Below are 55027 nucleotides of genomic sequence, written 5' to 3'. Positions count from 1 at the left end.
AAGTGGGCCTCAGGAAGCATCACTATGAACAAAGCTACTGGAGGTGATGGAATTCCAGTTGAGCTATTTCAAATCCTGAAAGATGATGCTGTGAAAGTGCTGCACTCAATATGCCAGCAAATTTGGAAAACTCAACAGTGGCCACAGGACTGGAAAAGGTCAGTTTTATTCCAATTCCAAAGAAAGGCAATGCCAAAGAATATTCAAACTACTGCACAATTGCACTCATCTCACACAAAGTAATGCTTAAAATTCCCCAAGCCAGGCTTCAACAGTATGTGAACCGTGAACTTCCAGATGTTCAAGCTGGATTTAGAAAAGGCAGAGGAACAGAGATCAAATTGCCAACATCCACTGGATCATTGAAAAAGTGAGAGAGTTCCAGAAAAACATCTATTTCTGCTTTATTGATTATGCCAAAGCCTTTGACTGTGTGGATCACAGCAAACTCTGGAAAATTCTGAAAGAGATGGGAATACCAGACCACCTGACCTGCCTCCTGAGAAATCTGTTTGCAGGTCAAGAAGCAATAGTTAGAATTGAACATTGAACAATAGACTGGTTCCAAATCAGGAAAGAAGTACATTAAGGCTGTATACTGTTACCCTGCTTATTTAACTTATATGCAGAGTAAATCATAAGAAATGCTGGACTGGATGAAGCACAAGATGGGATCAAGATTGCTGGGAGAAACATCAATAACCTCAGATATGCAGATGACACCACACTTATGGTAGAAAGCAAAAAAGAACTTAAGAGTCTCTTAATGAAAGTGAAAGAGCAGAGTGAACAAGTTGGCTTAAAACTCAACATTCAGAAAACAAAGATCATGGCATCTGGTCCCATCACTTCATGGCAAATAGATAGGGAAACAATGAAAACAGTGAAAGCCTTTTATTTTGGGGGGCTCCAAAATCACTGCAGATGGTGACTGCAGCCATGAAATTAAAAGACGCTTGCTCCTTGGAAGAAAAGATATGACCAACCTAGACAGCATATTAAAAAGCAGAGTAAGTACTTTGCTAACAAAAGTCCATCTAGTCAAAGCTATGGTTTTTCCAGTAGTCATGTATGGATGTGAGAGTTGGACTATAAAGACAGCTGAGCGGTGAAGAACTGATGCTTTTGAACTGTGGTGTTGGAGAAGACTCTTGAGAGTCTGTTGAACAGCAAGGAGATCCAATCAGTCAATCCTAAAGGAAGTCAGTCCTGAATACTCATTGGAAGGGCTGATGCTGAAACCGAAACTCCAATCCTTGGGCCACCTGATGCGAAGAACGGATTCATTTGAAAAGACCCTGATGCTGGGAAAGATTGAAGGTAGGAGGAGAAGGGTACGACAGAGGATGAGATGGTTGGATGGCATCACTGACTCAATGGACATGAGTTTGAGTAAGCTCTGGGAGTTGGTGATGAACAGGGAAGCCTGGCGTGTGGCAGTCCACAGGGTCGCAAAGAGTTGGACATGACTGAGCAACTGAACTGCACCGAACTGAATTGAACATGAAAGGAATAATATAGTTTTCAAGTTCCTTCTCTCCTGGTTTGATCTACACATACCTCCCCCACACAGGGCTTTCCCACTGGCTCAGCCGTAAAGAATCAGCCTTCCAAAGAAGGAGACTCCTATTGAGGGTTGGATTCCTGGGTCAGGAATTTTCCTCTGAGGAGGAAATCCCATGGACAGAGGAACCTGGTGGGCTACATACAGTCCATAGGCTTCTAAAACAACGACAATAACAACCTCCCACACGGGTTCTTACTCCTCTCCCCTTTCTCCTCTGCTGCCCCTGTTTCTAGCACCTTTGAAATATTTCCTCTCTGGAGTTTGTCAGACTTGGGTCACAGGAACAAAAGAGTCTGGCTGAGATGCTAGATCTGGAGAAGTTGGGCAGGGAGATGCCTAGTATCCCCTCTTCCCCACCAGCAGAGCGAGGTTCAGCTGTATATCCAGCAAACACGGCTGGTGAGACAGGAGAATGGAAAAGCTAGGGTGGTGAGGAGGTCTAAAAATCGGGAGGGTGTGGAAGTAGCAGAGACCGGACTGGAGAACTGTCCCACACGGACCCCCAGGGGCCTGGGGAGGATAAAGCCCAGCAACAGGAGCCTTCTTAATCCCTGGAAAACCTTAGATCAGGTTTTTATATCCTTCCTTCTCAAAGTTTAGGTTGAGAAGCAGGTAATTTCACTCAATAAGCATACCTCGTTCACAGCCCAGGTATTGTATTAGGAGCCAAGAGTGCCATAAATTAAACAGAGGTCCTGCTGGCTGGGAATCCACAGCCAAGTCATTCAGACAGCAAATAATTACTATTTCTCATGTGCCTGCAGTCATCCTCAGTGGCTTACACATGTATGAACTTGTGAGTCCTTATAAGAGCCCTGGGAGGCAGGTGCTATTACCCCTCATCACCACCATCCTCATCATATTCACTTTACAGATGCAGGAAGTGAGGCAGAAAGAGATTCAATGACGTGTCACAATTAGAGAAGCGTGACTCTAGACTTTGAAATTAGGCTGTTTGGCCCCAGGTCTGCTGGGGGCCAAACAGCACAGACCAAGGAGAGTAAGGTGTTGGTGCTCCGATGAGGGAAGTGGTGAGAAACCCAGGAGACTTCCAGGAGGGGGTGGTCTCTGAGGTATGAACTGGAGGAAAAGAGAGATTCAGTGGCTAATAAGGTTAATTCCCAGTTCAAATTTGAATTTCAGGTAAATAGCAAACAATTTTTTGGTTAATATGTCCCAAATATGCATGAAATAAATTTAAATAGGCGTCCTGGCTTTTTATTTACAAAATCCGCAACAGTACCCAGTACCAAGCAAACAGTCAGATGTTTGCTTGGATAAAGACTACTTGTCGGGGGTTGAGGATTGGAGGAGGTGAGATCGAAGAGCTGACTGGGGCAGGTCACCGAGGGCCTCGGACTCCATGCTTAGAATTTTATACTTTATTTTCACAGAAGGATGTAGAAGGAGAGGGGTTAGAAGGACCAGATTAAATATATGCTTTATGAGACTCTCTTAGGATAGAACAGCGAAGGCAACAGGAAGTAGGAAAACTATCATAACAGCTGCAGGAGAGATTCCAGTGACTCGGATGGCAACCAGGGGGCTGAAGAGGAGAGGGCAGGTCCAAGAGAGAGCAAGGAGACTAGGATTGTTATGGGAAAAAAATGAGAATCTGGAGTTGCAAAGTACACCTCGGAGGACACTCAAAACAGTGGAGTACAGTTTATTACGCCAGAGGGTCCAAGGATAATTGGTTCCCAACAAGGACCCCGATGATTCCAAGAGACCCGGTTTTATACCCCCTCACTATGTGACTGGTTACATGTTAGCAACTTCTGTGATGTATATGATTTAGTTTTGCAACATGCAGGTGCAGGGAGAATTAACAACCAAGGTTAAAAGGGGAACAATGATTATAGTCAAGAGGGATCTCTTTGTTGATAATCCAACTGGAAAAGCCTGACCTTAACTCCAATCTCTTTTTCGGAGATGTTTGCCTTCTGTGGGGAGGGAGGTTTCCAAGGAGACCTGGTCTTTCTTTTGCTTTCTTGGGCAAAGTTCAGGCCCAGTTCACATCCTGCCTTAAGATGGCTAAGGCAAGCCTCAAGATGGAGTTCCTCCTGCCCTCCCATAGCGGCCCCAACATTTCCTCCTCTTGATGCTCATCTTATCCTTTATGATGGGTGTCAGTCATAGGTAAGTACTGTATATGGGGATTATGCAATTGTAGCAGGACTGTTAGCTTAGAGGTTACACATTGAGTTATACATTAGAGAATACAAGGTCCAAAAATTAATGATATAATGATTAACAAAATAATTATAATTTTTTTTTACCATTCACCTTTGATCCAAGGAAATACTGATGACCAGAAAGGAAGATTATCAGTAGACATAGCTTTCACCTGGTTTTTTATATAGTTAAGGGTGGCTGATACATTGCGGACAAATCAGGAATATATATACATTATTTAACTTTAATTATGGCACAGGTCCCACCCTGGGCAGCTGTAAGTATCCGATTTTGAATCACTGCCTTTCTTGTTTGTATTTATTCCTCATTTAGAGCTTGAATTGCCTTTTCATTATCCAGGAGGGCCTGTTTTGTGAAGCTAGTTAGAGCTTCTGCTCTAATCGTAATGTCTGTTGTCCCTATAGATGGTATGATTCTTAAAGAGATGGGAATACCAGACCACCTGACCTGCCTCCTGAGAAATCTGTTTGCAAGTCAAGAAGCAACAGTTAGAAGTGGACATGGAACAACAGACTGGTTCCAAATTGGGAAAGGACTACATCAAGGTTGTATATTGTCACCCTGCTTATTTAATTTATACGCAGAGTACATCATGTGAAATGCCAGGCTAGATGAAGCACAAGCTGGAATTAAGATTGCCGGGAGAAATCTCAATAACCTCAGATATGCAGATGACACCACCCTTATGGCAGTAAGTGAACTAAAGAGCCTCTTGATGAAAGTGCAAGAGGAGACTGAAAAAGTTGGCTTAAAGCTAAACATTCAAAAAACTAAGATCATGGTCCCAACACTTCATGGCAAATAGATGGGGAAATAATGGAAACGGTGAGAGACTTTATTTTTTTGTGCTACAAAATCACTGCAGATGATGACTGCAGCCATGAAATTAAAAGACTCTTGCTCCTTGGAAGAAAAGCTATGACCAACCTAGACAGCATATTAAAAAGCAGAGTCATTACTTTGCCAACAAAAGTCTGTTTAGTCAAAGCTATGGTTTTTCCAGTAGTCATGTATGGATGTGAGAATTGGACTATAAAAGCTGAGCACCAAAGAATTGATGCTTTTGAACTGTGGTGTTGGAGATGACTCTTGAGAGTCCCTTGGACAGCAAGGAGATCCAACCAATCCATCCTAAAGGAAATCAGTCCTGAATATTCATTGGAAGGACTGATGCTGAAGCTGAAACTCCAATACTTTGGCCACCTGATGCAAAGAATGGACTCATTTGAAAAGATCCTGTTGCTGGGAAAGATTGAAGGTGGGAGCAGGGGATGACAGAGGATGAGATCGTTGGATGGCATCACCTACTTGATGGACACAAGTTTGAGTAAGCTCCAAGAGTTGGTGACGGACAGGGAGGCCTGGCGTGCTGCAGTCCATGGGGTCGCAAAGAGATGGACATGACTGAGCGGCTGAACTGAACTGATGGATGGTATGAACAAGGCAGTTGTATAATCATAGCATTGAAACACAGACCTTACCCAACGCGCATGTAAGTAAGGCAAATTTACTGGGGCTTGTTGCAAGGGTGGCTTAACACTTCCATGAGCAAAGGCAAACTGTAATGTAAGGTGGCCTACCCAACTGACTGGAAGCCATGGCCATAGGTTTGATCCACATAGCCACTGGGTGCCTTTAGGGGTGCCATCTAATCCCAGGGTTGTACTTCCAGTCTGAGCCAGGCCAGTGGGCTGATAAATCCGGGTGATAAGTGACCTCTAATGTTTGTTCACATTGCTCAGAGGACAAATATCCCACATATTTCAATTTTTTTTGATCCATGGAATGGTCAGCAAATCCAGCTTTTTGTTCCCTTTGTTCCCAACAGATAGGGGCAGGGATAATCGGTTGACTTTTTTCTGGGGTCATCCAAAAATATTCATCCCATATCTGGTAAAATTGTTCAAATTACCTGATGGATTGGCCCTTCTTACTTGCCATTGAGTTCTCATTCTTTTTATTTTTTAAGTAAAAGGTATAGGCTTTGGCCACTTTTGTAAGGCTTGCATTTACCTCAAATGTTACCCCATGGCCTTGATCAATTTGGTTAAAGCCCAGGTTATGCCAGGTAAGAAGTGGCAGGTTGTGAGTTACCAAGGAAGCAAATGCCTCTCATTGCTGTCTCAAAAACGAGCAGAGGGAGCTAAAGTCCCCTCTGCATAGGGGAGACACCCACCAAGGAAGTCCACCCATCACTGACAAAGGCATGGCCCCACAAACCTAACAGTTAGAAGTATTATGGAAGTTTGCATTGGAGAAGGCAATGGCACCCCACTCCAGTACTCTTGCCTGGAAAATCCCATGGACGAAGGAGCCTGGTAGGCTGCAGTCCATGGGGTCGCTAGGAGTTGGACACGACTGAGTGACTTCACTTTCACTGTCATGCATTGGAGAAGGAAATGGCAACCCACTCCAGTGTTCTTGCCTGGAGAATCCCAGGGACAGGGAAGCCTGGTGGGCTGCTGTCTCTGGGGTCGCACAGAGTCGGACACAACTGAAGCGACTTAGCAGCAGCAGCATATGAGTGGGCCCAGGACAGGAACACAGTATTCTGTTTGCAGTCCTGGTACGGTCATCATGCCAATCAGGAACAGCAGAATTATTCTCAGCGGCTCCATCCTGAATCTGTGGTTGCCAATGGAAGACAAGTCGGGTCTTCAATGGCTCCTCTGGGTTAGAATGGGTGGTCCAGTGTCCTTTTTCCTCTGCTGCTGTCTTGAGCCGGGTGTGGTGAATCTAGGGAGTAATACCTGCAACTTTAACTGCAGAGGAAGTGGTTACTGCAATTGTGTATGGCCCTTTCCAGGTAGGGGACAGTGTCTGTTGCTTCCAATCCTTTACTCATACTAAATCTCCAGGTGAGTATGGGTGTACAGCAGTGTCTAGAGAAAATGGAATTCTTTTTTGAACATAAGGGGTGAGGTCATGGATCACCTTTCCCAATTGTTCCATTGCCGAGACACCTCCATCCCTCCTTTCTATAATAGATTGCCTTTTACTTCCTGAATAAGAGGGCGAGGCCTCTTGAACATTATCTCATAGGGGGAATACCCCAGGTTGGGGGTGGGGGTGATTGTCATTCTGATCTTCATTAACCCTAGTGGCAGCATATCCATCCAGGGGGCCCCAGTCTCTTGCACCCATTTTGCCAAAGTTACTTTGATGGTCCGGTTTATTTTCTCAACCACCCCTGAACTTTGTGGTCTGTATGCTGCATGTAGTTTCCATTTGATAGTCATTGCTTTGCAAACCAATTGGAGTAACAGTCACAAATGGGGGCCCATTATCTGATCCTATACTCTGAGGAACCCAAACCTAGCAATAATGTCTCTCAGCATGCCTCGGGCCACTTCCTTTGCTTTCTCAGTCCTTGTCGGATATAAAGGTACATACCATCACCAGTAAATATTTGTATCCTCGGCATGGCTTTACCTCAGTGAAGTCCAGGTGTTCAAATGGTGTGGTCCCCTTTAATTGTATTCCTGGAGGGGCTATCTCCTCGGAGCCAGGTTATTCCTGGCACAGGTTACCCATCGTCAGCTTGCATCGGCACACAAGTCTGTTAGACATGGTATGACAACATAGCGGGCTAAAATTTCATAAGTCTTTGTCTTTTCTAAATGGGTGGACTGATGGAATTCCGTAACTAGTTGAAATGCCAGCCTAGAGGGAATGAAGAATCTCCCATCCGGGAGCTCCACCATCCGTCCTTCTGCAGTGTTCCTTGTTCAGTTTGCAGCCGGGTCATAGACTGGGGCCGCTTGGGCGGTTAGTAGGGTAGACACCACAGGCGGCACCCTAAGTTTGGTTGCTATATTGTCCTAGACAGCTGCTTGTTTTACTGCTCCATCAGCCAAATAGTTCCCTTTCGCCTGTGGTGTGTCTGCCCTCTGGTGGCCGTTACAGGGCATTACTGCCACCGCAGCAGGTTTTCACACTGCTTCCACCAGTAACAAAATTTCCTCTTTATTTTTTATCTCTTTGCTAGTTGCAGTCAATAGCCCCCTTTCTTTATATATGGCCCCGTGTACATGTAAGGCAGCAAAGGCATACCGTGAGTCAGTGTATATATTTACCTTCTTACCTTTAGCCAATTTCAGGACCCCGTATGAGGGTAGTCGTCCTGCTTCGACTACTGCGTCTGTTGTTATCGCGTATCCAGTTTTCTCGTGTTCTTGTTCCAAGTAGGCGGTCCTGTCTGTGTAGTAAGTCTCGTCTGGTTGACTTAAGGGGATGTCTCTGAGGTCTGGTCGGCTAGAAAAGACTTCCTCTAGCATCTCCTCACAACTATGGCTGGGAGTGCCTTGGCTCACCAGTAAATAAGTTGCTGGGTTTAAAGCCTGACAGGGTTCCACCCTTAAGTTGGGGATTTTCGTATAAAAGTCCTTGGTAATGCAGCATCTGAGAGGTGGAAAGCCACCTTGCCCCAGGCCCCATTAGGAGAGTTACGATGGCATGTGGCACTTTTATTATAATAGTCTGTCCCATAGTTTGTCAGCTTCTCTCATTAAAATGGTGGTGACTGCCACTGCTCTCAGACATGGGGGCCACCCAGAGGCTACAGGATCCAACCTTTCAGATAAATAAGCCACAGGTCGCTACCGTGAGCCTATTGCTTGTGTCAGCACTCCCGTGCTACTTGTTCTTTCTCATGGACATACAAAGTGAAAGGTTTGGTTAAATCAGGGAGGCCTAGTGTGGGGGCCTTTATGGCTCTCTTTAATAGTTCAAAAGTGTGATTCTGTTCTGGACCCCAAATTAGAGAGTCATTCCCGGGGTCTTTAGTGGCAGCATACCAGGGTTTAGCTATCTGTGAAAAGCCTGGTATCCAAATCCAGCAGAACCCCATGGCTCCTCAAAATTCTCTCACTTGCCTTTTGATAGTAGGCTGGCATATCTGATTGAAAACTTGTTTCCGTTCTAAGCCCAAGGCATGCCTCCCCTCCTTTATAACGAATCCCAGGTACTTTACCTCAGTCTGGCGGATTTAGGCCTTTTTCCATGACACCGTATATCCGGCCTGTTCTAGCAGGCCCAGGAGAGTCTTAGTTCCTTCCCAGCATTGAGTACAAGTCTCTGCCATCAGAAGTAGGTCGTCCACATATTGTAGGATCTGGCACTTAGCATCTGATGGGAAGGAGAGGAGCTCTGTTGTCAGGGCTTCCCCAAATATTGTAGGAGAATGTTTGAATCCTTGTGGCAGCTAAGTCCAAGTCATCTGGATCTTTCAACCCATCCCAGGGTCCTCCCACTTGAAAGCAGAAATCTTTTGGCTAATTGGAGCCACTCTTATACAAAAGAAACCATCTTTCAAGTCCAAGCAGGTAAATACTGAAGGGGGTGAGGAGAAGCTGGGCTATGTCATCCCACACCGGATGGCGGGTCCTAAAGTAGTCTCTATTAGGTGAATTGTGCCTTGCACCTTCTCAGAATAGGGAGGGGTGTGCCTTTGCCAGTTCAAGAGCTCTGTGGTGGAGAACGTCTGTAGTAAACAGGAGTGGGGCCAGGTTGGATGTGCTTGGCCGGCCCCATGTATGGTGCCGCTTGGACCTCCCTGAAAGGCACCTGTGAAACCTCTCTCTCTTGTGGCTCCTTTGTAGACCTCAGCCGTCTCTAAACACTTGGCTTTTCCTTTTTCTCCTCTCCTACACCGGGGAGGAGTGGGTATAATGCTGGCACAATTGCTCCCACCATACTCAGTGGCGCAGTAGGAGGGAAGGGAGCCTCCTCCACTGGTGGAGATGGGGGAGGAAGATCTCAAGGGGGTATCTTCATTGTTAATCTAACTGGGGCAGCCTGACCTTAACTCCAACCTTGTTGTTTGACACGTTTGCCATCTGTGGGGAAGGAGGTCTCCACGGAGACCTGGCTTTTCTTTAACAATGGTTTCCTCATTCTTGGGCAAAGTTCAGGCCCAGTTCACATCCTGCCTTAAGATGGTTGACAGCCTCAAGATGGAGATCCTCTTGCCCTCCCCATAGTGGGCCCAACAGGATGACTTCAGAGGTGTGTCACCTGTGCAGGGTCACGGGATCCATACTCGGTAGGGTGCCACTCTTGGTTTAAGACTCTGCTGTTGCCATCTTGAAATTCTTAATAATTTTATCTTTATATATTTTAAGTGAAGTCCAATGGGCCACCTGAGCAAGGTCATGAGGAGGGGGTATGTGAACAGTAAGTGTGTCCACTGTTTTGGCAGCTCCATTCGAGTTATTTATGATGCCCTATGAACACAAAATTCCAGGGGAGCCACAATGTGGGGGAGTTCAGCGAGACTGAGACTGAGTATGAGGTCACAAGTTGCACATACGACTGAGAAAATGAGATGCTGACAGGCCCTAGGGGCCATGCCTCCCTTTTGAACCAAACTTTGCTTCCCATGCGGAAAGAAGCCAATGAAGTCCTAAGAAACAGTCCTATTGTACGCTTTCATGTGCTACTTCCTTGTATTTGCCAACCACTTATGCTGAAAATGGAGAAAGAAATGGCAACCCACTCCATTATTCTTGCCTGGAGAATTCCATGGACAGAGGAGCCTGGTGGCTGAAGACCATGGGGTCACAAAGAGTCGGACATGACTGAGTGACACTTATGCTGAAAATGATGACATAGAAAGTCAGGAAAAGATAGGGCAACACATCCTTCCTTTTCCTCTCATTCTTCCTTATTTATCAATAAGTCAAAGAATGTGTCATAGAAGGTATATAAGTGAAGAAGAGAAATAATGGCAGTGGAGTTAGTTTTGTGCATAGTTTCCACTGTTCTGGTAAGAGTGAAATGTATGTACATGCTATGAGATAAAAATGGCGTAACTTTTACTGGGTCTAAGTGGTGTAATTGTTACTGACTCCAAGCTTTCTCTGCTCACCACTCAACACCAGTAAACCAATAAACACTCAAAACCAATCAAACAATCAATACCAATAAAGATGAGATGTTGGGACAAGGAATGGCAACTGTATTGGGAAAGCTGGCTATTTTCTCAGATAGCAGGCTAGTGTCTCAAAATAACTACCTTATTGGGATCTGGATGCCTGTTTCTATAATAGAACAGAGAGGGTGAGGAGGTGAGGAAGTAAAGTAAAAAGGCCATTAATCTCACAAATATATCCTGGAATGAATGAGGGGATGTTTTCATTTTTTCTTTCTGGCAACCATCTACAGGTGGACAGGATCAGGATATTTTCCTGAACAAAGGCGCTTTGGTTTAACTTCCAGGCATAGAGGCAGGGTTCCCTGAGACAGGCAGATGATGTATAGACATCATCCTTTTAGTGAACAAAAGCAATGGGAAGCAAAGTTTAAAGTAAAAGAAACCAATCCAACATGTAGTCAGATTTTGTTCTTCCTTGTAACATAATTTTAGTGATTTTACTCAGGAGTTAAGTGCTCTGATATTTGTATTTAAAACTGAAATTGCACATTGTAGAGTCCAGTAAAATCCATGTTAAGAGTTAAAAGTCTGATCTTTCTTTACTTACAGTAGTATTAACCAGCAAATAAAAGTCACTATGATGAGTTGAGGGAAAGACAGGCTATGGAGGATTCAAGAGAAAACCTTTCTATTTTAGTATTTTTAAAAGCACTTTCCCCACTTTAATAAATAATAAATAAAGGGACCACACATTTTTATCGTATCCTGCAAAGTCTGTAGGCTCAGCTCTGTAGAGAAATGGCATCTGCTGGAGGTAGGGTAGAGAGAGTGAGTTTTCTGGCTTATCCCAAGGTCATGGTTTGGTGACTGGGGTGGGCAATAGTACTGCTGGGACAGAACAGCCAGAAGGAAGAGCTGAGCAGGTGACGATGGCAGCCCAGTATCTGTTGTGTCGGAGGTCCCTGTGCATCACTTAGACAGAAACATCCTCAGATGGAGAGGCAGGCCTGGGGCTTATGAGAAAGATGGGTTATATACATGGAAGGGGGGCCTGGTGTAAATGTCAAGGTCATTCAAGACAGAGAGAGTGAGGGCAGGAAAGCTGTTTACATTTGCTCAGCACTTGCTAAGGCCTATAATAACACATTTGTTCCTTGAACATTGGGAGGTGGGGGCTCCTGGCCCCATTTTACAGATGAAGAGGCTGCTCAAAACCTTCCCCGACCACTCCCTCCTCCCTGTCTCTCTTTCTGTCTCTTCTGTGCTTAATTTTTCTCCATAATATTTAGGTCACTATCTGACAAATTGCATGTTACTTACCTGTTTTCTCTCTCCCTCTCTCTAGCATGCCAAGTCCCTGAGGGCAGACTTTTGTTGAGTTTTGAGTACTGCTATCTTACCCTTTTGTTTGAGGTCTGACAGGAGGACTCTTCTGAGACAGGTTTTGTAGAATTACCTGTACAGAAATAGAAGAATAAAACTGTAATATATAGTAAAAATTCAATACTCTTTGATTCCCCACTCCTGCATGTTTCTCTTCATTTTGTCATGTATCAGTTCAGTTCACTTCAGTCGCTCAGTCGTGTCCGACTCTTTGCGACCCCATGAATCACAGCACGCCAGGCCCCCTGTCCATCACCAACTCCCGGAGTTCACTCAGACTCACGTCCATCGAGTCAGTGATGCCATCCAGCCATCTCATCCTCTGTTATTCCCTACCCCTAATCCCTCCCAGCATCAGGGTCATTTCCAATGAGTCAACTCTTCACATGAGGTGGCCAAAATTGTCATGTATAAAGCATTCTATTTTCTTGATTCTCAATATTTCAGGTTGAAATAAAACAAAACATGGGTATTAACATATACACACTACTCCATACAAAACAGATAAATAACAAAAACTTACTGTGTAGCTCAGGGAACTATATTCAGTATCTTGTAATAACATATAATAGAAACGAATCTGAAAAAGTATATATATTTATGAATTCTTTTTCTGTACACTTGATACCAATACAACATCATAAATTAACAGTACTTGAAAAGAATCTTTAAAAACGTAATTAGGAATCACTATCTATCTGCGTTGTTGTGTGAGGAGAAAATGAAACAGTATCTATAACACTTTATAAAATATAAAGGTCCCTGACAAATGTCAAAAGCTGCTGTTGAGAAAATTATTTCTTCCCTTCAATAACTTGTCTCTCCTGCTTTTTCTACCTCTTTTTCCTCCTTTCAGCCCTCCTCTGCCACCTCTTTATCCTCCCTTCCCTTCCTCCCCGCTCGACAGACCCTTTCTTTCTCCCTCTCCTCCCTCCTTCCTGTCCTGGGCTCTAGTCCCTTTTTAGTCCTTTTCTGTTGATAATCTTTAGGCTTTTCCTTCCCCCGGTGGCCAATATGCATCACTGCATGTGCTCTCTACTTGACGTTTCTTTATATGGCACCCCACTCCAGTACTCTTGCCTGGAAAATCCCATGGACGGAGGAGCCTGGTGGGCTCCAGCCCACAGGGTCGCTAAGAGTCGGACACGACTGTACGACTTCACTTTCACTTTTCACTTTCATGCATTGGAGAAGGAAATGGCAACCCACTCCAGTGTTCTTGCCTGGAGAATCCCAGGGACGGCGGAGCCTGATGGGCTGCCGTCATGGGGTCGCAAAGAGTTGGACACGACTGAAGTGACTTAGCAGCAGCAGCAGCCCAGCTTGGATACAGGATACAGGGTGAGGAAGTGAAGTGCAGCAAGATTCATAAATTAGTTTACAAAATAATTATACATTGTTAGTGAGGTAACAATTTTTAGAATTTTGGAAACATTTGTGAATTTTATGTCATATGTGTAGCATTTGTGTGCTAATGACTCCCCTGTTACATTATCACTTTGTGTATTATATAATGTAGATATAATTATGCTATCTAGAGTTAAGCACTAAAATGTGGGACATTGATAAGCAAGTGACAGTGAAACTCTATTGTATTAGTGATACTAATTGATTTATAACACCTATAAAAAAACCATAAACAAAACCCATAAATCTCAGGTTTTCATCTCAACAAATGTTTGCTTTTCTCTCAGGCAACGTCTAATGCAGATTTTCTGGTTGGTCTTCACATGGACGCGGAGAGACTATTGAGTGACTCTGGAGTCGAGGACTATGGAGTCCTCTGCATTTGACAGATATAAAGGCAAAGGGAGAAAAGAGGAACCCCCATGAAAGGTTTTCCTGGGTTAAGTTTCAAAGTTGCAAACTGGCTGGTTACAATTTTCTTTACATTGATTGTCCAGATCTCAGCCACAGGGCCAAAAGTAATCACAAAGGAGGCTAGGAAGTGTAGTTTAGATTGAATATTTCTGTCCCCTTAAAATTCATATGTTGAAACCTAATCCCTGATGTGATGGTATTTGGAGGCGGGGTCTTAGGAGGTGATTAGTTGGAGCCCTTATGAATGGAATTTGTGTCTTTATGAAAAAGAACTCCAAAGACTCCCTGGCCCCTTCCACCATGTGAGGACACAGTCATACTGAACAGCTGATGCCTTGATCTTGGACTTTCCAGCCCTCCAGAACGTTAAAAATACTTTTTTTGTTTGCTTAAGCCACCTACTCTATAATATTTTTGTGATAGCATCCCAAAGGGAAAAAGAAAATTGTATGTCCAATAAGAAAAAGAAACAGACTGGTAACTACTCTAGCAGCCTATGCTACAATAATTTATCGTATGTTCAGCGTCACAGAGGATCTACAACCAAAAGGAGAGACATATATCAACTCTGAGAGCCTGAGTTTTTAGGCCACTACCACCCCCCAGGTAAACTTCCTGGTGTTTGTTCTTAGCGGGTAGCAGTAGCCAGGGGGTGGTGGTGAGGTGGATGTGGTAGCCAAAGGGGGTATATTAAGTGGAGTGCAAGCTGACCACTCAGATGGATCCCGGAAGAGGCTGTGCCTTAGCTTTTAGTCTGCTGCTGCTGCTAAGTCGCTTCAGTCATGTCCGACTCTGTGCGACCCCATAGACAGCAGCCCACCAGGCTCCCCAGTCCCTGGGATTCTCCAGACAAGAACACTGGAGTGGGTTGCCATTTCCTTCTCCAATGCATGAAAGTGAAAAGTGAAAGTGAAGTCGCTCAGTGGTCTCCGACTCTTTTCGACCCCATGGACTGCAACCCACCAGGCTCCTCCATCTATGGGATTTTCCAGGCAAGAGTACTGGAGTGGGGTGCCAACTTTAATAGGTAATAAATAAATATATAAGTAAAATATATGGTATACTAGATACTGATATATAGTATGCAGCATCTAGCCTAGGAAAAATAAGGAAAAGAGATAAAGACAATCAGAGGTATTCAGTTTAGGGACTCCTAGACAGGATATTCTGAAAAATGACCCACTACTATAAAAAGGACACTGAAAATTAAAGTTTCCTTTTCTTAATCTTGAAAAATGAGTCCAGAGCTCTTTTTCAGAATATCTTTTTCTAGGAGTTCAAAGAGACCTCTCTAGTATTTAGATCTTGGAAAATAATCTCATTGAGATTCGACACCCAACTGCAGTTTCTCAGACAGGTGCTTTAACCAGCCTAACCACGGGCCAGAATCACTTGTTTCCTCGGGCTAAAAAAAAAAAAAAGGTTTCTTGCCCTTCTTAGGGGCAGTTTCAGATACAGTGTTCAGATTCGGAAGAACTCTTGCAATGTGAAATTGATCATTTCAACGAAGCACAAGAGTGGGTGTAAGAAGACGATGTTATTTCGCAGATAGGAGCTGCACAGTTAAACAGGCCGGCCCCGGCTAAATTCGTTTCCTCGAAACACTAGTATGTGGTTAGCAACTACCATCAACTTTGGTAACAAATTCAAAACCCTGATCAGCGTCCCTGATTAGGGGGAGGGCTAAGGAATGAGGGGAGGGCACTCTTTGTTACTCTTACTCCAACTCAGAACTCCCGACTTTAAACCGAATGTCTATTATTTCTAAAAAGACAGAAACGAAAACAAAACAAACCCCGAATGTCTATTTTTGACATATATGGAGAAAATTAGGTAAGAAAAGGAAAGAAATAGAATAGGAAGCAATGGAAATAGAAGCATTTTAGGAGGCAGAGAATCAGTAAGTGATTGAATGGACTAGCTGTTTTAATCCAGGAGACCACCAGGCATTATTTTGTATCCAGCTGCATGGTCTTCTCTGAGTACCGATAATTAATTTCATAGATCAGGTTGACAAGTAAAGGAGGAAGGGGCCCCCGCAGGACCTCGTGGCGCAACGGTAGCGCGTCTGACTCCAGATCAGAAGGTTGCGTGTTCAAATCACGTCGGGGTCAATCGTTTTACTGTCTATGGGATGCACTGGTCTGAAACTTGGAGGGAAAAAAGATGTTTTCTCCAACGCTAGCTGCCCTTAACGCTGCCCTCTACAAAGTAGGTAAACAGGCAGGTGTACACTATAACTGTGCTTGGGGGGTTTATTTCTGGGTCCATAAAGACATTTTTATTCGTTTCTGCGAAAGACATTTTTCTTTTATTGCAAACGTTCTGAATTTCAGTCTTTGCCAACTCCCAGCCATCTCTCCACGCTCACTTCTGTGCTCCCTGACCCATTTCCTTATCCACATCTCTCTCTCCAACGGTCAGAAGCTTCCCACATCTTCTGACATTTCCTGCTTCACACCTGTATCAGCTTTTCCTTGCCAGAAAGGTTACACAGCAAGCAGAATCTTGGCTCTCTGCAATTCCCCTACTCCAACAATCCAAGAAGGAAGTCAGTACATTTCCAGATGCAGAAAACCTGAACATAATTTTTTTGTTTGGTTTGCCAAATTGAGACTAGAGGAAATGAACCATTACATCAGAAGAAGTAGTCCTCTGGGCTAGAAGTTCTAAGAACTCCTTAAAACTCTGTTTTTAAAAAAATGTACAGGACTGTGTATTTTTTTTCTTACCTGGGACTTGAGCACCCTCCAAGAGATTGTGAACCATTACATTAACAGCGCAGAAGAAAAGGAAAGCAGGCTTATTTAATCAGAACCTGTTACTTTGTATAACTTAGAATGGCTTTAAAACATGACATATGGAACATCAGCAGATATTTTGTTATAGATGTAATGTACATGTTCACATAGCACACGGGAACAGACATTGCATCTAAGCATGTCTTTGTGCATAGAGGAAGAGTATCCAAAATAGTCCTTCTCTATTTCTTATTAACACTTTTCTTAGCAGTTAGTTTAGGCCCTTGGCCATCACATTATAAAACAGAGATTACTGCTCTGGAGGAAAGAGAAAGAGAGACAGAAACAGAGAAAAACAGTTCAAGAAAACGCTCAGCTCTATAGAGTTGAAAAAAACAAGTCTGTGGAAAGCTGAATACTAAGTGTGAGAGTACAGTTTATTGCAGCAGAGTGGCGCAGCGGGAGCGTGCTGGGCCCATAACCCAGAGGTCGATGGATCGAAACCATCCTCTGCTAAGACAATCTTTTTTTCTTCCTGAAGAGAACTTTGAGAGTAGAGAAGAGAGTTTAATTAAGAAAATTTGGCATTGTATATCTCCTTTAGTGAGGTGTTTGACCCACTATTTAAGCACATAAAAAGCATATGTATTGAGAACAAAGTAACTGTGAGATACCACTACACACCTATTGTTGTTGTTTTCAGTCGATCAGTCGTATCTGACTCTTTGCGACCCCATGGATCGCAGTACTCCAGGGTTCCCTGTCCTTCGCTATCTCCTGGAGTTTGCTCAAACTCATGTCCATTGAGTGGGTGATGCTATCCAACCATCTCATTCTCTGTCGTCCCCTTCTCCTCCTGCCCTCAAACTTTCCCTGCTTCAGGGTCTTTTCCAATGAGTCAGCTCTTCATATCAAGTGGCCAAAATAATCCAGGACACTGAACATCAAATGCTGGAGAGGAGATGGAGTAACAAGGACTGTCATTCAGTGCTAGTTGGAATGCAAAGTGGTACAGCCACTGTGGAAGACAGTTTGCCAGTTCATATGATCCAGCAATTTCCCTCCTTGTTAAATTGCCCAAAGGAGTTGAAACTTTTGTCCACACAAAAGCCTGTACACGATTGTTTATAACAGGTTTATTCTTAATTGCCAAATCTTGGAAGCAACCAAAATGCCTTTCAGTAGGTGAATGCATAAACTGTGGTACATGCAGACAATGGAATATTATTCAGCCTTAAGAAGAAATAAGCTATTAAGCCATGAGAAGACATGGAGAAACCTTAAATGCATATTACTAACTGAAATAAGCCAATCTGAAAGGCTGTACATACCATATCATTCCAATATATGACATCCTAGAAAAGGCAAAACTACAGAAACAGTAAAATCATCATTGGTTTCCAGGGGTTGGTAAGAGGAAGGATGAATAGGCCAAGCAGAGAGGATTTTTCAGGCAGTGAAAATCCTCTGCGAGATGCTGTAACAATGGATAGATACATGCCTTTCTGTTGTTCAGTCATTCAGTCATGTCGGACTTTTTGAAACCACATGGTCAGAATTGGAGAAGGAAACGCCAACCCACTCCTGTATTCTTGCCTGGAGAATCCCTTGGAGAGAGGAGCCCGGCGGACAGTCAAATACGACTGAAGCGACTAAGCACGCACGCACGCACCGACTGTAGTATGCCTGCTTCCTTGTCCTTCGCTATCTCCCAGGGTTTGCTCAAACTCATGTCCATTGAGTCGGTGATGCCATCCAACCATCTCATTCTCTGTCGTCCCCTTCTCCTCCTGCCCTCAATCTTTCCCAGAATTAGGGTCTTTTCCAATGAGTCAGCCCTTTGCATCAGGTGGCCAAAGTGTTGGAGCTCAGCTTCAGCATCAGTCCTTCCAATAAATATTCAGGGTAGATTTCCTTTATGATTCTACATTTGTTTAAACCTTTAGAATGCACAACATCAAGGGCCAATTGTAATGAAACCTATGGACTTCAGTCCACAGTAGACTCATCATTTCGAACAAGTGTACTCTGTTGACGATGGGGGAGACTATACATGTGTGAGAAGGTGTGTGCACCTTCCTCTCAATTTTGCTGTGAACTACTAATTGCTCTAAAAAAACTAAATCTTAAAAAAAAGAGAGAAGAAAAAATTGCTATCAAGAAATCTTCTCTTTGTGAGACTTTCAATCTTAACTCTTTGAGAATGATGCATTTGAAAGGTGTTCCCTCTTTTATGTTTCCCTCATACACCTAAGTGAGTTTCCGTCAGTCTGAAAAACAATTTAATGATGTGATTTAAAGAAAATTTATGTATGTAAAAGAAGAATAGCGAGCCATAGCTAAAGCCTGTGTATTAACATTTTTGTCATTTTGTATGGAGTGATATTGTAAAATAAATAGAAAATTAGAAAAGCTTAACACGGAGGCCTAGAGAAGACAGGAATTTGTGGAATTTACAGAAAGGGCGTTATAAAAAATGCCGAGCCAGCCAGGAGTCGAACCTGGAATCTTCTGATCCGTAGTCAGACGCGTTATCCATTGCGCCACTGGCCCCCCGCGAGTTAAAAGGGACTTACAGTTTTAGAAAAAGGGAAATTGTGGTATCACTGTTGCTTTAAATATGAATGTGTGAAATCTTTCCTTTCAGTTTGAGAAGCTGAGAAAGCTCAGAACTGAAATAGAAGAAAGTCTTACTGGTTCTTTTTTCTAACTCATAAAATATGACTCCTTCATGGTCTATGAGAACTCTGTTTTGATGTGATTTGTAAAAGGTCTGAGAGAGTGTTTAATATTTTTAAAAAAATACCTTGCAATTGAAGGTAAATCCGACCAGGCAGAAATTTTATTATGCTAAAAAGAGTAAAAAAACCAACTCGTAGTCGGCAGGATTCGAACCTGCGCGGGGAGACCCCAATGGATTTCTAGTCCATCGCCTTAACCACTCGGCCACGACTACGTATATACATAGTCTCCTTCAATGTTCTCCATGTTACTATATATCATTTATTTTAAGCAACTTCAGTATTTAGTCATTAAAAAGGGCAAAACAAAAGATGATAAGTTCCATTAATAGTTGATAAAATCGAAGAGGAGTCAACCAACTTTATTTCCAGCATGTAGTAAACTGAGAATGGTCTTTTTCTAGAAAGCAAATCGCCATATATTGCAACAGTTTAAAAAAAAAATCCTCTTATTTCTGCTGGAGTAGGAAATTAATGCTCAATAAATAATCTGGCACAGCTTTTCCTTACAGACACTCTATGTCTTTAGACATTTAATCTAGTGCCTTAAATATAGTAAGGGCTCAACAAATGTCAGCAGCTTTTGTAACTGTTATTTTTAAGTTCAAGAATGAGGATCTATCAAAATATTTCCCATGAAGCCCCATCTCCCATCTCTTTGTAAAGCTCAAAATATTTTAAAGCAGTAGGTAGAATATTTTTGAATAAAATAGTAATATGAAAATATTTCTGAGAATCAAATCCACTGTATGGCATGGGACTATTTTCTCACAGAGTATCTAATACTCTGGATAAAGTTTAAAAATATTTGCAGAGACCACCTCCAAAACAAGACCAGAACCCCAGGATCTTCACTTTTCTGAAACTACCCAACCATTACCACAATCTTAACTGTATGTGCATGCATGTGGGTGTGTTAGTGTACAAGTAGAAGATTTCTGTATTTCATCAACAACTCCATTTCATGAACAGAAGGAGGACAGGGCATGATTGATAAACCACTGCTTATGTGCTGATAGGTTGAAAATTACCTCCTGCAGCTCAGACCTCATGTCTGGGCTCCAGAAAATACAGTTGTCCTAGTTACTTCTTGTTGCATGTCCATGTGCATCTCAAAAGCAATACATCCCCAAATGAAAGCTCCAGTTTTTCCTTCTAAAGTTGGGTCTTCTCCGACAACCTAGATTTTTGTTTGACAGGAGCACCCAGGTACCAAAACCAAAGACTTAGAACTCCCGTTATATCTATCTGTTCTCTAACTCCCTCTCCAGAGGCCACAGGTTTCCAGGTCTTTGGTTCAACCTTGGAACTGTTTCTCAATCTGACTTTTCCTCCCAAGTGTCAAATCCATTTTCTAAGATCAGGTTCCAACAGTTTCTCATAGGCTTAACTGCAACAATTTCTTGGAATGTTTCTGGTCCATTGTCCCTAAAGAGATTCATTCATTTCTTCATTGTTTCAAAAATTGTATTCTGGGCACAATCACAGGACAAACACTTTGCTAGGTGCTGCTCGTTCAGTGGAGAGACATAAAAATATGGCTACTGTTTTGAGAAATTTTCAGAGTGAACAATTACAAAAATGAATATTCACCACTGAGTTTGATAAGTGAGAGATCCAGGGTGCCTTAGTAGCCCACGGGAAGAATGTAGATCCCAATCATGAATATCTTAGGTGGTTGCCTGGAGAGTCACTCATTAAACACCAAGTTTCATGAAGAACTGTTCCAATTATACCTTATCGCTGGCCAAATGGATACTCAAATATATGTGGAGTGAATCATGTTTAAACTTAGATCTGAAGGATGTGTGAAAGTGAGCCAAATTGGAGATGGGAGCAGTGTTCTAGACTTAAATCTTGTGGAATATGAGATAAATAAAAGAAAGTGTTGTCTGGCTGGAATGTTGCTTTTTTGGAGGGGGAGAAGGAGGGAGAGCAGTGAGAGATAACACCTTGGAGACGTAGTTTAGAGCAGATTATGTAGGCAGGGCTATGTAAGCACTAACTGATGTATTAATCTGAGAATGCAAATTAGATTGGGTCTCTCCTCTACTTTAAAGTCTTTTTTTTTTTTTTTACTTTAAAGTCTTTAAAGTTACTTTGTGGCTTTCAGGGAATATCACAAGTGTGTAGGAGTCCCTCATCACGGGCATCTGTCTAATTTTCTCAGCTTTTTTTCTGACCACTCTGTCTAGGGAGCCTGGATTCCCCAGGCAAGAAAGCATCTGCTCTACCTCGCACAATGCTGGTTTCTTGATGTTGACCCTCTGTCTTGTATCCTAGGAGCCCTGTGCTCTTCTCCCAGGGCTTTTGTTTAAACAGAACAGCTTCTGTCAATCCCCCCTACCCCTCTTTTTTTTTTCTTTAATTAAACTTTTACTGTAAAAAATTTCAAACATTTAAAAAAGTTGAAAGAATCGGGAATTATCTATATACCCACCACCCAGATTCAATAATTGTTATCAGATTCCTGAGCCCCACTCCCAAAATTCTAATTTTATAGCTCAAGTATAGTGCTGAGAGGGAACCAGGACAAGCTGGGAAAGTTTGCATTTCTAGAAAGCTCCTCGATGTTGGCATTGGTTCGAGGACCAAATTTTGAGAAGAGCAGACCGGGAGAACTAACTGATGATAGATATTGTGGATAGAGGAACAGACATTGTATGGGTAAAAAGAAACAAAGCAAAGGAAAAGGTGTTGAGCAGAAATGCATGGAGGATAAAACTATTAAGGAGAAAAGGAGATTTCTGATTACGGACTTTAACCAAGAAAATTGGATTTTTAAGAATGATCGTTATAAAAGTTCACAGTTCCTGAGTAGTAATAATTTAAACACCTAGCAACCACGAAGGGATTCGAACCCTCAATCTTCTGATCCGAAGTCAGACGCCTTATCCATTAGGCCACGTGGTCCGGCCGTGTCCATGCTCCCGTGTTTGGATAATTCATTGAAAGAAAACAATCTCAACTATCTTCGTAGCATGTGTTATTACTGTTCTCTTGCATCGGCAGGCGGATTCTTTACAGCTGAGCCACCAACTGCTGCTGCTGCTAAGTCGCTACAGTTGTGTCCGACTCTGTGACCCCATAGACGGCAGCCCACCAGGGTCCTCCGTCCCTGGGATTCTCCAGGCAAGAACACTGGAGTGGGTTGCCATTGCCTTCTCCAAAGCATGAAAGTGAAAAGTGAAAGTGAAGTCGCTCAGTCGTGTCCGACTCTTAGCGACCCCATGGGAAGCCCATAATTGTAACATAGTGAGAGTATTATTGCAAACAAGGACATTTCCAGCTCCTCAAAAATCCTACCATCTAGTTGGGGAAATAGGTTGAACCCGAGGGTTAAAAATACTGTAAAGTTAAAACAAGATGATCCTACAATAGCTAATAATAGAGTGCTTTTTATCTTTTGATGAGAATCTGGGAGAAAGGCCACAGTAGGGAAGGAATGCTTGAGCTGAGAGCTGAAGGAGAGGTATAGAGCTGGATTACTTTATTTACTCAGGGGACCACCGCTGCCTTGCGGGGGGCTTTCAGGTAAAGACTGTGGGTGAAAGACAAGAATTCGCTTTTGTGCACTCCAGAAATCCCACTCAAAACAGCCCCCAAACCTAAATTCAAATAGAATCAAAATTTCGGGAGAGGAGGCAACAGTAACAAACTTGGCATCTGGAAAGCAGATTGAAGTGTGATACTTTGTTGACTTGTCAGACCCTAGAAAGCTGAATTCTAAACACTTCGTGTAGGAAAAGTGAAGAGGCGATCGGATACACACCACAGAACTTCCGTCGTCACGCCCCTTGCCAGGCTCAGGAATTGTCAGCAGCAGCTTCACCTGGAAACTGGCTATTAGGAGCTGAATTGTGTCCTCCTGTCTGCTTCCCCTACTCCCACCCGCGCCTCATATATCGAAGCTCTAACACCTCAATACCTCAGATATGACTTTGTTTGGAGACAGGGCTTTTAAAAAAGTAACTAAAGTAAAAAAGGTCATATGGGTAAGCCCTGATACAATGACTGGTGTCCTTAATGTAAAAAGACCAGGACACAAACACACAGAGGAAAGACCATGTGAAGACCCAAGGAGAAGAACTGCCGTCTATAAACCCATTGACAGGGTTGTTCTTGAATTTCTAGCTTTCAGAACTGTGAGAAGATAAATCGTTGCTTAAGCCATCCAATCTGTGGTACTTTGCTATAGCAACAAACTAATATCACCTTGCCTGTCCACCATCCTGGAAGAAAACGGAAAATTATTATTATTTTGAGTGAGCAAAGTATAGAGTTTCTAGGCTAGGGCAGTGTTTCTCAAGCTATTCCCTTCATCACGATCAGGGGGGTTTTGTTAAAACAAAGGCTGCTGGGGTCCGCCTCCAGACCTGATTTTGTAGGCCTGGGGCGTGGCCAAGGACTTGCTTCGCTAACAGGTTCACAGCTGATGCAAATGCTCCTAGTCCGTGAGCACTTTTTAAGAATCACTGGCTAGAAGAGGCTCTAATAACACAGAACTGGTAGAAAATGCTAAGAACTCAGTAGATACTAGCGATTTGCTCTGAGTTGTTGTGAACTGAACGGCAAGTGTACAGTATAGAGAGCAGAAGGCTCTCGGAATTCCAGTGAGAAGTGAGGGTGTCAGGAAGACAAGCCATCTATGCTACACTTTTGAGGATAAAGCAGCTTTTTAGCGCTGAGGTAGGAGGGGTGTGTGGGACAGGGTGGCGGGTGCAGGGTCAAGGATTGGACACCGCAGGGCAGGGAAGGCTGGGAATCTTTTTGAGAAGAAAGACCCTGATGCTGGAAAAGATTGAAGGCAGGAGGAGAAGGGGACAACAGAGGATGAGATGGTTGGAGGGCATCACCGACTCAATGGACATGAGTTTGAGTTAACTCTGGGAGTTGGTGATGGACAGGGAGGCCTGGCGTGCTGTCCATGGGGTCGCAAAGAGTTGAACAGGACTGAGCGAGTGAACTGAACTGAGGTCTAGTGAATTTATAGGAAAACTGGTTGTTCGAAAATAGTGGCAATTCTTAATCCTGTTTCATTGTGGATCTAAGCTGAGTACGTAAACAGTTATTCTCAAGACAGCGAAGTTTCGACAGGCGGGAAGTGAGAAACCAATGAGTTTCCCCTATGCGGAGCACTGGGGCTTTTGAGTTAATATTTAATCTTTCTTATCTTTCTCTACCAAGTATTAGTGAAGCTGTGAATAGCGGGGAGAAATATAATCAAGTTTACCAATAGAAAGATAAATCTTTAGGACCTGGGGACGAAGAGAAGGCATTATTTAAATCCTAATTTAGAATAGGGTCTACCTTTCATTCGTGACCTCGTGGCGCAACGGTAGCGCGTCTGACTCCAGATCAGAAGGTTGCGTGTTCAAATCACGTCGGGGTCAAATTTTGGAGAAAGGGAGCTTTCATAAAGTTGCTGGCCAGTTTGTGTTTGACTCACGTAATCTGTTGAAGAGGAACCTCTTCCCAGAAATTATTGAAGATCATCTGGCAAATAGAAGTAAAGAGAATGTAGATCAACTTAAAGCATTAAGCTTATGATTTTTATTTTGCTTTTCAGGAATACCGAAGAGTAAGTAGATGGATGGAAATGATGAAGGAGGTGGAGGAGAAGGAGAAGGGGGTTAGGGGAGAGAAGATGGCAGAGGAAGAGGAGGGGGAGGAAGAGGGGAAGAGGTATATACTCCAGCCCCAAGTAAGTAGATGTCTGTAACTCTTGTCGACATCCTGTTGGCTACCTTGTAAGAGACTAAAAGTTATGACCAACCTAGATAGCATATTGACATTAAGCAGAGACATTACTTTGCCAACAAAGGTCCGTCTAGTCAAAGCTATGGTTTTTCCTGTGGTCATGTATGGATGTGAGAGTTGGACTGTGAAGAAGGCTGAGCGCCGAATAATTGATTCTTTTGAACTGTGGTGTTGGAGAAGACTCTTGAGAGTCCCTTGGACTGCAAGGACATCCAACCAGTCCATTCTGAAGGAGATCAGCCCTGGGATTTCTTTGGAAGGAATGATGCTAAAGCTGAAACTCCAGTACTTTGGCCACCTCATGCGAAGAGTTGACTCATTGGAAAAGACTCTGATGCTGGGAGGGATTGGGGTCAGGAGGAGAAGGGGACGACAGAGGATGAGATGGCTGGATGGCATCACTGACTCGATGGACATGAGTCTGAGTGAACTCCGGGAGTTGGTGATGGACAGGGAGGCCTGGCGTGCTGCGATTCATGGGGTCGCAAAGAGTCGGACACGACTAAGTGACTGAACTGAACTGAACTGAAGAGACTAAAAAGCTTCTTGATGAAAGTGAAAGAGGAGAGTGAAAAAGTTGGCTTAAAGCTCAACATTCAGAAAACGAAGATCATGGCATCTGGCCCCATCACTTCATGGGAAATAGATGGGGAAACAGTGGAAACAGTGTCAGACTTTATTTTTTAGGGCTCCAAAATCACTGCAGATGGTGATTGCAGCCATGAAATGAAAAGACGCTTACTCCTTGGAAGGAAAGTTATGACCAACCTAGATAGCATATTCAAAAGCAGAGACATTACTTTGCCAACAAAGGTCTGTCTAGTCAGGGCTATGGTTTTTCCTGTGGTCATGTATGGATGTGAGAGTTGGACTGTGAAGAAAGCTGAGTGCCGGAGAATTGATGCTTTTGAACTGTGGTGTTGGAGAAGACTCCTGAGAGTCCCTTGGACTACAAGGAGATCCAACCAGTCCATTCTAAAGGAGATCAGTCCTGGGTGTTCTTTGGAAGGACTGATGCTAAAGCTGAAACTCCCATACTTTGGCCACCTCATGTGAAGAGTTGACTCATTGGAAAAGACTGATGCTGGGAGGGATTGGGGGCAGGAGGAGAAGGGGACGACAGAGGATGAGATGGCTAGATGGCATCACCGATTTGATGGACATGAGTTTGGGTGAACTCCGGGAGTTGGTGATGGGCAGGGAGGCCTGGCATGCTGCAATTCATGAGGTCGCAGAGAATCAGACACGACTGAGCGACTGAACTGAACTGAACTGAAGAGACTCCAACCTGGGTAAGCCACTCCTGAATTCCAGATCCACAGAAAATATGAGATAGTAAATGTTTGTTGTTTTAAGCCACTAAGTTTTAGGGTAATTTGTTACACAGCAGTAGACAATGAGTACATTTTATCTCAAAATCATCTCCTGTGTCTAGCAATGCTTATATATATTACGATCCTTATCCAATCCTTACTCACCAAAAATTCACATTTTGAAAATCTCACTAAACAGCTCAACTTTACCTTCTCACTCTGAGTCACTATTGAGATTCCTGACATAATGTTTTCTCTTGTCCAATAAACTCAGCTTTGTTTTTCAATGAGGTTATTGGTGACGTTCTGAAGAAATAGCAAGGGCTTCCCTTGTAGCTAAGTTGGTAAAGAACCTGCCTCCAATGCAGGAGACCTGGACTTGATCCCTGGGTGGGGAAGATTCTCTGGAGAAGGAAACTCCAGTATTCCTGCCTGGAGAATCCCATGGACAGAGTAGCCTGCTAGGCTACAGTCCGTGGGGTCCCAAGACTTGGATACGAATTAGCATCTAAACCAAATGAAATCTGAGGAAAAAGAGTGCACATTGTAAAGATTTCTTTTATAACAAAGAACATACTTTTAGATATTTGTTCTAAAATAGCCTACAGTATGTAATCAATTCAGTACAACTAATGTGAGCACCAACTATGTGCATTACACTAAAGATTTCTGTTTATAATAGAAGATACAACTTCTGACTCCCAGTGGTTCATTAAAAAGTTCCATGAAATAAATATCAGTGGCTAATATTTATCTGATAGTTTTATACTATTTTTCAAGGCTTCAATATGCATCATTTTATTTTATTTTTACAACCCCTAGAGGAATGTAAGTTGAATGACTTACATTCAACTCTGTTGGGCTCTATTTACATATGAATAAACAAATTAGGAAACTTGGCTGAATTTATTTATATCTCTCATACTGTCCAGTTATATATTATTCTGTTGCTAGGATTTGGAAGAACCTAATTTATGGCCCAGATTCTTCCTTTAAGATCAACATTAATAACCTCTCAATTTACTAAAAGGCTTTTTGCCATTCTTCCCCTTCAAAGCATCCTAATCATAGCCGCCTATTAAATATTGCAATTTCTCTATTCTGAAGAAGAAGTGAAGAGATTTCTAGAGTGAAAAAAAGTTCCTGGGCTTTCACATGCTTTAATAATCCAGGCTGTCAGATTCTGCTACTTCCCTAAAGCCCACACTCAAGAGTCATTTCAGTAGAGATTGTTTTCATTGATTATCAGTGGTTTTCTCTGTGTTGTTTTTTTCCTCCAAACCAGCTGAAAAGTCCTGAAACACAGGATTTGTTTCTAGGCCCCATTTGTCTTTTGCTTCCAAAGTGCCACAGTGACCTCGGCAAGCTGTATCCAGGAGCAAGTAAGGAGAAGGAAGTGGGAGAATTATTTTTTCCTTTATTATTTTCTTTTTTATCCTGCTTCCGTTGACAATATCCTCCCTGCCAAACTTGGGTCTCCATAAACAGAATGACAATAGAAGGTCTTTTTTCCAAAATGAAGCAACTTGGTGCTTCAAACTTGAATTGAGCACGTTGGCCTAGTAAGTATACGAACTGGCTTTCAGCCTTAATAAGAAACTTTCAGAAAGTGTTTTCATTAAAGATATAAATTGAGGAAGGGATGGAGAAAAACATTTTTATATGTCTGGTGTTTATAGGTATTTTTCATTTTCAAAAGACTCCAAGTCACATATCAGCAGTGTCAGTTTCCTTCTAGTTCACAGGTTTTCCCAGAATATTTAGATGTAATCTGTTATTTGACGGGATTTAAGAACATTCTGGGGAAAAAATACGCACCCTTATTATTTGCCCCAGAATTTAGGAATAAGATAATTATTTGGACACAAATAAAGAATGCTGAACTCGTCGAGGCATTGGTGGTTCAGTGGTAGAATTCTCGCCTGCCACGCGGGAGGCCCGGGTTCGATTCCCGGCCAATGCATCATGTTTATGTTTTCCCCAAAAGCCGCAAACAAGAAATATTTTAAGCTAAGTGCACTTCTGGTGATTTACTGGTAATTTACAATTTCACCTTTGTAAATTCACAATTTCAATTTTATAAATTATACCTATTGGCATGCATTTGGTTTTCCAACAACCAAAAAAACCTCAATTGACAGTAGTCTTTAGAAAGTGATTTGTGAGTAAGTGGTATTTGGAGGTGGAATGTGGCCACGTACAGACATATATGCAATATTCCTACTCTTCGAAGCAGCTTTAGAAAGATATTCATAATATTTTAGATCTAAGAAAGTGCCAAAATGTATCCCCTTGAAAATAAATTAAAAAACAAAGAACACGTGTTAGCAGAGTGGCGCAGCGGAAGCGTGCTGGGCCCATAACCCAGAGGTCGATGGATCGAAACCATCCTCTGCTATCTGCGGTGTCTTTTTGTTGATTGAAACCTGATCTTAGAAGGGACTGAATGCTTTTACAACAGACTATCACATCTAGCTTCTGTACTAGCTCTGGATGTGTAAGAATCCCTAAAGTTGCTTGTTAGAAATACCTCTTTCCCATTTTTAACGGAGGTAAATCTTATTCTTTATGTCCGAGAAATCTGTTGGAATTTAATCTTTCAGATTTGGGGACCACTACACATTGTAGGGATTGGAATGTGACCTTCGTAAGATCTCTGGTATTTTGTAAGTCAGACAAAGGTTACATTTTGTGATAAGATCTGTAACCAACATCTCATCTTCAAATTGTTGATATTTTTATCATGATGACAGGCATTCCAGAACAGCTGTTAAAATGAAAGGACATTTGTAACAGGCAAGATATTCCTCATGGGAAAATATCTAGACAATCTTATCAGTTCTGTAGTCGTGGCCGAGTGGTTAAGGCGATGGACTTGAAATCCATTGGGGTCTCCCCGCGCAGGTTCGAATCCTGCCGGCTACGTAGTCGCTTTTTTTTTTTTTCTCCTCCTCTCCAGGTCCAAGTACTAACTGTGGAAACTTGACACGAAATACACTGTTTCCCTGATTATTATTATCTTTCTGCATAAAATTGGATGGAGGAAATTTTAGTCCCCTAGTATAACTGTCTGTAGAGAAAATCTTTGAAATTTACTTTGGTAAACGCTAGGGATTTCTGAGACCATTATAAATACATACACACACACACACACACACACACACACACACACACACACACACACATATATGTTAAGCTCAGGCATTAATTCATTTTGAATTACTATCTCCCCAACTTAAATTCAGTTTAGGTCTGACTTTCGATCCTCACTTGCCTCGTTTTCTCCTTAATGAACTTCCAAGAATTTGGGTTTATCAAGGCATCACTATTTTACTCGTGAATATTTTGACGTTTCAGAACCAGTATTTCAAACAGAAATTTCCAACATTTCCTTCTGGAGCCCTCTTATCATTCCATTTAGGAGGCCATATTGTAGGGAGTAAGTATCAGTTGAAGAATATTCAAAACTGTTTTCAGATTTTGGCTAAATTTTATTTAAAAAAAAAAAAAAAAAACCCCAAACATACCAAAAACTGTTTCGCTTGCTAAAACTCTTTCTAAGACATACGCACACGGTATATACGACAGAAATAAGAATGAATATAACAAAAATTCAACTTGTATTAAACTTGCAATTGATCCATTTGGAATTGCGGATAAGCAAAAAGAAGTTTGTAAAAATACTCCAAAGTTTTTCCTTAATCTCAAAATTACCAATAATTTCCTATCTTATCTTGAACGTTTTTCTTCTTCTTCTATATTCACACGTGTCCTATGGAATTTTTAAGTGTAGACACCATATATAGACATTCATGGCCCAGGTCAGAAATTCAGTTAAGTGCGGTTTTGATTTTGCAAGGAAGGCAGATACTCAAACCCTACGTGGACTCTGAGAATAACTGGAAGCAAAGTGAGCTGTACGCTTTTCGCATTGTGGAGCACTGATAATGAGGCCTTCATTCATACAAGACCGAAATCATCAGAATAAAGTGCATATGACACACTGCAGCCACGTTTCTAACTGCTCGCCTTAAAGAGCATACGGTGGCCCCATGGTGTAATGGTTAGCACTCTGGACTTTGAATCCAGCGATCCGAGTTCAAATCTCGGTGGGACCTGACTTTTGGTGCCTTCCCTCCCCGTCTCTTCAATCACTGTGGTATCTCCAGGAGGCCAGACATCTAAGCACTTGCGCGACTAGACACCCCATCCCCGTCAGCAAGGAGGCAATGTTCTGCCGAACAACTTTCTTCATCTATTCATCTGAGATTTCCCATCTGTTGTCTTCTCCATTTCCTTCTCTGGACTACAGAATCCCCCAGATTCTAGTAATTTAGATTGCTGTCTGCTTGACTATTCGCGTTTTATACCCCTGACCTCAGTTCTGGGTCCGAGTTCCATCAGTTTTTAATATGAACTGGGTCCTGAGAAATTCGTAGTGCCTGTGAGCCTTGGTCGTTGTATTTCACTCGGATCCTTTGCTGACTGGGATACAACTGATTCTTTATATATATTTTTAAGATAAAAAATTATAGTTCTCAAAGTCCTGAAGAGCACAGGCTCTTCAATGAATATTCAGAAATCTTCCAGGAGATAGTAGGTTGTAGTGGCCCCATGGTGTAATGGTTAGCACTCTGGACTTTGAATCCAGCGATCCGAGTTCAAATCTCGGTGGGACCTTCATTAGTTTTGGTGACCAGCCAATTTTCTCTCGGTTTGCCTCAAATTGATAATGTACACATCGGTTTCCGGGCATAACCTTCCCACTCAGGCATCCTCCGGAGAAGCATTCTCCCTTACTTTCTTCTGGGACTCCTATGAAGTGGGTCAGATCTGTAAGTGAACTACCTACTTGAGTGATTAAGAGTTCATATATCAGAGGCCTTTATAGCAGTCCCAGAAGACAGGCCCCACCTGTGATCCTTTTCTCCTTCGGAGCTCAGGCAAATGCTCTGTAGGCTGCAAAACTCTGCACACAGACCAGAAAATGTCCAAAACATAGAATAAGATTCTAAGCTATCGGTCATCTGAGAGTCTCCACTGTCTCTTTACAGGACAGTGTAAAGTCTCCACTGTCTCTTTACAGGACAGTGTAAAGTCTCCACTGTCTCTTAATGTTCCCACTGAATCTATGCTGAAGCCTTTGAAAGATCAACTGACCAGGATACAAATCTTCCTGTGAAGGTTACTTACATCAAGGTCCCATGGTAAAGTGGTTAACCCTCTGGTCTCTGAGTACAACAATAGCAGCTGTCAGTGGGACTCTAAATTCCTTCTGTTGACTTTCTCACCACAGTTTGAGCATGTATCCTCCAGTACTCTCAATGACAGCAAAATAAGAGTCCCCACAAATGTGTGCCTCTGGCATTCTAGAAAAAGTTCTGCAAAGTTCTTCCTGCTTATTAAGCCCCAGTCATGGAAGTGCTTTAGAACCTCTGTATTAATTTCCTATTGCTGCTGTAGTAATTGACCACAAATTTACTTTCTTACAGTTTTGGAGTTCAGAAGTCTAAAATCAAGGTTTCAGAATGGCTATGTTTCTTCTGGAGACTTCAATGAAGAATATTTCAAGAGACTTCAAGAATATTTCCTGGCTTTTTTCAATTTTAATGGCCTCTTCCATGCATTGCTTCTTGGTTCTGCATTCACATTTCCTACTATTGAATCTGATCCTCCTTTGGGTCCACTTGGATAATCCAGGATACTCTTCCATCTTGAAATCCTCAACTTAATCATATCTGCAAAATCTCTTTTACCATGTAAGGTAACGTATTCTTACATATTATGAGTGATATCATACAGTATTTGTCTTTCTTTATATGTCTTATCTAACTTAGCATAACACCCTCAAGGTCCATGTTGTCTTGAATGGCAGAGTTTCCTTCTTTCTTGTGGCTGAATAACATTCCATTACACACACACACACACACACCCCGCATTTTCTTTATTCATTTCCTGACAATTTTTTCCCATATCTTGACTATTGTAAACAGTGTTGTAATAAACATAGGAGTGCAGATATATTTTTGATATCCTGTTTTCATTTCTTTTGGATAAATAACTAAGACTGGGATTGTTGGATCATAAAATAGACCTAGTTTAAGCCTTTTGAGGATCCTTCACACTCTTCTTTAGTGCTTGGAGTGTGGTCTTTTATTTTTTCCCTTTATCAAAGCAAGAGGGCCATTTATAGGGAGAAAAGACATTTTCCTCATAAGTTAAAAAAATAATAATAATGTAATTTCACAAATAGAACTCTGTTGTGTAGAGAAATATAATTTTTTCGGAATCAAGTCATGCAGGTGACGAGGTGGCCGAGTGGTTAAGGCGATGGACTGCTAATCCATTGTGCTCTGCACGCGTGGGTTCGAATCCCATCCTCGTCGTCCTGTCTTCTCCCGCTGTAGTGTGGGAGTGAGGTTTTAGTGCCCTGTGAACAAGGTATAAAACCGTTACGGACGAACTGTGTAACTTTCACTATCAATAACGCATGTTTTTAACCCCTTTTATAGAGAGATTAGGAAATCCGTCGCGTGGATGAGAGAGTTAAGAAACTGCTGCCTTTGCTCAGGCTCAGGTGTGCTCACTGATTCTACTGCTTCTCCACCGGAGTCAAAAACTGATTCCGGGCCTTTTGAGTTCCGTTGTTCGTTAACACCCTGCCCAACCCGCTGGCCGCCTCCTTCCTGCCTGCGTTCCAAACAGTGAAGCAAATTACACACTCCCAGGGAGTTTTCTCAAAATGTCCTCGTTTCCGCCACACCTTCACACAGCTGAATCAGTAAACCTGAGGGTGACGTTTCTGTGGTTGCAGGCACCACAGGTGATTCTGATGGGCTGAGAACCACGGGTCATTCTCTTCATTCACTGCTCCCAACCGCTCTCCAGCCATGGTTCCTTGTCTCGGCAGTTTTTGTACATATATTTGCCTTTTAAATCCCAGGCAGCACGTTTCCAGGTCCAAGGCACTCTCTCCTTACACCTCATCACTCCCTACCCGCCCTGCGGTGGCCCCCAATCTCTTCGTCAGACTCTAGCTTTATCTGAATCCTGGTCCCTGCTTTCAGGAGCAGAAACTGTTCACATGCTCTGCTTTTGCTCATGCAGTCACTTCTGCCTGTAAAGTCACTACTCCTTGGTGGCAAAATCTTTTTGCAAGAGGCACATCAAATGTACCTTTTCTGTGAATTCTCAAATGAAAGCATCATTCTCCTCTTTGTGTTTTGTATGAATGAATTTAGTCAAAGATCTTTTCAGGAGTTCCAGGCTCTGTTTCCTTCCTTCTTTGATCATCTTCTGCCACTTATATCTTAATTTTAGCCCAAAATCCCATAAAATCTCATCTGTTCCCCCTCTTTTCTTTCACCTTACAGGCAAACTATAGCAAAGGGCTGAGCACATGGTGTGGAATAACAAAATTTGAAGGGACCATAAAGATGATCTTTTGGAAAATCCTCCCTCCCATCACCTCTTTTACGGATGAGAAAACCGAGGTAGAGACCAAATTGCTTGTTTAAAAAAAAAAAATCATACTTTTTTTTTTTTTTTTTAACTAAGGTTCATGGGAACCAAGGTCTTTTAGATCAGGAGATGATAAGGTCTTTCTAAGACTCTTCAGAGTCCCTTGGACTGCAAGGAGATCCAACCAGTCCATTCTGAAGGAGATCAGCCCTGGGATTTCTTTGGAAGGAATGATGCTATAGCTGAAACTCCAATACTTTGGCCACCTCATGTGAAGAGTTGACTCATTGGAAAAGACTCTGATGCTGGGAGGGACTGGGGGCAGGAGGAGAAGGGGACAACAGAGGATGAGATGGCTGATGGCATCACTGACTCGATGGACATGAGTCTGAGTGAACTCTGGGAGTTGGTGATGGACAGGGAGGCCTAGCGCGCTGCGATTCATGGGGTCGCAGAGTCAGACATGACTGAGTGACTGAACTGAACTGAACGTGCTCAAATCCAGTGACTGGGATTATGATTTTTGAAACTTGGAAAATTCTTCTAAAGTACACTGGTCATAGGTCAGCAGATCTTCCAAAGGCTCGTGAGGAATGAGACCTATGAAGTACAAATTTTGCAGTAAAATCTGTTTTTGAATTTTATAAGATATGGCTTATGTGGTACATGTGGTTCAAAGACGGCTCACAAACTATAACCCATTTTATTTGGAAAATAAAAACCGAGGAAACCATGATTCAGATTGGAGGCCAAAGTGGAGTCTTGAGGAATTGGTATTTTTTTTTATATCTTTGAATTTTCTCGAATAAATAATCACAGATATTGGATATCTGAGCAGTCAGTCTTAACCCTCTTGCCTCTCCATCCCCATGTTACCTTGTTTGAAAATAAGGTTGTAGGGGTACCACCCTTTTAGATCCTTGTCTCCTCAACTTTGCACACTGTGAACATTCAACAGATAATCCTGAAATAACAGGATACTGTATATGTGTGTATGTATATGTGTGTGCATGATATTGACATGGGAGAAAAAAAACTTTGTCCAGGCAGAATATACCTAGGGTATTTGTCACTTCTTTTAATATACATTAAAGGATTATTTGGGGCTTCTCAGTGGGTTAAGAAACCCCCGCTCACCTGGTGCAATGTAACAGAGGGAGACACAGGCTGCCTCCCTGGGTTGGGAAGATGGCAACCCATAGTATTTTTGCCTGGAGAATCCCATGGACAGAGGAACCTGGTGGGCTACAGTCCATAGGGTCGAAAAGAGTCCCACGCAAAAGATAATTTTAAATGTGCTAATCTCTTCTATTGTTTCCAAAAAACAGAGAAAGAGGAATATGTTTAGTAGAAAAGAGCTAAGCCTCCATATGACTTGAATCTGGGAACATCATATGTTTCACTAAGAACTCAACATTGGAAATTAAGTTTTCTTCATCCTAACTTATTATTAAATTCAGTTATTTAGGTACAGAAAAAAGTTTTTGTATATTTTGTGTGGTTATCTTCTCTGCCTTCCTGTTTGCATACACTTTGCAAACAGTCCAGCTCTTTTAATGACCTTAATATTTTGTTCTGTAATTTCGGTTTGAATAAAAGCTGTTCTCATCCTTTTGATGGCAATAAAACCAAAGGAAAAAAAAAAGAAGTTCAGATGGAAAAGACAGGAGAAGAGTGGAAACCAGTGACAGATTCCAGCAGCCAGAACTCAGGACTAACAGAGAAGAGGTTGTGGCTTTGGACGAAGTCATGGGAAAGGAGAGGCAACAGGTTTTCCCCCTGTGCTACCAACTGGGGGCTCAGTTGGAGAGAGCTCCACTTACACATCGGAATTTCCTTTTCAAGGACAAGCTGAGTCTGTGAAGATGAAACTCATGAGCTCAAATCCAAACTTAGGGAGAACGTGAGGGCCCCCAAATTACTGGAAGCTTTGTTAGTGTTTTGATTTCCAGCCACTCTTCACTCTGGTTCTCCTAAGGCTTTTGAGAATAATCTCTTAAAAATAGGGCAGAAAGAAAATGGTTCGAGACACAGTAAACACAGGGTTTTCGATTGCCTATCCAGGAGATATGGCTATTAAATTCTATTACAGGAAAGTCAAAACTAACCACGAAGGGATTCGAACCCTCAATCTTCTGATCCGAAGTCAGACGCCTTATCCGTTAGGCCACGTGGTCTCTTAGGGAATGTGGCTCCTGAGACACTTAAATTTTCTGTCTCGTCCTGAATCGTGAAAGCTGCATAATGGCAAAAAGGCAAATGGTCCCCGCGCCACCTGCGCCCTGTCTTTAGAAAAATGGAAATTCGAGATTACAGGGGTTATTTGGGGCCAAGGAGTACCATCTTGTGAAAGATAAGAACTGATAATTATTTCGGTCTTGGGTACTCCATGCAGGGAGTATATGGCACATAAAGGATGCCAAAACGTTGCATATATATATATATACATACATACATACATATATACACACAGCCTTGTTGGAGACTATCTTATCTATGAGAAAATTATTGGCCTGGAAATTCAGCCAAAATGGTTTTTGAGCATGACTGGTGTCTTTCTTTTCATGACTTTTCCACTCAAGCAAGAGAGACCGTGTCATCCTTGAAGATGGAGGACAAGGAAGGCTTCTCTAGTACTTGCTTGTGTATATCTTTTCCTTTTTGTGTCTACACTTTTTTCTTTGCTGTAATAAATCTTAACCTTGGATATATCTTGATTCATGTGAATCCTTTCAGCGAATCACCAACTAATGGGTGGTCATAGGGCTACTGGAAACATCATTTTCCCTTTCCCCCGTTGCACTTAGTGTACACTCTTTTAAAGAAATATCTGTACTGTACATACGTGTACTATACATAGTTACATATTGTTTTAAAAGCATGTCTACGCTGTAGGCTACTTAATGAGTGTTCTTAGGTCCTAGTACAGTATGTAACATAAATATCTGAATAGGAATACTTTCTGAGAGAGGAAAAATATATAAAACAGTCCACACATATATTTTAAAAATAAGCATAGAGAATAGTTCTGTTAGAGGTTGAAAAGGAAGGTAGAGGGTAGAGACACATTTACAGTAGCGGCCGAAGTGGTCTTCTCAGGTCAGCGTACAATTAAGGTCACCAAACTCTGCAGTCTCAAACTGTTACTTATTTACTCCAAAGATTAAAACTCTAGTAGTTGCAAAGAATCTGCGCAGGCATGGCCCAGAGATTTTTAGTTTGTCACTTTAACTACATGGCCTCAATTTCTTACAAAGAGTGCTTTCTGAATTATGAGTAGAAGGAAGCGTAACTAGATCTGGGCTTCCACTCCTGCTCTCTTAATTCAGCACTTTCACAGCATCACAAGACAATGAACGCTGTCATGAAAACTGGAAACAATAACATGGTTACTTTGGCAAACATAAGAAATCACGGAAACGGTTTTCACATTTATTTTCAGGGTATTTTCTAGTAGTTCAGAAAAAGCTGAAACTAGCAGAGGATGGTTTCGATCCATCGACCTCTGGGTTATGGGCCCAGCACGCTTCCGCTGCGCCACTCTGCTTTACAACCCAAACACGTTACTAATAATACCCTTAACTGTACTAGGAAGCACGCCTCTAACTTTAGAAAGCTGTAAGGGCGGGGTCGGGGAGGGGTATTTATTTCAATACTTTGGCTACAAGATGCCAACAGTTTGGATTAATGTCGCTACCAGAATCAGAGAAAACGAGTAGAAAAGTAAACATTAATACGGAGTTAAGTTACTGGGCGCAGAAGGAGGAACGGTTAATTAAATCAGAATCACAAGTTTTAATAATCAAAGAAGAAAACGAAAATAAGAAGTGAAAGGAACTTTGGTTCCCGCGGCTGGCGAGATTTCTACCGGAGAATCGCTAAGCAACCATGTATTTGCCTTTTGTGAAAAACATCTTTTGGTTAGATTTCCCTTGGCTTGGTGATGGAAAAGGCGAGGTCTTGAAGCTTTTAAACTCCTCTGGAGAGGGGTTTCGATTTGAAGGGGTTTTGTTACCGGGACGGAGCAGCAGTGCTGAAGGCCCCGTAAACGTGGAGGTAAAGCCGGGCCCTTATTTCCAACGAAGGTTTCAGCAGTTCCGGTCATGTGGGCCATGGCTCCAGTGCAACCGTCCCAAAGCATGCTAAGCAGCAAAAGAAAATTAGTAAATGTTAATTTCTTTAGTCTGACCCAGTTTTAAATTGTAGTCTGACCCAGTTTTAAATTGCATTCGAAAATTCCTGCTTAGGGAGGGAGGACCCACCGGAGAATCGTCAGCGGAGGGCCCGCTCGGTGGGCGGGGACTAAGTTGTCGTGACGTCACCCAGAACTGGGTCACGAGGGGAGGGGCGGGCTGGCAAGCTAAATGAATGTGCCCGCGAAAGCGCTTTCAGTTCTCACTTCGGTCCGGAATCCGCTCATATAAAGGAATTGCCTGGGCTTTGTCGCTGCTGTTTTGGAAGTTCTCTTGGCAGCTTTACCATGTCTGGACGCGGCAAGGGCGGGAAGGGCCTTGGAAAAGGTGGCGCAAAGCGTCACCGCAAGGTTCTTCGCGATAACATCCAGGGTATTACCAAGCCCGCCATCCGTCGTCTGGCCCGGCGTGGAGGAGTTAAGCGTATTTCTGGCCTCATCTATGAGGAGACCCGCGGGGTGTTGAAGGTGTTCCTGGAAAATGTGATCCGTGATGCGGTCACCTACACCGAGCATGCCAAGCGCAAAACTGTCACCGCCATGGATGTGGTCTACGCGCTGAAACGCCAGGGCCGCACCCTCTACGGCTTTGGCGGTTAAGCTGCCGTTTCTCGGCGTTCCCAATATTTCCACCAAAGGCCCTTTTCAGGGCCGCCCACATATTTCGGTGAAAGAGCTGGCTAGCACTTCTTGCTGTTTCTCTTGTTTTCTAAGGCACATCTCATGCTCAGTTTGCGCTAAACAAAGCCAACCTCTCGGAACTTAACACTGGAGAATGGCATGATAACCCACCCCAGTATTTTTGCCAAGATAATACCGTGGGTAGGATTGCAGAGTCAGACATGACTGTGTACGTACGCACACAGAAAGTTTTAGAGAAGTGGAGGGTCACTGTGGTTTAAAAAATAACTTCGGCGCGTTTAACTTTTATGAGACCCTGTCTACCCCAGAAAGATTAGCTTAATTCTGGGATATTTCGAATTTGGAATCGAGTATCCGCAGCACTTGAGTATTACAGAGAAGTCGGCTTACACTCACCGCGATGTAGCGATGTTTGGCTCTCCCCCGGCGGTGCCCTGTGCTCAAGATGGCGGCGAGGCAGAGGAACAAAAAGCCCGCGCCCGCGGCGGGAAGCGCGACTCGGAACAAAGGCGAATTCACGAGTAGGGCGGGTCTTCTCCTCAGCGGGGGCGCGCTCCTGGCCTCGGCTGGCGTGTGGCGCTGCTGCTGTGCTCTGCTGACTAAAACTTGTACCCATACATTGGGGGAACGATTAAAATGGACCCACCGGGAGAGCTACCATGTATTAGGTATAGAGGACACTATAGTCTGAATTCCTGTTTGAAAAATTTAAAAAGTCGACAGGCAGTATGTTTTTAAATGAGCAACATAAATGGCACTTAGGCTTAAGATTAAATAAACATTTAAAAAAGTACTATACAGACATCAGGATTTTTTTTACCTCAAAGGAAGTATGCACTGTTTTTGTTTGTTTTAAAAAGTTACCGGTATACTCACTGCCTAACTAAATACCTAATAGTCGGTGCACATGAACAAATCCCTGTTATACCTTAAATGTCTTAGAGATCTGGTTTGTTCAGAGGAAGATCCAATCTTCCCTTTTGTTCTGTCTCAGGTCTCTTAATGCATTGATACACGTTTTCTCCAGATTTCCTGGATCTCACTTAGTTTTTTGACATTGATTTGATGTAGACCTGGCCTATAGAATGTCCTCCTGGTTTGGCTTGTTTCCTAATGGGGTTATTTTCCTTGATTTCTGTACCCTGTATGACCTACAAAGTAGAAGTGATTTTCCCTAGATTTGACTGAAATAACATTAATTTTCTTGTCAAGGAACAGGTTCCAGATCATTGTATGTAAATACTGTTGTACATCAGGGTCACTTGTTAAGGGGATTATGTAGGTTCTAGGTCAGTCATTGGTTTAGGATAATTATTAATAGTTTCTTCGTAAAATCCGATTTCTCTTCCTTATGGCCGGCAAGTAGTTTGTAGGGTGATACTTTGAAATCCAGAAATCAATGGAGTCATTTGGAATGTCATCTCTTTTAAAGATATGGGCTCTGGTGTTTAAATATGAAAAGAATCAGATGTTATTGGAGCTAAGGCACTGATTTGAGGAGATAAATTCACACGATTATGTTAATTTAACAAACAAAATTGAGCACATGGCATGTACCAGGCACTGTTCGATGCTATGGAATTATAGCAGTAAACAACGGTGAACAAAACAGTATTTCTAAGTTCATGGAGCTTATATTTTGTTGGAAGAGGCACAGACAAAACAGGTAAAACAGTTTGTTAGATAGTGCTATGAACAAAACTGAAGCTGGGAAAAACTTTATAGAGGAAGGAGATGGTAGTTTAAATGACATAGGAAGATTTGGGGAAAAAATCTGACTCTAATTCAGAATACGTGGGTTTGATCCCTGGGTCAGGAAGATCCCCTGGAGAAGGAAATGGCAACCTACTCCAGTATTCTTGTCTGGGAAATCCTGTGGACAGACGATCGTGGTGGGATACAGTCCATGGGGTCACAAGAGTCAGACATGATGTAGTAATTAAACCAGCACCACCAGAAGGCTTTACTTGTAAGTGATGATTGGGGAAAAAAGATTGAGAAAGTGAAGTTCCAAATGGAAGGAGGACTAAGTAGCAAAGCCTGGAGGTAGCAAGGAAGTTATCTGGTGGGAAGAGGGAGGCCAAGGGGGTGTGGAGAAAAAAGAGACCAAGTTTGAGAGGCAAATGGAGGTGAGTAGTTTGCCTATGGCCTTGGAACCCAACACATCTGACTATTAAAAACATACCTCTAATCCTAGTGAGGCACGAGATAATCCCTGGAAAATGACGCATATGTTGCTTGAACTGGCCATCAAAGAAAGGGAAGACTTAGAGTCACAGGCACTAAGTTGTCCTCAAAACAGTTCAGGGAACAGAATTGTTTTTTCAACAGGGGCAGGCCTGTTAGAAGCGGTTTGTATTGTTCGCAGTGCCAGACAAGGAGTCCTAATTGGTGTTAAATGCTAGTAGTCTTTCCAGCCTTGTTCAAGGCCTCAGGATTCTGAGATTCTAAAGTGGGCAGACCTGAGGGGAACATCCTGGAACTTCAACTAGCCGCTTTAGCAACAGCTAATATTTTAGAGAACTCTCTTTGTGCCAGCACCACCCTAAGGGCTCTTTTATTGATCACCCCAGCCATGTCACATAGTAGTTCTTAATTATTATTCCCATTTTAGAGGTAAGGAAATGCTCACGAAGGGTTTAAGTACCATGTCCAAATTTAGCGTTCAAAGAGGCTGAATACGCTGGGGGATTTCTCCTTAAACCATGCTTATCTAATTTCTTAAATATACTTATTTGTTTTCCAGCATACACTGTTTTAAAGTGTATTTACAATTAACCTTGGAAAGTGAGAAATGAATGCTTTAATTATATGTAGGCTTTAGGGAATTTCCTTCACAAGCACCATTACAAAATGTAGTAACATTTAATGTTCACAAAAGTCTGTGTAAGATATAGGAGAAAAAATTTTCCCTTCTTTCTTTCCATATTCTTTGGTTGGTCTAATTGATACAAGATATATTAACAGGGAAAGACAAACAGAAACACCTAATTTGTATTACCTCCTCTGTACACTGGAGATCCCCAGTAAAACTGAGAAGACTACAAAATGCCTGAGCCACTACCTTAAAATACCATCTTCAGATTAAAAAAAAACATGATGGGAGTGGGTAGTCAGTTGTTTTCAGAGGTCACCAGGAAAAGCAATGTAAACATTGGTAAGATTGTTAATGCAGATTTAAGTAGTGTCCTTTTCCATAAAAAGCAGATTCTATTTGGACATTTTCTTCCCGGTAAAGCAAGGGAAACGCTTACATTTGGATTATTTACTTTATAAATGTAAACGTCTTTAGGAAACACTAACTTTTCTAAGTATTAAGAGATTTTCCTGCTTCTTAAAAATAGCCAGCTTAGAATAACTGACATCCTACCTTTTAAGAGACGTTTGCAAAGACACGTGGCTAATATGTAGCACATTAAAACTTTTGTGGTCAGGCTCATCGCTGCTCAAAATTAGCTTCTTTGGCATTAGTGGTTGGGGCATAGACATTTTTCCTCGTACCACAATGGTCAGAAACCTTAACCCTGATGGCTGTATATAATCTTTCTCACTGCTTGACCGAGCCATTTTAATACAGTCTGGAAAGTTACAGATCCTTTGAGACAAACTGGGTGGCTCTTAAAAGAGCCTTGAGTTATTTCCCTTGTTTCAAATGACGAGATTTACTTGGAACTGGTGTACTTGGTGACGGCCTTGGTACCCTCAGACACTTGGTGTAGCTCCCCGGATGTGATGGTCGAGCGCTTGTTGTAATGCGCCAGGCGCGACGCCTCGCCCGCGATGCGCTCGAAGATGTCGTTGACGAAGGAGTTCATGATGCCCATGGCTTGGACGAGATGCCGGTGTCCGGGTGGACCTGCTTCAGCACCTTGTACACGTACACGGAGTAGCTCTCCTTGCGGCTGCGCTTGCGCTTTTTGCCGTCCTTCTTCTGCGCCTTGGTCACCGCCTTCTTGGAGCCCTTCTTCGGGGCAGGAGCGGACTTCGCTGGCTCAGGCATGCTGACAGAAACCAAACAAGACCAAGAGATGAACACAAAATACGCCCACAAGCAAAAGATCTTAGTATTTGGTTGGCCTGTATGCAAATGAGGGATGGCAGAATTACAATTTATGATTGGTCTTTTCGTCACATCCTAACCTCTGATAGGCTCTTTATTTCAAACTCTTATTGGCTCTTCCCTTAGCTCACCGTTACATAATTTGACCTTTTCACAAAGCTCCTATTTCCATTGGTCTAAACAATCTAAAACTTTATTTGCCAATGGCCAACCGCTGCTTTTTCGCGCGCACTGTGGCTATAAATTACCTAGCCTTTTTGGGCGTTTATTCATTTCTGGGTCTCAGTGACCGTACTGTCTTGAATATGTCTGGTCGTGGCAAAACAGGGCGGCAAAGCTCGCGCCAAGGCCAAGACTCGCTCCTCGCGGGCCGGACTCCAGTTCCCCGTGGGCCGAGTGCACCGCCTGCTCCGCAAGGGTAACTACGCTGAGCGGGTCGGGGCCGGGGCCCCGGTGTACCTGGCGGCGGTGCTGGAGTACCTGACAGCCGAGATCCTGGAGCTGGCGGGCAACGCGGCCCGGGACAACAAGAAGACGCGCATCATCCCGCGTCACCTGCAGCTGGCCATCCGCAACGACGAGGAGCTCAACAAGCTGCTGGGCAAAGTCACCATCGCTCAGGGTGGTGTCCTGCCCAACATCCAGGCGGTGCTGCTGCCCAAGAAGACTGAGAGCCACCACAAAGCTAAGGCTCTTTAAGGCAAATAAACAAGGTCTGAATTACTTAAACTCCAACAGCATGTTCTAAGTTAACTTGACGGGACTGCTCCAAATGTGATTCAGGAAAATGGGTAGTTTTCAGGGTAACGTTTACAAAACAAAAGGAAACATTCCTACCGTGCCAAAAAATGCGGGTAGTGGTGTGCCTGGAAAGAAGGACCCTGAGATCAGTGCGGGCTTTTCAAATAAATCAATTTCTGTTCACTGGTGCCGAATGGAAGCCTGGTGACAGTTAGGGTGAAGTAGAAAATGGTAGTTATTATTGCTTTGACTCTGCCCTCCCTTGAAAAAGAGTAGGAAGGAATTTTATACAATCTCAATTCAGTTCAGTCGCTCAGTCGTGTCCGACTCTGCGACCCCATGAACTGCAGCATGCCAGGCCTCCCTGTCCATCACCAACTCCCGGAGCCTACCCAAACTCATGTCGGTGATGTCATCCAACCATCTCATCCCCTGTCGTCCCTTTTTCCTTCTGCCCTCAGTCTTTCCCAGCATCAGGGTCGTTTCAAGTGAGTCAGCTCTTCGCATCAGGTGGCCAAAGTACTGGAGTTTCAGCTTCAACATCAGTCCTTCCAATGAACACCCAGGACCGATTTCCTTTAGGATTGGACTGGTTGGATCTCCTTGCAGTCCAAGGGACTCTCAAGAGTCTTCTCCAACCCCACAGATCAAAAGCATCAATTCTTCGGCGTTCAGCTTTCTTTATAGTCCAACTCTCACGTCCATACATGACTACTGGAAAACTTCTATAGTCTAGAAACAAATTTCTGTCGGTAAGGGTGTTTTGTGCTCATTTTAAGGGAAATTTGATTCTTAGGTCTGGTTCAGTTAGAACCGGGTGGTTGTCTCTAGTTAAAGCTTATTCAAATGTTTTTTCTGGAATGAAATATGCTCACAAAAGGGTGTTTTTTCGGAGAAATAAACACCAAGTGCATAGTAAATTCTCACCATAAAGTAATCATTTTCAAAGTGCGGGTAAGCAAGAAAGAAAATCATCTGTCAGAGTGGGCTCAAAGAATAGAGTCTAAAATGGAGGCTACTAGTTTCTGCTATAACAAACTGAAGCATAAATCCCATTTGGCCACTACGGGAAAGTCAATGATTTTTTTCTTCTTTTAGGACCATTTTTGCCAGTCTATTCTGGCCTTTATTTTAGATCTTGATTTCATTAATGGATCTTGATTCAGTTGTCCAAGGCAATCTAAATTCACAACAGAAAATAATTTTGAGATAAAAAAGATTAATTGCTGTAAACCTGTTTCTGAAAAGGAAAAAGATCCTCAGAATTTCAGCCCCATTACATAGATCTGAATCAGAACAGGCATCTTTCCTGATGTCCAAGTGGTTCCTTATTTATAGTTTGAGAAGCCCTGAATTTAGAACTAGAATATTAGCTCCTTTGGATAGCAGACTTCAACAAAAAGGAGGATTGAAAAGTGAACTAATTCATCCAATCAGAATCTTTAGAAATTGACCAATCACTTCAGTGACTCTTCAGCCAATGGATTTGTTCCGCGGGAGTTTTGAACTAGAGTAAGACCAATCAGACTGTTTCTGAGTATATATAAACGGAATGTCTTTCTCGACACATATTTAGTCTTTTCTCCTCTGTATCGCCATGGCTCGTACTAAGCAGACAGCCCGCAAGTCCACCGGTGGTAAAGCACCGCGCAAGCAGCTGGCTACCAAGGCGGCCCGCAAGAGCGCGCCGGCCACCGGCGGCGTGAAGAAGCCGCACCGCTACCGCCCCGGCACGGTGGCCCTGCGAGAGATCCGCCGCTACCAAAAGTCCACGGAGCTGCTGATCCGCAAGCTGCCGTTCCAGCGGCTGGTGCGCGAGATCGCGCAGGACTTCAAGACCGACCTGCGCTTCCAGAGTTCGGCGGTGATGGCGCTGCAGGAGGCGTGCGAGGCCTACCTGGTGGGGCTCTTCGAGGACACCAACCTTTGTGCCATCCACGCCAAGCGCGTCACTATCATGCCCAAGGACATCCAGCTTGCCCGCCGCATTCGCGGGGAGAGGGCCTAAAGCTTCCACAACTGCCTCACCCCAACGAAAAAGGCTCTTCTAAGAGCCACCCACAATTTCTTTAAAATAGCTGTCATTTAAAATTGAGCGTCTTGAGTGTTTTGGTTAGGGATGCAAGCAGATTTAGATTTGGGCATCTTTAAATAATTGGCCAGCTTATTTCTAAGGGGTACCTAGTGAACATACAAAAGGATCTACTGCGTTTCCCTTTGGTTGGCTTTATATACTGTTGATAGGTAGTGTGCATAAGTTACTCAAAGGTAGTAAGTTGGTTTCTGTCTTGGAAAGTGGAATATGAGGACCTTAGGCAGGTGAACTGGGAGATTATTAAACTTGACAATAAGTCGTGTTTATGTAGTTTGGAAAGGGCAATAAACCGCGTAGTGTTAGTGTCAGGTTGGGTTATTTGAGCATATAGAAAACAAAAGGCTGAATTTGGGTGGAGGTGATTGTGGGTTTGCTGTTTATCCTTTTTAGAGCTATATTCTTATATTTGGGCATTGACAGTTGAGAAACTAGAGCATTTGTTTTTGCTGCCTGTTTCTGAAACCTCAATTTGCTCAGTTCCAATCACAGCCAGGTTCAAAGTGAGACAGTTTTGGCTTCCCTATAAAAGGTCGTTTTACACAGAGAGCAGTCAGGGCACTTTTGTTGACAGTGACTTATATAAAAAAAGATCACCCAATCAGTATTTCTGATAAGCTTATTGGTGGCAGCACTCCAGGAAGAGCCATGCTGACTTCTACAATTTCACCACTCATAAAGTGTCTGTGACAGCAGCATGAGCGTCAGTTGGAAATTTGCTCGAAATGGCAGGTTTTCGGACCCTTCATGTCTACTAAGTCACAGTCTACATTGTACGAAGTTCACTGCAGCTGATTTATGAATGCTAGTTTCAGAAGTCTATTTGTCAGTCATGTTTAAAAAAATAAAGCCTGGAGTAGGGTGAGGGATGGTATTTTTGGTCTCTTCAAGAAAAGCATACTGTGAACTCCTAGTAAACTACATTTATTTATACAAATTGAAATTTCTCTCAAGGAATTGCACATAACACCTGAGTCTATATTGAGATTGTGAGTCTATATTGAGAAATGGGCTTCCTTTGTGGCTCAGCTGATAAAGAATCTGCCCACATTGTGGGAGACCTGGGTTCGATCCCTGGGTTGGGAAGATCCCCTGGAGTAGAGAAGGGCTCCCCAGTCCAGTATTCTGGCCTGGAGAATTACATGGACTGTAGTCCGTGGGGTCGCAGAGTCGGACATGACCAAGCAACTTTCACAGCCAACAGCATATTGAGAAATGGAGCTGCTTTCAGCAGTTGACATTACCAGGTTTTCAGGGAGAAGGCAATGGCACCCCACTCCAGTACTCTTGCCTGGAAAATCCCATGGACGGAGGAGCCTGGTAGGCTGCAGTCCACGGGGTCTCAAGAGTTGGACACGACTGAGCGACTTCACTTTCACTTTTCACTTTCATGCATTGGAGAAGGAAATGGCAACCCACTCCAGTGTTCTTGCCTGGAGAATCCCAGGGACAAGAGAGCCTGGTGGGCTGCCATCTATGGGGTCGCACAGAGTCGGATACGACTGAATCGACTTAGCAGTAGCAGCAGGGATATTTCAAGGAGTATTATTCTAGATCTGTGGTGTGTGCTGTGCTTAGTTGCTCAGTCGTGTCTGATTCTGTCTTCACATTGGGTCTTTCCTGTACAGATCAGCACAATGTCCTATTTGGGCTTTTCGATGGTCTTTTAAAGACTTCTCCGTAGTCTTTTAAAAATTTATTTATCAGTTTATCTCCCATCACCCATATAATTTCATTCTCAATTATTATTTTTTTTATTATGCAACATTTGAGAATATATGGAAGTATAGATAAAAGTTTACCCATCCTCAACATCACCAACACCAGACAAATATGTTTTATCTATACCTCTTCTACCTTGATTGTTGCCTTGATGACTGTTGAGGAAATTGTATCATTTCCTCTGGTAGCATTTTAATATACATCTACCATTTTAAAACCTAATTATGATGTCATGATAACTCTCAACAAACAATATCTAAGGTTGATAAATTTTTAATTCATTCCACATATATTTATTGAGTTTATAACAGTACCAGATGCTGTTCTATGCATTGGGAATATACTCAGATGAGATCCAAACAGACAAAATTCTTTGCTCTCATGGAATTTATATTTGACTCTGGAATAAACAATAAATCAGATAAACAAATATATGTAATAAATGAGTGCAATAAAGCAAGAATAAGAATTCTTATGGAGAGTTGAAATTTAGGTAAGGTAACCAGTGAAGATGGCACTAAGAAGCCAGTTATCTCAGCAAAGCGTTGAAAGGTGAAGAGGCAAGCTGGGGTAAAAGGAGAAAGAAATGCTGAAGAGCTAGGGTGGCTATGTGGAAAGGGCTGGGCACTGTAGGAGGAGATTAAAAAGCAGAGAAATGAAAGGAAGCATGATCCTGTAGGGGCTTGTATACCTCTGTAAAGAATTTAGCATTTGTTCTGAGTGAAATGGAAGAACTTGAGAGAAGTTGAACACAGGAGTTTTTGTGTCCTTTTCTCTCATTTAATCAGGTTCTGCTTTATTCTTCAGAGAAGGCAATGGGACCACACTCCAGTGCTCTTGCCTGGAAAATCCCATGGATGGAGGAGCCTGGTAGGCTGCAGTCCATGGGGTCACTAAGAGTCGGACACGACTGAGCAACTTCACTTTCACTTTTCACTTTCATGCATTGGAGAAGGAAATGGCAACCCACTCCAGTGTTGTTGCCTGGAGAATCACAGAGACGGGGGAGCCTGGTGGGCTGCCGTCTATGGGGTCGCACAGAGTCAGACATGACTGAAGCGACTTAGCAGCAGCAGCAGCTTTATTCTTATTGCATGTGTGCTCAGTCCTGTTTAGCTCTTTTGTGATCCCATGGACTGTGGCTTGTCAGGCTTCTCTGTCTATGGGATTCTCCAGGCAAGAATACTGGAGTGGTTTTTAGTTGGTTCAATTGTGCTCCAGCACAAAAATCAAAGCCCAGTTTTCTTCATTTTGTGCTATTCAGACCTTGAAAATAGAGGCTGATCTGGGAGATTTATAGGTAGGGAGAAAAGAGAAAATTATTCATAAAATATAAACCTTTGGAGTTAAAGTTGATTCATACTTCAATTTACTAGTTTTATGACCACAGGCAAATTGTTTGCTCTCAGGTACCAAACTTGATTTATTGGGGTTGTGAATTCAAATGTCTTTCAGAACCAGGCAAAGAGTTTCTGTATAAGGGAAAATGGTGAGCTTTCCAGCTTTATTTCACCAGGTCCTCCAGCCAGCAGCAGATCTGGCTGAATTCAAGCTGTGCTCCGTATAGCACTCTTGATTGTTATGTCAGTTACCAAAAAGAGATGCTAACAATAATGGCTTTTGGAGCTGTCCAGCTGGTAAAAGATTCATGACTTTATAAAGTCAAAGTCTACCTGAGTTTCTGCATGGATTATTTAATTTAATCTTCACAATAACTATGTGGGTTGGGGGCATGTTACCTCAAATACTATGATGAAGAAACAGAAGCATAATGAGGGGGAATACCTTCTATAGTGGTTCATTTTGTTAAATCTGTCATGGATTTTATCTTTGGGGTTAGAGAATGGAAGGCATTTTGTGTTACATGCATATTTTCCTTTTACCTCATCCATCCATTCATCAAAACCTTTTTGAATGATTACTGTGTGCTCAACAATGTTCTAGGTGCTGGAAAGAACAGTGCATAACATGGCAGAGATCTTTCTGTGTGGAGTTCACCGAGAGAAAATGAACAAAGATAAACACAGTATTTTGGTAGGTCAAGAGAATTAAGAAAACATAAAGAGTCCAAGGGGATTAGGGACTGTCATAGAGTGGGAGATGGGTAGTGGACAGTTGCCATTTTAAATAGGGTAAGTGGGGAAGACTTCACAACTGAGACGAGACATGAAAGCCAGTGGCATGAAATATGGAAAGGAGTGGGATCTTCATACTTCTGTAGAAAGATCATTCTTTACAAAGGAAACAATGATTGCAAAGGTCCCATGTTGGAAGCATTACTTGGAATGATGGCCACAGGATAGAACCAACTTTCTCTTCGTCTTTCACAAGCTGGAGTTTCTGGATAGCTCATCAATGAGTTTACACATTGCACCCCCACCCCCACCAGCCCCAAAAATCTTACTCCAGTTTTCTGAATACATTCAATTCAGATGTTGTGGAATCTGGAGTCACAAAACACACCTCGGAGGACACTCAAGGAGTACAGTTTATTATGCCAGCGAGTCCAAGGGGAATCAGTTCCCAACAAGGACCCTGATGTTTCTGAGAGGTCCAGTTTTATATCCCCCACTATGTGACTGGTTACATGTTAGCAACCTCTTTGTTGTATATGATTGAGTTTTACAAGTAGGTGCTAGGAGAACAAACAAGGTTAAAGCAGGGGAACAGTGATTATACATCAGGGGGCATGTCTCCATGGTTAAGCTAACAGGGGCATCCTGACCTCAACTACAATCTCCATTTGTCATCTGTAGGGAGGAAGTCTCCAGAAGACCTGGTTTTCACTAGCAGTGGTTTCTTCACTCTTGGGCAGGGTTCAGGCCCAGTTCATATCCAGTCTTTAAGACAGATGACAGGCTTCAAGATGGAGTCTCTCCTGCTTTCCTCACACTGGCCCCAACACAGAAAATAAACTGAGGCCAGAGCAGAAATAGATGAGTACTAACCCGAGGGAGACAACTGCCAGCCAGTTCAAGAAGTACTAGTCATTGGGGAGAGTATTAATTCTGTGACAATTTATTTAAAATGAAAAGTAAGATTAAAAAAGGGTATTTAACCAAAATGGGTCTTAGTTGCAGCACATGGGTTTTTTTTTTTTTTTTTTTTAAGTTTCAGCATGAGAGCTTTTTATTATCAGCAGAGGTATCTAGTTTCTCAACCAGAGATGGAACCTGAGTCCCCTGCATTGGGAGCATGGAGTCTTAGCCACTAGACCACCAGGGAAGTCCCAAAAGTAAGATATTTTGAGGTTCCAAATAATCACTACCATTGTTCCCTTTTCAGAAAAAAGAGAATTCAAATGTAATATTTCTAAAAAGGCTTTATACACTGTAATAAGTACAGTTTCTAAGATTATATTGGATATTTACTAATGAGTCTCCAAATATAAATAAAACTGTTCATCTTTTGGCTCATGGCTAATAGAATTCCATACGAAAACCTTCAAAATGGTGATGATTTGATGGCAAAATGCATGATTTTTTGAAAGAAAACAAATTTATTTATGATAAAAATGATGCATGTTATCAAGTGCTGATCTAAGCTATAACTGAATCTTGGCATTGAAGCAAGAGATCATGTATCTTCTGAACCCTTCCTATTGGGAGAGACTGCAGTTCAAATGCAGAGACTTTCATTAGGGTGTGTAGGCTGTTAATTACTCTCATTTTTTAGCAGTGTTCAAGGAAGGACAGGAAACTGGTGTTGTTCAGGTTTTGCCAAATAACTATGAAATTGTCTTGGAAGAATATTTCCTCTGTCCTTTGCCAACTAAAGAATGTTGCTAGCCATCTGGTTCTACAAGGTTTGAGATCCAGCAGCAAGTAACTGAACTTCCTTTTAGAAAATAGAGATTATCATGGTGGAGGGTATATTAAGGTAAATTTCCAAACTTTGTGGATGAAGAATGTCACTTGCTGTATCAGTAAACAAAGGATGTGGCAGCCATCTAGCCTTAAGCCTCTGAAACTGCCACCCCATCCCCACAACTGTGCACACTGAGTGGATTCAGGATGAAGAAAAATAGGATACTGGCCCTAGGTAGTTAAGTTACATATCAAAGGAATGGTTTCAATCAGCCCAGACTCTTGGATCTTCTCAGACTTAGAAAAGTATGAAAAATTCACTAGCTTGAAATGTCTGTTTTCTTTAATTAACCGTAATTTTTTGATGCTTTAAGTACCCGCTTCCCTCTTCCCACCCCCAACTCCTATATATCTTGGTTCTCCCTTACCTCTTCAGAATAGTCCCTTAGAGCTTTCTGGGAGGCTGTCTCATGGGTTTCAATCCTTGGTATACCTGCTGAATAAAACGTAATTCTCAACTTTTGGTTTATTTATTTTTAACTGACAACCTTAAAGGCTTATTGCAAGTTTATTCTCTGCTTTTGTGAGATCCAAAAGGGTATTCTAGATCAGCAGGCAACTCTTTCTTCCAAACAGTGATTCTGGAGCCCATGTGCCTTTTTTTTTCCCCCCCCGGCCATGGGATTTTTAACTCCTTGACCAGGGATAGAACCTGTGCCCCCTGCAGTGGAATCAATGGAACCTTAATCATTGGCCCACCAGGGATGATGCCCCCACCTCTGTGTCCTTTTATATTTGTATCTCAATTATCTTAACACATTGCTTTCACATGTTAAAAATAGAATTCCAAGGACTACATGTTAGAAATGTTATTGGTTTTATTCAGTGATTCATGAATCTGGCAGCTGCCAATCTAGCAGACGGAAAGGAGCTCCGAGGAGCTATATGAAATTAAAGGTTTTTCTAGGCAGAAAGGAGCAGGAACAGGGAAATTATACTAGGAATAAAACTGGGTTGATTATTGCAAGGATGCCATTCTTTAGTGTAGCGGACCCCAACCTCCAGGATCTAATGCCTGTTATTAATGTAATAATAATAGAAATAAAGTGCACACTAAATGTAATGTGCTTGAACTGTTTACAATAGCCAGGACATGGAAGCTACTTAGATGTCCATCGGCAGACGAATGGATAAGAAAGCTGTGCTACATATACACAATGGAAACTCAGCTATTAACAAGAATGTATTTGAATTAGTTCTAATGAGGTGGATGAAACTGGAGCCTATTATACAGAGTAAAGTAAGTCAGAAAGAAAAACACCAATACAGTATATTAACGCATATATATGGAGTTTAGAAAGATGGTAATGATGACCCTACATGCGAGACAGCAAACAAGACACCAAGAATAGACTTTTGGACTTTGTGGGAGAAGGTGAGGGTGGGATGATTTGAAACATGTATATTACCATATATGAAATAGATGGCCAGTCCAGGTTTGATGCATGAGACAGGGTGCTCAGGGCCTGCGGACTAGGAGGACCCTGAGGGCTAAGATGGGGAGGGAGGTGGGAAGGGGGTTCTGTATGGGGGACACATGTATACCCATGGCTGATTCATGTCAATGTATGGCAAAACCCACTACAATATTGTAAAGTAATTAGCCCCAAATTAAAATAAATAATTTTTAAAAAAAGAAAAAAATGAGCAATTCAAAAAAGTTGAGCATACAGCATCCCAAAAAAAAAAAAAAAAAAAAAAGTAATGGGCTTGAATTATCCCCAAACCATCCTCCCACCCAGTATGGGGAAACATTCTTTCATGAAATCGATCCCTGGCGCCCAAAAGGGTGGAGACTGCTGCTTTAGGGGATGACAGGGGTCTGTTAGTCTATCTAACTGGTGATTAGGCAATTTCTGGTTGAACAGTAAAGATTCCATTTCTAGAGAAGCCAAAGTTGTACTTAAGTCTTGGTTTGGTAACATTGGGGTTAGCATTAGTTTGGCCCTTCTAAAACACTTTTGCCCTGGGAAGAGAAAGAGCATGTAAAGTCTTTCTGGGAGGCTATTATGCCCCAGACCCACAAATGTAAAAGTTTACTCTTATCCCATTGTTAGGAATTCAACCAGAGACCACATCTAACAAGGGAAGCAAGCAAATAGTTGCTAATTGCTCAGGGAAAAGAGGTTAGTGGCTGTTGTGACTCAATCTCCAGAGGTTTATAGTTTATACTAGTTAGAAATGGTCTGTCTTTCTGTATTGAAATAGCCCATTTCTTTTAAGCTGATCAAGTTATCTAGTTATGAGAATTACTAAGAGAAAACTTTCTGAAAAATTAAAATCATAAATTCATAACATAGCCAACTTTGAAGTTCAGCATTATTTTTCCCCTAGAGGTTACAACAATATCCAGTATTAAAGCCCTTTGGGAAAACGTGAGTGGCTCTGAAAAGAGCCTTTGGGTTTGACAGCTCCTAAAAACATTTACTTGGAACTGGTGTATTTGGTGACAGCCTTGGTGCCCTCAGACACGGCATGCTTGGCCAGCTCCCCAGGCAACAGAAGGCGCACGGCGGTCTGGATCTCCCTGGATGTGATGGTTGAGCGCTTGTTGTAATGCGCCAGGCGCGATGCCTCGCCTGCGATACGCTCAAAAATATCGTTGACGAAGGAGTTCATGATGCCCATGGCTTTGGACGAGATGCCAGTGTCCGGGTGTACCTGCTTCAGCACCTTGTACACGTACACGGAGTAGCTCTCCTTGCGGCTGCGCTTGCGCTTCTTCCCGTCCTTCTTCTGTGCCTTGGTCACCGCCTTCTTAGAGCCCTTCTTCGGAGCAGGAGCAGATTTAGCCGGCTCAGGCATGATACAAGAATGACAGACAAAATAAACTGACAGAGAAAACTGAATAATGCGGCTTATAGTGCCGGCCTATTTTTGTAGGGCTTCTATGCAAATAGATGCTTGATCTATCGCAATCGCTGATTGGATCAAGTCAGCCAGTAGAAATGTTGTATGCAAATAAGGCGATTTCAATCCTATTTCTTGATTGGCTGTTTAACTGGAACGAACCCTGGATATCCTCAGCCACTAGGTAAGAAAAAAAGTTTCCTTTTTCAAAACTGTAAAGGATTAATGTTTTGAACATAAATATCTACTTGTGGGGCTTGTTTCGTCCTCGATGTGGACCTAAAGAGACGAAAGCCCAATATAAATTTATGATTCTAGTTTTCGGCCAAAATTAAGTTACCGAGTTAGTAATTGTAGAAAAGAGAACATAAAATTTTGCTAAATGCTGAAATGTTTTAAGAATTAAGCCATTGGCATTTCCAGTTTGGCTTGATCAAACATTTAAGATTTACCAAGATTCAGCATCGTCGGAGAAGGCAATGGCAACCCACTCCAGTACTCTTGCCTGGAAAATCCCACGGCGGAGGAGCCTGGTAGGCTGCAGTCCATGGGGTAGCTAGGAGTCGGACAAGACTGAGCAACTTCACTTTCACTTTTCACTTGCATGCGTTGGAGAAGGAAATGGCAACCCATTCCAGTATTCTTGCCTGGAGAATCCCAGGGACGGGGAAGCCTAGTGGGCAGCCGTCTGTGGGGTCGCTCAGAGTCGGACACGACTGAACCTACTTAGCAGCAGCAGCAGCAGCAGCATCGTCACATTTCAACAGCGGTAGTATTTTCGTGTTTCCTAGGAACAGAGTGTCTGAAAGTGATGGCAATGTTTGTTGAAAGGTTGGAAATTCTGTAATACGATACTTGCATTGCAAAAATAAAACATTTATTCAAAATTAGAACTTCTGATAAATGACGAAGCTGGACTCGATCAATAACTTTCAGAAATGGAGTTTTTGAAAGGGCGCGGATCTGTGGGACTTTCTTTTTTGTCTCTTCCCAAACTTAATCTCG

At 42.6% G+C, this 55027-nt stretch overlaps 5 protein-coding genes and 14 non-coding genes across 19 annotated transcripts; 12 read left to right on the top strand and 7 right to left on the bottom strand.

The window, feature by feature from the left end:
• Window positions 1–15883: 15883 nt before the first annotated feature.
• On the top strand, window positions 15884–15955 carry TRNAW-CCA (transfer RNA tryptophan (anticodon CCA)). The gene has a single exon. It is a non-coding gene; the product is annotated as a tRNA-Trp (tRNA).
• A 1071-nt stretch (window positions 15956–17026) lies between these two features.
• TRNAM-CAU (transfer RNA methionine (anticodon CAU)) lies at window positions 17027–17098 on the top strand. The gene has a single exon. It is a non-coding gene; the product is annotated as a tRNA-Met (tRNA).
• Window positions 17099–19062: 1964 nt separating this feature from the next.
• TRNAR-ACG (transfer RNA arginine (anticodon ACG)) lies at window positions 19063–19135 on the bottom strand. The gene has a single exon. It is a non-coding gene; the product is annotated as a tRNA-Arg (tRNA).
• A 321-nt stretch (window positions 19136–19456) lies between these two features.
• Window positions 19457–19538, bottom strand: TRNAS-AGA (transfer RNA serine (anticodon AGA)). Its single transcript has one exon. It is a non-coding gene; the product is annotated as a tRNA-Ser (tRNA).
• A 2625-nt stretch (window positions 19539–22163) lies between these two features.
• TRNAR-UCG (transfer RNA arginine (anticodon UCG)) lies at window positions 22164–22236 on the bottom strand. The gene has a single exon. It is a non-coding gene; the product is annotated as a tRNA-Arg (tRNA).
• A 2408-nt stretch (window positions 22237–24644) lies between these two features.
• Window positions 24645–24716, top strand: TRNAW-CCA (transfer RNA tryptophan (anticodon CCA)). Its single transcript has one exon. It is a non-coding gene; the product is annotated as a tRNA-Trp (tRNA).
• Window positions 24717–28288: 3572 nt separating this feature from the next.
• TRNAG-GCC (transfer RNA glycine (anticodon GCC)) lies at window positions 28289–28359 on the top strand. The gene has a single exon. It is a non-coding gene; the product is annotated as a tRNA-Gly (tRNA).
• Window positions 28360–28722: 363 nt separating this feature from the next.
• On the top strand, window positions 28723–28794 carry TRNAM-CAU (transfer RNA methionine (anticodon CAU)). The gene has a single exon. It is a non-coding gene; the product is annotated as a tRNA-Met (tRNA).
• A 445-nt stretch (window positions 28795–29239) lies between these two features.
• Window positions 29240–29321, top strand: TRNAS-UGA (transfer RNA serine (anticodon UGA)). Its single transcript has one exon. It is a non-coding gene; the product is annotated as a tRNA-Ser (tRNA).
• A 1121-nt stretch (window positions 29322–30442) lies between these two features.
• On the top strand, window positions 30443–30514 carry TRNAQ-UUG (transfer RNA glutamine (anticodon UUG)). Its single transcript has one exon. It is a non-coding gene; the product is annotated as a tRNA-Gln (tRNA).
• Window positions 30515–31004: 490 nt separating this feature from the next.
• TRNAQ-UUG (transfer RNA glutamine (anticodon UUG)) lies at window positions 31005–31076 on the top strand. The gene has a single exon. It is a non-coding gene; the product is annotated as a tRNA-Gln (tRNA).
• A 1624-nt stretch (window positions 31077–32700) lies between these two features.
• On the top strand, window positions 32701–32782 carry TRNAS-GCU (transfer RNA serine (anticodon GCU)). The gene has a single exon. It is a non-coding gene; the product is annotated as a tRNA-Ser (tRNA).
• A 3179-nt stretch (window positions 32783–35961) lies between these two features.
• Window positions 35962–36034, bottom strand: TRNAR-UCG (transfer RNA arginine (anticodon UCG)). The gene has a single exon. It is a non-coding gene; the product is annotated as a tRNA-Arg (tRNA).
• A 1298-nt stretch (window positions 36035–37332) lies between these two features.
• TRNAM-CAU (transfer RNA methionine (anticodon CAU)) lies at window positions 37333–37404 on the bottom strand. The gene has a single exon. It is a non-coding gene; the product is annotated as a tRNA-Met (tRNA).
• An 887-nt stretch (window positions 37405–38291) lies between these two features.
• LOC138983922 (histone H4) lies at window positions 38292–38703 on the top strand. The gene has a single exon (XM_070360653.1). It carries the CDS (start codon window positions 38338–38340, stop codon window positions 38647–38649), a length of 312 nt encoding a protein of 103 aa, XP_070216754.1. The 5' UTR covers window positions 38292–38337; the 3' UTR covers window positions 38650–38703.
• A 2782-nt stretch (window positions 38704–41485) lies between these two features.
• Window positions 41486–42697, bottom strand: LOC102276351 (histone H2B type 1-C/E/F/G/I). The gene is given in 2 exon segments (XM_070361016.1): window positions 41486–42517; window positions 42520–42697. Coding segments are annotated over 2 exon segments (336 nt in total). The 5' UTR covers window positions 42692–42697; the 3' UTR covers window positions 41486–42353.
• Window positions 42698–43056: 359 nt separating this feature from the next.
• On the top strand, window positions 43057–43450 carry LOC106700688 (histone H2A type 1-H). Its single transcript, XM_014477124.2, is given in 2 exon segments — window positions 43057–43071; window positions 43073–43450. Coding segments are annotated over 2 exon segments (393 nt in total).
• A 1639-nt stretch (window positions 43451–45089) lies between these two features.
• Window positions 45090–45520, top strand: LOC102275786 (histone H3.1). Its single transcript, XM_005892199.3, has one exon. The coding sequence runs from the start codon at window positions 45090–45092 to the stop codon at window positions 45498–45500; it is 411 nt and encodes a 136-aa protein (XP_005892261.2). The 3' UTR covers window positions 45501–45520.
• An 8054-nt stretch (window positions 45521–53574) lies between these two features.
• Window positions 53575–54002, bottom strand: LOC106700689 (histone H2B type 1-C/E/F/G/I). The gene has a single exon (XM_070360941.1). It carries the CDS (start codon window positions 53975–53977, stop codon window positions 53597–53599), a length of 381 nt encoding a protein of 126 aa, XP_070217042.1. The 5' UTR covers window positions 53978–54002; the 3' UTR covers window positions 53575–53596.
• Window positions 54003–55027: the final 1025 nt, after the last annotated feature.

Source organism: Bos mutus, chromosome 23 (assembly GCF_027580195.1).
Source record: "Bos mutus isolate GX-2022 chromosome 23, NWIPB_WYAK_1.1, whole genome shotgun sequence".
Classification (NCBI taxonomy): domain Eukaryota; kingdom Metazoa; phylum Chordata; class Mammalia; order Artiodactyla; family Bovidae; genus Bos; species Bos mutus.
The sequence above is the reverse complement of the archived record's forward strand: the minus strand, read 5'-3'. Positions and strand labels throughout refer to the sequence as shown.

Excerpts from the sequence above, each read along its gene's own strand:
- LOC138983922 (XM_070360653.1), top strand. The coding sequence starts at position 38,338 with ATGTCTGGACGCGGCAAGGGCGGGAAGGGCCTTGGAAAAGGTGGCGCA.
- LOC106700689 (XM_070360941.1), bottom strand. The coding sequence starts at position 53,977 with ATGCCTGAGCCGGCTAAATCTGCTCCTGCTCCGAAGAAGGGCTCTAAG.
- LOC102275786 (XM_005892199.3), top strand. The coding sequence starts at position 45,090 with ATGGCTCGTACTAAGCAGACAGCCCGCAAGTCCACCGGTGGTAAAGCA.